At 34.4% G+C, this 72,089-nt stretch overlaps 3 protein-coding genes across 3 annotated transcripts in view; 1 reads left to right on the top strand and 2 right to left on the bottom strand.

Moving 5' to 3' along the window:
• The window catches only part of LOC142323024 (uncharacterized), a 7,010-nt gene extending 1,652 nt beyond the window's left edge, over window positions 1–5,358 (bottom strand). The window contains exon 1 of the mRNA XM_075362124.1: window positions 5,201–5,358. Coding sequence (XP_075218239.1) covers window positions 5,201–5,237 — 37 coding nt within the window. The 5' untranslated portion in view covers window positions 5,238–5,358. The remainder of the gene's footprint in view (window positions 1–5,200) is intronic.
• An 11,906-nt stretch (window positions 5,359–17,264) lies between these two features.
• LOC142317666 (uncharacterized) lies at window positions 17,265–17,672 on the top strand. Its single transcript, XM_075354220.1, has one exon. It carries the CDS (start codon window positions 17,265–17,267, stop codon window positions 17,670–17,672), a length of 408 nt encoding a protein of 135 aa, XP_075210335.1.
• Window positions 17,673–39,526: 21,854 nt separating this feature from the next.
• Window positions 39,527–66,275, bottom strand: LOC142323006 (uncharacterized). Its single transcript, XM_075362106.1, has 2 exons — window positions 66,138–66,275; window positions 39,527–46,430 (listed from the first exon to the last, which is right to left on the bottom strand). Exons 1-2 carry the CDS (start codon window positions 66,145–66,147, stop codon window positions 39,676–39,678), a joined length of 6,765 nt encoding a protein of 2,254 aa, XP_075218221.1. The 5' UTR covers window positions 66,148–66,275; the 3' UTR covers window positions 39,527–39,675.
• Between the last annotated feature and the right edge of the window lie 5,814 nt (window positions 66,276–72,089).

Genomic DNA, 72,089 nt, shown 5'->3' with positions numbered 1-72,089 from the left:
GGTGCAAATTCATGAGGTTGAAGAGCACTTGGGCTCTCGTTGCCCTTAAAAACGAACTACAGGCGCACTATCCCCCAAGTTCTGTATAAATCTGTACATAGATCTGTCGCGCTATCTTTATATCCATAAAGATAGTAAATCTGTTTTTCAAAGGCTCACCGTTGCAAAAATATTGGACGAGACGACCTGAAATTCGATGGGATCAAGTTAAGATCCGTATTTTAACATATTATTAAATAATAATAGTAAATTAATAAAAATTATCACACTTAGTATAATTTTTATTAATTTATTGTTATTATTTATTATTAATAATTTGTATTATATTTAGTGGAGGAAATTAAAACAGGCAAAAAATTATCAGCTTACATTAAAATGCGCAAGCATACTGCCGGATTTATCTAGCCCATTGGGCTGGTCTAGTAGTGACTCATCATCGCAAATCAGCTGTTTTTCGAAATCGAGAGTTCTAATGTTCAATTCCTAGTAAAGGCAGTTCAGTTACTTTTATACGGATTTGAATACGAGGGTAAATCGAATGTAAACGGGATTTTATTTAAACAAAAAAAAAATATTTATTGAAAAATAAAAGGTAAATTTATTTTTTACATAGTTTTCTGCTTTAGAAATACATTCTTCCAAGCGAGAAAGAAGGTTTTTTATCGTAGCTTGAATTCCTTCACCAGCAATAAATTTTATAATTATGCGTTGAGCAGCGGAGGAGTGCACCTATTGCTCCGAAATCGTGAGCGTTACTGACGAATTGGTTGGGAGTTTGGAATGGCCGGTTCTCCCCACTCCTAATGACCCCTTCCAAGCATGCTAGAAGTGCAGGCCCAGTCCTCCCAACCGTAGACGCTCAGGAACAAAAATCTCGTTTATATTTGATTTATTAGATCGTAGATATCGGTGTCCTTTGGTGGTTGGGCTTCAGTTAACTACACATCTCAGGAATGGTCGACTTTTTTCTTTCTTTTTTCTGTAACTACCGTTCATATAATACTTCAGAGGATGATATGTATCACTGTAGTCTTGTACATTCTCTGTTCGACCATTCCTAAGATGTGTGGTTAATTGAAAATCCAACTACCAAAGAACACCGGTATCCACGATCTAGTATTCAAATCCGTGTAGAAATAAATGGCTTTTCTAGGACTTGAAAGCTGGAACTCTCGACTTCCAAATCAGCTGATTTGGAAAGACGCGTTCACCACTAGACCAATCCGGTGGGTTAGGAATGGTCGACCTGAGACTGTACAAGACTACATTTACATTCATACGTATCATCCTCTGAAGTAATACCTTACTGTAGTTCCCGACGCTAAGCAGAAAAACAAAAGGGGTTAATTGTCTGCAATAACTCGATTGTTTGTCAATGGATTTTTACAAATGAGGTGTTAGTTTGTTGAAAATAAAATTATTAATATATTTTGTAATAAGTAAAAATTTTGTCAAACAAATAATTATAAATATTGAAGATTATAAAATTAACGTGGCCGGAATTTTGAAACTTTTGAAGGTGACGTTTTCAATATTTTTTATATTGTAGAAAAAGATACTAGTCTTAGATTTGTCAAATTTAATTAAAGTAGGTTTACCCGGTCCTGAGAAATAATTTTTTTTGTTGAAAACCACAAAATGGCGTCCAGAAGGAAAACAAAATAGGACTTACATCAATATGAGCTTTTTGCTCAGTTTGGTGTCCTGATTCAGTCCCTGAAGTTCAGCGAATACGACCCAGAATACTCCGTATATTGCTATTTTACGACGATTTTTTCTTCCTTATACGAAGTAATGGAAGTATTGTGATCGCGAAAAATTTCGGTTTTTAGATTTCAACTGCAATATCCATTTTGACTAGTTTCGGCGTAAAGTCTGTACGTACGTATGCCTGTCGCATAACTCAAAAACGATTAGCCGTAGGATATTGAAATGTTGTATTTAGGTCTGCATCATCAGGATTAGATTGGATCATAGGATTTAGGTTGGAGGTGTTGGACACTTGCCCTTTTGATTATCGATTTGACCAAAATGTCCAAAAAAGCCCAAAATCCAAAAAGTCTGGATTTTGGATTTTTTCTTAACTGCAGTAATAAACCCTCATTGAGTCCTTTTCAACGATATATCATAAGTGGTACTTACTTTCATCGGTTCCAGTTATAGCCAAATAAAATTTTAATTAATGAAATATTTGGATCTTACAAGGGGAGGCACATCGTTTCGAATCCGACTTCATTTCCTTTTTTTTAACTTATTTTTTTAACATTTAAATATATTAATAATTATTAACCTCTGATCGTAAAAACGTTTACAATAAATTATAATTCAATAATAATAATAATAAAAAGAAAATATGAAAAAGATCAGAAGTTATTAGTAAAATAAAATTTCATGTACTTTTCATTTAAAACAAAAAAAAAATATATATATGTAATTTAATAGGCGTACAAGGAAGTCATGTGGTGTCCACATTAGATTTTTGATTTAAAAAGAGAGTATGGGAGCAAGGAAAGTTGAACTTTCAAATCACCAATAATTTGTTTGTTCCCTCGCTGATAATGTACACTTTACAGAAAAATACAACAAACGGTTGACTGTTGTAGATTTAATTTTTTAATATTAAGAAGAGCCGGGTTAAGGAGTCCGGATCATATGTTTTCTTAGTTTTTAATGAAAACAGAAACATTTATTAATGTAAGAATTATTTCATTTTCTTGTGTTACGGGAGGTTAGACTAGCATTCTTTGTTATTAGCGGGAAGAGGGAAGAGTTGTTGTTATGAAGAGGGAAGAGGACTTGGGTTATTTAACCAAAGGAGCCTTGGGTTTCAAGTCAACCACCCCTCAGACCCAAGAGAAAGAGGACTTGGGCTAAACTGTAATTCTATTAAGTTTCTTATTTATTATCTATATATGTAAAGAATTATTTTAAAAGTTTAACTTTCTTGTTTGTCGATAGTAGAAGTATAATTTACTTTGAAAAATACATTTAGATCTCGATATTTTAATTGTTAATATAGAGAAAGGAAAACCGAACTGATTGGCATTATATAGTCGGTGGGATTATCTTTTTAAAAATATTTTTCTCCTCGTTACTTTACAATTTTTCATAGTTTCTACCTTTAAAAAAATCTTCCGGAATTACTGTATTTACCTGACTACGCCTTCTGAAATACAGAGAATGTATAAAGTCTGTCTATGATTACAAAAATGTATTACTAAAAAACTATTACAGATACAGCTGTGCGGTTTCGTTGAAAAAAAAATAATCATATTTTTTTTAATATTGGCTTGTTGCAGGGAGAGGCAGAGTAGAGAGCACTGTGATCAATTTTTTATGAAATGGCGTCAATCCAGGAGAAAGCGCAATGTGTGTTGCGGTATCACAAGTCGAAATCACCGATTACTGTGCAGCAAAATTTTTAAAGGGAATACGGACGACCAGCACCTGATAGCAAGAGTATTGTTGCGTGGTACGCAAACTTTAAGGAAAATGGAAGTGTAGTCGACCTTCCGTGAAGAGGGCGGCCATCCGTTAGTGAAGAGAAGGTTAAGGTTGTGCGGCAAGCATTTCTACATAGCCCTTCAAAATTTAACCGTCTCGTGAACTAGGGATTGCCCGGTCAACAGTGCGCAAAACTTTACAGAAGAAACTAAGGTTGCAAGCGAATAAAGTTCAGATATTGCAACATCTACAGCGAAGTGACGGCCCTCGTCATGCTGCCTTTGCGACCGGGATTTTGCGAAGGATTGATAACAACTACCCCGCAGGATGTGTGTTTTTCAGATGAAGCTACTTTCCACGTACGTTTTGTTTTATTTAGTATTTTACCGCAAAAATATCCAAACGGTTCTGTTGCTTAAAGATCGATCAGATATTTATAGTTATTGCAGACTTCCATTATTCCTCATCGTAATTAAATGAAAACAATTTTCTTGAAATTTTTCCTTTATGAAAACGATAACTTAGATTTTCTTACGTTATTGTTGATTGAACGAATATATTATAATATTAGGCGAATAAACCAAGTACTCTCTCGAATCTGAAGGACAGTCGGCGAAAATCAATATGCCATCAGCGTACATAATACTAATGGATCATCTACACCTACGAATATATCATAAAAACACCTTTTCCTATAAAACAGCCTTTATATGGCTAAAACCACCAGTTGATTGTAGGTAAATCTCTTTTTAGAGAGATTTTAGTATAGATAATATACCTTTTAAAATCGGGATCGATACCGAACTCTCTGGTCTTCTACATTTATCATCGGGTAAATTGTACGTCATATTATTAGATCGGTCTTTCAGACAAATTAGGTCCGGCTATTCGCAGTTTTTAAAAACTGCAGATCTTTAAATTTAATAAGTAGTAATTTTACAACATTTTTAACGGTAGAAATTACATACAGATATTGAGAGCCCCCACACCCGTGTATAGCGTGTTTATCTCGAGCAAAACTTAACATCTTGCTATATGATAAAATTTGTTATAAGGAAATATTTTAATTAAATATAAACTTGTTTAATGATGTTAGAAGTGAAATCGGGTACCGTTTACCCGTCGTATGAAAACGGGTCTAAAACTTAAGTACGATTAAGATAAGATCTCATGGGCAGAAATACTATAGCGTAATCTGTGCTTAAATAGTTAGATCGGTTTACAAATATTAAGTTTAATTTTAATTATAACTACTTTGAGTAACGGTTTTCTCGGATCGGGGACAAAATTTAGAACGTATTAGAAATTATAAAGACGAATATTTTCTCCTAGTTTCATGAATCTTTAGTTATTCGTTTTGGAAATATATAACAAAAACTTTAATCGATTGTAAACAACTCATATAGTACGATGCCCCCCCCAAAACGTCAAATATTTAAAATGTTGGTATACCATTATATGTACTCCACCCCCGTGTCTAATTTAGTTCAAAATTTAATGGCATTACTGCTACACACACATACATACGCATGTACGCATTACCCATGTATATAAATATTTTAGCAAGTTTCAAGTTTTATTTTCAGTGAAGTCCGTTGATATCGATCAAAATACACTCCAACACACGAATTTAATAAATACTACGTACGCACTCCTTCCAGAATTTTTCATGGGAAAATAAATCGTCACGAAAAAAATATACATCTAATCTTTCAGAAGAGAATTCAGAATAAACAGAAAAAAATTTACAACTTACCAAAAAAATTAAAATTATGAAAAAGAAAAAGAACCATTGTGTATTTCAAAACTGAAATTCAATATTTACTGACACACGGCTAAGCTCACTAATAAATTAGATCTAATGAAAATTCAAATATTTTAATTTTTAACTACTGTTAAAACCTCTTCAGATTAGTTATCATACGATAAAAAAAACATTTTGTACACCAGTTTTCATTATATGATAAAAGTTATTATAACTTATCATATGATAGCAGTTAACGAATTAAAAAAGTCTGATGTGGACATCATATGACTTCCTTGTACGCCTATTAAATTACATATACACATTTTTGCTGCACTCCATTTAAACTTATTTCATTTGAAAGTGATACGATCTTCAAATTCTTTAATAAAAGCGGACAGTTACACGATTGCTGAAATATTAGTTTTTATTAACATAAAATATTTATACAATTATTAATTCATGAAATATTAGGATAGAGTAAACGTCCCTTTATTACTCTTTAAATAAATCTAAGTCTTATATCTATCAAATACTATGTTTTTTAAATTATTATGATGTAACAATCAACAAAATGAAACAGGAGAAGATTACTAAATTTTATGGAGATATTTATTATCAAGTAGACTGAAACAAAGGCATAAATAAATTAAAAATTATGTATTTATACAGAAGAAATGGAGAACCAAGTAAATTTTACCTATTCAAGCACATCATATTACATCATCATTGTATATACGTATATATATTTTTTTATTAAATTCAATGAAAATAAAAACAAAACTGAAAAAGGTTATTTTTAGTTTACATTTTTAACACGCTTTTGCTGGGCTTAAAATGAGTATGGTGTTGCAGGATTTTTGTCTTTGTATATTTATTCTGAATTTATAACTCTTGTTGCTACAGTTTGTGAATTTTCAACATTTTACATTAGTTTATAAATTAATTTTGTTTCACGTCGCTCAAGTAGGTAAGTGGTGTAACTGAGAACGTATCGGATCCGTAATCACGCACACATCGGTTCGATTTCGATTTCATATACATATATTTTTTAAATTTTGTTTAATTTTAAATATATTGATTTATTAATAATTATAAACCTCTGATAGTAAAAGTTTTTGAATTAAAATGAAAAGTACATAAAATTTTATTTCTCTAATAACTTCTTTTTTCATATTTTTTTTTGTGTTGTTATTATTGAATTATTATTTATTGTTAACAATTTTTTACAATCAGAAGTGAATAATTATTAATAAATCAATACATTTAAATTAAAAAAACAAAGGTAAAAAAATATATGTATATGAAGTCAGTTTCGAACCGATATGCCTTCTTGTAACATCTAAATATTTCATTGATAAAAATTTTATTTGGCTATAACTCTGGAACCAATAAAAATATTTACCACTTATGATATATCGTTAAAACGTTCTTAATGAGGTTACTGCAGTCACTACTGCAGTTAAGAAAAAGTCCAAAATCCAAATCTTTTGGATTTTGGGCTTTTCTGGACACTTTTGGTCCAGCCGTTTGCAATCAAAAGGAAAGGAACACAGCCAGATGATACAACAGTCCTAAATACAAAATTTCAACATTCTACGGCTAATCAGTTTTGACTTATGCAAGATACATACGTACGTACGTGCAGACGTCACGCCGAAACTAGTCAAAATGGATTAAGGGATAGTCAAAATGGATATTTCCGTTGAAATCTTAAAACCGAAATTTTTCGCGATTACAATACTAACTTTACATCGTACAAGGAAGTAAAAACAATCGATTACACAATTAAGTGACACGGTTTCTCATTGTCGGAATCGCGTCAACCACCTTCGCTAAAAGAATAACCACTTATTTCAAAAAAAATAATATTCATTTCTACTACAGTAAGTCAGATAAGGAAAATGTTTTTCATCTAACTCAACGCAAAGGAGTTTATTATTCTTCAGTTACCATTTTTTAATATGCATAATACCGATAATAAATTATCGAACCGTTTAAAAAATTGTTACACTTAATTTATGTTATAAAAATTTGATAAACAAACAAAAAACTTAGTTTTTCTGCAACTTCTCCGTAACTAATTTAATTACAGACTTCACTGGAGTCTTAAAACACCCACAGAGAACCAGCATCACTAAAAAAAAAACCGAAACCGAATACGCTCACTAAATCGCGAGAAGAGTTTTCAGAAAACATAGCTTTTTTCATACTCAAAGCCTTACCTCAATTGGATTAAAATCGTAATACAGAATTCGTTTAGTCTTCAAACAATCTCCGCGTAAAGCCATCAAATTAGCCCCCAACGACCAAACAAGCAGAGGAATCTCATTTTTCTATGAAAAATCGGAAATGGCGAGTACCAGTCGAACCATGAGTACTTGATTGACCTTCACCATTTCAAAAACGGCTATTATTATTGAAATAACAATATTTTAAGCGACCGAGAAATGGCAGACAACTGCATCACTTTAAATGTGAGAGGGAGCCAGTGGCGGCTCGTAACTAAAATTAGTGGAAGTACTGCTCCAGAAAATTTTTTCTGGGCCTTTTCAAGGCCATGGTTAAAGTTTTCTGTAAAATAAAAGAACCGAAAAAATGAATCAAATAGAATAGCTGGAAGCAAGATAATAATCTAATTATACATTTTATCGCATTCAAGAATATGGTACAAGGTTTTTAAGCACATTGTGCTTAAAACCCGTTTTTAGTTTAACCGAATAAATAATAAAATGTCAATACAGATAATATTTTTTAATATTATTAGATAATAACTTAATAAAATGTCCGCTTAAAAACACAATACTTCAACGGTGCTTAATTAAAATTTTTATGTACACAGAAACACATACATAACTAGTTTTTACTAATTACATTCTCTTTTGCTCTTCCAGCGTATTTATGGACAGATTTGGCGATCAAAGAGCCCTTGCTTTCCGCCATCTTCTGATAGCTACTGAAAAAACAAACAAACAAACCGTTTTTATATTCCTTCCACCTACTAAACTAAAAAAGGGAACGTTCCGTATACACGCAGAGTAAAAAAAAGCTACCTTCCCCCAGCACGCCAGGGTCAGTACTGCGTGAGTGATAGCGCTCTCTCTCGCTCGCAGCCCCGCGTGCAGCTTCGTATGTGCGCATGCGCACAACAGCCGAACACCATGCCGCTGGAACTGTGGAGCGCACAGTTTCAAACAAAGATTTTTGCATGTTTTTCATAAACTGGGGGTTGGTTACTGACATTAAGCTTAAGGATTATTTATTGTACAAGTATAAGGAAAGAATTAAAGAAAAAAGGACTAATTATATTAAATTTTATTGATAATATCAAGTTAGTAATAGGGAATGCTGCAGTTCTAAAACGCCTATACGCAAGCCGCCAATGGATGGAACGTATATTTGATGGGAAGTTTGAACGGTAATCGATATATAAATACTTGTATATATAGCGCGTTCGGAAAGTTGCTGTGCACTGGAATTATGAAAGTGTAGTGACGAAACTTTCTTAAACATTATTTTGTATTACAATAAATGGAATAGTTCATAATAGGTGTCGAAAATAACCTCCAAGTTAATACGATACTTCACACGTTTCAGTCTGTTTTCATAAACTTTAACCGGCTGACGTACTGAATGTATCGTACTTACGCCGTTATTGCGAGTTTTAGTTTGTTAATCGTGCGTGGTCTGTTGCGATACACTGCTTGTTTCGATGTTCTCCATAGAAAATAATGTGCGGATTCAGATCGGGTGATCGCGCAGGCCAGAAACCCCTCGAAACGATTATTTCATCAAAGACATTTTGTAAAAACGACATCGACCTGTTACCTATGTGGACTGTGGAGCCATCTTGTTGAAAACAATCGTGATTGATTTTCACTTCTCTTAAATGACTAATGAACTTTGTTAATACAGCACAATAACGATCACGACAAAAAAATTACTCCTGGGCTGGTATTTAGGGTCTTGTGATATGTCGTACTTACATGCCGCCCATATTGGTCAGACGTAATAGGGAGTGACTCTGCTCATCGTTATATGTTTCCACCAGAATTGTCCCATCGCGTAATTTTCTGATGTTCTTCGGAGAACCAATACATCCTGTGACGCATTTGTTAATCAGGAAAGGTGACACCCTTTGAAGGGAGCCACCTTCTGATTATGTCTAATAACAATAAAGCGAACATTTTTTCTCCTGACACCATCTTCATCCGCTGTAGCAAAATTATCCTCGTCAGACGAAGCTGACCGAGGCCTTTTCACTAGAATTAAATTGGTGGTTTTTCAGATGGACCACCAACCATCATAGAATTTGTAGTAGGAACTGAAATTTTGGTCCCACGAGAACCGGCGATATAATAGACCACTTCAGCAGAGCGCACGCGTACTGGAGCTAGAGCTAAATACAACTGGATTTGCTCCGGTGCCCAAAGGACATCGTTCGAGACTCACCACGTAGAGCCATTCACCCATCCGCACGATAGTTCCCACTTTAGGTTACGGTTGCGTTTCGTAAGATGTCGCAGCACCACCGAGTGTAAATGAAAGAGAAAATAGTGTTGGATGTTGTTGTGTAGTTGAGTAAATGTATATGTTGTAATTCTTGTAGTGTTCTTGGTGTAGTATACGTGCATAGTGTAAAGTATTCTGCAGCTAAGTGTGTAGTGGGAAGAAAAGCTTCAGAGGCTAGGCCCGTGGAAAATCCATTTCCAGAAGGAAATGGATTTACGGGAAATTGCTGATGAACTTCGTACTCTTGGTGTTGTAGAAGTAAAACGTATGATGAAACGGCAGAACGGAACAGAAGAACCGACACAGTCTCTTATACTGACGTTCAGTCTTCCTGTTTCACCAGAGAAGATTAAAGTGGGTTACCTCTCCGTTTGGGTACGCCCATTCATACCCAACCCGCGGTGGTGTTTCAGATGCCAAAGGTACGGTTACACTACAACATCTTGCTCGAGGATGGAGATCTGTGCTCGATGTGCTACCGAAGGTCACAATGACACTAACTGCGAGGAAAGTGAAAAATGTGCGAACTGCAGTGGTTCACATACAGCCCGCTCCCGAGATTGCCCAACCTTTAAGGAAGAAAAGGCAATTCTCAAGATCTGTACTGAGCAGAAACTGTCTTCCCTGGCTGCACGCAAGAAATATAGAAAGATAGTTAACTCACGGAACCTCGTAAAACCAGATGTGTCTTTCGCCATCGCTACGTCAAAGCAAACTCCTTCAACTGTTCATAATCCACAGTGTGGATCCTGCAATGAACTAAAGAAACTCGTTCAGATGCTTTCTAATTAAGTTACTTCGCTTACTGCCACTATTTCAGAGCTGACAAAGATGAATAAAAAGTCCTACGTCGCAGTAAATGAATCCAACTATGTGGTCCATACGAAAGTTCCTACTCCCAAAGTACTACCAGTACGGGCAGAGACTACCGCAACTGGCAGTAAGCCAACTAACAAGCTCCCCACAAAGGGAACCCACATAACCACCCCCTCTGGGATGTCAATAGCGACATCCCATTCAAATAAGTCTCCTCCACCATCACCCTATATACTGGAGGATATGGTTGAAGAACCTCCCGACCCAAAGGCGTCGGAGTTATCTAAATTAAAGAACACGAAAAAGAAAAATCGGATCACGTACAACTAAATTGTATATGGTTTCCTAAGTATATTTAATTGTTTTTTTTTTAATAATTTTTTTTTCTTCTTATTTTTTTTATTTGTTTTTATTTTTTCCTTATGAACATTATTCAGTGGAATGTTAGAGGTCTTCGATCCCGCATTGAAGATATTGGAGTACTGGCACACTAACACGATCCGACAATCATGTGTTTCCAGGAAACTCATCTTCTACAACATGACCCATTAGCACTCAAAGGATACTTCTGTGAGAGATACGACTGTATAGTAGACGGTATAGGGAGTGGTGGAGTGGCTATTTTCATGAAGGATGAGATATCGGCTACAAGGATTCAACTGACCACTCTCGTTCCTGCTGTTGCAGTAAAGATCTCTAACCCTTTCAAGTTACATATCTGCAATCTATATCTCTCACCTAACACTGAGTTCACTGTTCTAGATATCTTAAATCTCCTCACACAAATACCATCTCCATCGTTAATAGTAGGAAACTTCAATGCCCACCATGTTTCCTGGAGCTCGACCTTCTGCTCCACTCGAGGAAATATAGTACACAGTATGAGACAAGGCTTAGACCTTTGTTTGCTGAATAACGGATCTCATACATTCATGTCTTTATCATCTGGTACTATGTCTAACATCGATCTCTCCATATGCTCCCGAATTTACTCCCTCATCTTGATTGGTCTGTTTGTGATGAGTTTCACGGCAGTGACCACAAACCAATTATTATTGGTTTCGGTGTGGACCGTGAGATTAAGAGAAGGCCACGGAGGTAGATTGTTGAAAGGACAGATTGGGATGGATATCATAAAACCTTCCAATCACAGTACGACGACGGTTTGAGCATCCTTGAGCAATGTTCCTCTTTTACATCCATGATACTTGAAACTGCCAGATATATTCCACAAACATCGGGTAATCCTAAACGTCCTTCCGTTCCATGGTGGAATGATGCTTGCAAATGTGCTATTAAGAATCGACGGCAAGCACTATGCAAATTTAATAATAGACCTACAACTGAGTATCTAAATTTGTATCGCAGGGCTAGAGCGGTATGCCGTCGGGTCTTCTTGAACGCTAAGAGGAATTCATGGACGAAATATGTGAACACCATCTTACGTACTACTGCCAGGTCTACTGTGTGAAAAAAATCCATGCAATTTTCAGATCGCCAAGGCAATCTATTCTCGGTCTCATTGATGAAGGAGAACTCCTTTCATCATCTTCGGCTGTAGCAAATTCTTTAGCAAAATCGTTCCGCTCGGTGTCTCTCACTTCATCATATAGTAACGAATTTCAGAGGTACAAGGCACGGATAGAAATATTGGCGTTAAACATTAGTGATTCGGTTGGTGAATTGAACACTCCATTCTTATTTAAAGAATTGTTGCACGCACTTAAGAACTAACGTGACACTTCCCCTGGAACGGACAACGTTCGCCTTTGTATGCTTTCACACCTTCCTAACTCAGCACTACAACATCTTTTGAATATTTACAATGGTTTATTCTCCGAACAAGTCTTTCCGCCCGGCTGGTCAGAAGCATTTATTATACCACTACTAAAGCCTGGTAAAGACAAAACCAATCCCTCAAGCTACCGTCCTATTTCTTTAACAAGCGTTTTGTGTAAAATAATGGAGAGAATGGTAAACCGCAGGCTTGCATGTACTTGGAGAACCATGGCTTTCTTTCTTCGGAACAGTGTGGTTTCCGACAAGGACGATCTTCCATTGACCATTTAGTGTCGATGGAAACAGCCATACAAAACGCCTTCCTGAACCGCCAATACCTCGTTGCTATCTTCATCGATATAAAAAAGGCGTACGGCACAGCCTGGCGACGTGGTATTCATAACACCCTCAAGAGATGGGGAATCAAGGGCAATATACTTGCTTTTATCCGAGGATTCTTAAATCACCGATCGTTTCGTGTACGTGTAGACGATTCATTTTCAGACAGTATCATCTTGGAAAATCTTCTTTTTTTTGTTTTTTGTGAGCGAAAAACGCTTGGGCGTTATCATCACCCGGTAGTTATTATTAAAAGGGTAATATAACTCCAAAATAATAAGCTATACAAGGTGTAAACATAATATTAATCATATAATAAAAATTTACTAAAACAAGCGAAGAAGGCAAAATAAAACCCAAAACTATCATCACTGACAAAGTTGATAAAATATTAAAGATTAAATAATAGAATAAAGAAAGTATAAAAACTTACCTAACTCTGATGGGTAGTTGTGCAAAAATCCCACCCCGGATAGTAAAATTAAACAGATAGGGCTAAAAAATCAAATCGAAAATAAAGGTTAAAATTATTAAAAACTCTCCTTACAGAAAAACATACATAAGTATATTAAATCCTTTGCAGTAACCCAGTACTATGCAAAAAGAGAAACATTCGTTCCAAAACCCTGCCATCATTGCCCAAGACATCACGAATGCTGCTGGGTATATTAAATTGACGACGCAACGCCGCATAACATACGCAGTCCACGAGAATGTGGTGCACAGTCATGCGGCAGTCGCATCGTGTGTACAGGGGTGAGTCTCCTCCTGACATTAGATATTCGTGTGTGATCTTGGTATGCCCCAACCGTAACCGGCAGAGGACCACTTCCTCACGACGAGAGTTCCTGCAAGAGGAGCCTCACGGCAACACTGAGTCTTTAATCCGTCGAAGTTTACTATCGACGGCAGCCGTCTAGCCACTTTGCCACCTTACTCGCAGTGATTGTTTTATATGATTAATAAAATCAAAGGTAGTAACTCGGGTGGTGAAAGGAGGCTGAATACACGCATCTTTCGCAGCAGAATCTGCTCTCTCATTACCAAGAATCCCAACGTGGCTAGGGATCCAGCAAAAACCTACCCCCTTGTTTCGTTTTTCTAACTCAGCGATTTTATCATAAATGCCAACGACGACAGGATGTCCAGAATAAAGGTTTTCCAACGCCTGAAGAGCACTGTACGAGTCACTGCAAATAAGAATGTTCCTATATTTAGGGCCAACGATACTTAGAGCCCTATCCACAGCGAGTAGTTCCGCGGTGAACACACTCGTAACACCGGGTAGGCCATAAACGGCATTACCAATTTTGTACAGGCTCCTGTCTCATGTTCTCTATTCGTTGACGATTTTGTTGTTTACGTTGCGAGACGCTCAACACCCACTGCGGAGCGACTGATACAGAACACTATATTTCGCCTTGAAGCTTGGTCAAAAACTACTGGTTTCACATTTTCACCCGACAAACGACATGTGTAGTCTTTTCTCGGCTACGGAACCCTTCTATTCCGCGGGTTTTTCTGAACAGAGAGCTTATTGCTGTCTCTCCTTACGTCAAGTTTCTAGGTTTTTTTTTGATAGCCGTCTTACTTGAGTCAAACATATAAAGGAATTGAGGACAAAATTTTCCAAACTTTTAGATATGATGCGGGTTCTTAGTAACACCAACTGGAGAGCCGATCGGTCATGTATGTTACGTTTTTACTATTCCCTTGTTCGTTCCCGTTTAGATTATGGTTGTGTCGCCTACTCTTCAGCTTGTCAAACCGTGCTTAAAATGCTGGACGGTGTACATCATGCTTTTCTTCGGCTTGCCACAGGTGCGTTTAGATCAAGTCCTATCGCAAGCTTACTTGTAGACTGTGGCGAGCCATCACTTTGGGTTAAACGAGACCAGCTTTTGTTATCTTTTGCCCGTCTCAAAGGACAACCAAATCATCCGGCTTTTGACCCAGTTCTTAGGAATCCTAATTTAAGAAAGTATGAGGACCGTCCACGCTGTACTGCGCCTGTGGGTGTCCGTACCCGACGTCTGCTGCAGCATATAAATGTAGACACTCCGTCGTTCTTTCCATCATGTCCGTGCTCATATCCTCCGTGGAGAATAAACCGTGTGAATTTTACATTTGACCTTACAAAATACGATAAACAATCAACACCGCCTACTGTTTTCCGGCAAATGTTTCAGTATATTCTCACCAAGACGAACCCAGACGTGGTGATATACACTGATGGGTCGAAACAAGATGATAACGTTGGTTGTGCTTTTGTTGTCAATGGAAGAACTTATATGTTTGGCCTACCCGGTATTACTAGTGTGTTCACCGCTGAACTACTCGCTATAAATAAGGCTCTAAATACCGTTAACCCTAAATATAGAAACATTGTTATTTGCAGTGACTCGTGTAGTGCTCTCAAGGCGTTAGAAAACTTTTATTTCAAATATCCGGTCGTCATTGAAATTTACGATGCAATCGCTGAATTAGGTAATCGCAACAGAGAAGTAAATTTTTGCTGGGTCCCTAGCCACGTAGGGATTCCAGGTAACGAACAAGCAGATGCTACCAAAGAAGCATGTATTCAATCTCTTTTCACCACCCGAATTACTACCTTTGATTTTAGCAATCGTGTAAAACAATCACTCAGAGCAAGGTGGCAAAGTGACTGGGCGAATACCGTCGATAATAAATTCCGGCGGATTAAAGATTCAGTGTTGCCATAGGGCTCCTCTTGCAGAAAAACTCGTCGTGAGGAAGTGGTACTCTGCCGGTTACGGATAGGACATACGAGGGTCACACACGAGCACCTAATGTCGGGAGGAATCGCACCCCTATGCACACAATGCAACTGCCGCATGACTGTGCACCACATTCTCGTGGGCTGCATATGTTATGCGGCGTTGCGTCGTAAGTTTAATCTATCCAGAAACATCCGCGAGATCTTATATAATATTAACGAAATTTTGGATCGGATATTTCTGTTTTTGCATAGTACTAGGTTAATGCAAAAATTTTAATATTATCATATATATTTTTATGCTAGAAGAGTTGTTAATAAATTTTAACCTTTACTTTCAATTTTGATTTTTTGGTTCTATGTCTTTAATTTTATTATCCAAGTATGGAGCCTTTTGCACAACCCATCGGAATTAGGTAAGTTTTATATAGTTTATTTATTCGATTATTTTAACTTTTATAAAGACTTCGTCTGCGGTATTAGTTTTGAGTTTTATTTTACCTTCTTGACTCTTGTTTTAATAAATTTTTATCGTATGATCAATATTAATTTTACACCTTATGAGTTTTATTATTTACCCTTTTATTAATAAAATTCTGAGCGATGATAATGCCCAGGCGTTTTTCGCCCTCACACACAAAAAAAATACAATAACGATAATATTAATTGTATTTTCAAAAAAGATTGGACCTACAATGGCCCTGCTTTCTACTCACGCCGACTCAGACTCCAATTTTAGAGTAAAGATTTTTCGTGTAATTCATTGGGGTTAACTGGCGACATCCCGGGTTCGAATCCCAGTCAGGCATGGCATTTTCACACGATACAAAAATTGTCATTCATCTCATCCTCTGAAGTAATAATACCTAATGGTGGTCCCGGAGGTTAAAAAAAGAAAAACAGACGTTTTCGACCACAGTAGTGTATTTTGTGATTTAATATACTCTCCCAGATAAAAACGTAAAAATTTTGATGTGGATACTCCTTGTAAAATTAACATTAAATTAATCTTAAATTACATATACACATTTAAAAAAAAATGAAAAGTACATGAAATTTTATCTCATTAATAACTTCTGATATTTTTTCATATTTTTTTTAAATTATTATTATTAAATTATTATTTAATGTAATTTTTTTTTAGAATCACGGGTTAATAATTATTAATAAATCAATATATTTAAATAAAAAAAAAAGGAGATAAAGTCGGATTCAAACCCATATGCCTTCCCCGAAGATCCAAATATTTCATTAATTAAAGTTTTATTTGGCTATAACTCTGGAACCAATGAAAATAAGTCCAACTTATGATTATATCGTTGAAAAGCTCTCAATGAGGACTTATTACTACAATGAAGAAAAAGTCTAAAATCCAAATTTTTTAGGATTTTGGTCTCTTTTGGACACTTTTAGTTCTGTCGATTGCAGTCAGAAGGGAAGGTGCACAACCAGATGTTACGACAGTCCTAAATCCGAAATTTCAACATCCTACTGCTGGTCGTTTTTGAATTATAAGAGATACATATGTACGAACAGACGTCACGCCGAAACTAGAATGGATTCAGGGATGGTCAAATTGATATTTCCGTTGAAATCTGGAAACCGAAATTTTTCGCGATCACAATACTTGCTTTACTTCGTACAAGGAAGTAAAAATGGAGGAGAATGTTGGGGAAAAACAGTTTGGATTCAGAAGAGAAAAAGGCAGAAGAGAAGTTGTAGTACTGATCAGAATGTTTGGAGAAAGATGTTTTGAAAGAGAAAGAGGATTGAACTCGGGTTTTATGTGTATGGAACTGGCATTCGACAGAGTACAGTGGGAAAAATTATCTGAGATTCTGAAAGAAAAGAGAGTTGATTGAAAGAGTAGGAGAATGATCATAAAATTTGTACATGAAGCAAAAATCAACTGTGAAAATAGATGAGAATCTCACAAATTGGTTAGAATCAGGCAGAGGAGTGAGACAATGCTGCTGCTTATCACCAACACTGTTCACCACCCTTTACGACGAGGAAATATTGAAAGGAGTATTGGATGGCCAAAAAAAAGTAAGCATACGTGGAAGAAATATAAATTGTGTCAGATTTGTTGACGATCTGCTGACTGTATCTAAAGACACTCAGACATTACAAGGATTGATAAAAGGATTGGAAGTAGCCATGAAGAAATACGGGATGAAAATAAATGTGACGAAAACCAAATTTATGAAGATGACTGAGAGGGAAAATATGGGTGTTGTAACAACAGAAGGAAAAATTGTAAGTGTAAAAACATACAGGTATCTGTTATTTAGTAACTAGAGTTGAGTAGTGACTAGAATTGCAATGACAAAGGAAGCCTTTTTTTAGAAAGAGAAACGTATTTTGCAGCAACATGGATTTGAACCTGACAAAGAAATTGGTAAAATGCTATGTTTGGAGTATACTTTTGTACGGCAGTGAAACATGGACACTGGAGAAAAAGGAAAAAAAGATCAAGACTTTTGAGATGTTGGTCTGGAGGAGGATGGTGAAGATAAAATGGTGGGCAGAATAAGTAACGTAGAAGTATTAACAAGAATAAATGAAGAAAGAACAATATTGGCCACTTGCTCGATCCAGTTTCCTTTCCTCCCTTTGAGGAGGAAAACTGGATGGGATATATAATTAGGGGAAAATTTATAATAAATACAGTTCTCGAAGGATCCGTTGAAGCAGAAAAAATAAGAGGAAGGAAGAGGCTGAAGTTAATAAATGAGATAAGGGTAGTGAAGGTTATGATTAGACGGAAAGAAAAGCATGGAACAGAAATAGATGGAGACAACAGTGGTGCCAGGGACCTGCCAACAGACACAACACCATATGATGATGATTTTCGTGTATATTTACCTTACCGTTATTTTATGTAGGAGTATTTAAAGTTTGAATAATATGAACTTGAATTACATCTATATTTAATCAATTAATCAATTATACACATTCCTGATGTGATTATGTAATGTATTGTTATGTACCGATGAAAAAAAGTTATTTAATTCATTAAATATTGAAATCCCAAAATTTATATTTAAGATTAGTTTTTTGTATTATCTTCATAAATAATACGAATGTGATGATAATATCATCCAGGACGTTCGGCTAGCCTCTTCTTTAACTCTTATATAGTATTAATTATTACCAGTAGAAAATACCATAGACGTACCAAATTAATAGCAAACTCGAACGATGAATCTTACCACTTTACCTAAAATGTAATAAAACTGAACAAGCCAGTTAATACTGGCTTTACTGGCTTTAGTTACGATAAAGATAATTCATTACCCGAGATAGTATTTAAATGAATGATACTGAATCAGTGAATTTAAAAAAGTATTTATTAAATAAATCGGTAAGTTTACATTAAGCTTTCTATTAATTTGGTGTGCTATATTGATTTTTATAGGCAAGTTGCAATACACTGGATATGTTTAATAAAATTACAATTAATAAAGAAAAAAAAATTAGATAACGACAAGGAAAATACAACATTTAGATAAATATATATTCTTGAAAGACTGCACCCTCACAATTCATAACGGTGTAAAATGAGATAATCATGCCACTTTACTAATACTACTCAAAAACTACATTATATTCTATTTTTTTAAGAAGGGATTGGTTGGCATGGCATTTCTCCCGCCACCACTCCATTCGGTTACTCTAAAGCATAAGACCGATGTCTGTGCTACAAACGGCAACTGAGCCTCGAACAGTTTAGCGATCAGTATTCTAACATAGCTCCTAGAGCTTACCTAACAGCGTGAGCGGACTAAACGCGGTGCCATACCCCACCGGCTTACGTGTCCCAACCGCTCACTTGTCATGTATTTTTTAAAATGGGCAGGCGCATACCGTCAACTACTAAAAATATATATGACATCCATAATAAAATTTATTTCGTCTAGGCAGAAATTTGTTGCCACGCCTAAGTCGCTGAATTCCAGCAAGTACCTATCCACCATTTTATAGTGCTTCCAGCTATAATAATTGGCTTGTGGCCAGCCATACTCAGTGTTAGCTTCCCACGGCAATGGGGTAAGAGTTTTTCGCTTAAGTAAACTACGGATGCCGGTTGAACAAGGCAACCGTATCTAGGAACTCCCACATAGTCCGACAATGCGGCTCTCGCCACATTGACTCGCCGCTTGTGAGTGGTCAATATTCCCCTTAACCTCTAAGTTACAGGATGGCTCGGTCTCTGGGCCCCCCCAATAGTAGGGCAGTCAAACATCAGGTGTTCATTTGACTGGACCTCCCCGCAGATGCACAGCTCATCAGCTGCCAGGCGGAACCGAAGCAGATATTGGTTCAAGTCAGCGTGAGCACCAGAGCACCCGTTGCCCTTAAAAACGAGCTCAAGGCATACCATCACTCTAGATCTTGTATAAACTTATACAAGGATCTTTCCTTAGTCGTGGTGTCCCAGTCCAGCTGCCATGCTTCCATCGCGAGGTTCTGCAGCCTCTTCCGCAGGCGGGAGATGGGCAACTGAAATTTAGATCCGGTGCATTGTGATCACCGTTCCGCTCCAGTACTGGCCAGGCTCGAAACCGTATCCAAAATACCTCGGCCTCCTGGCCTCTTCGCAATCTCCATATGATTGCCTGAACTTTCACCAGTAAATCGATTGGGAGAGCCTTTCCCAATACGGTGGTAGCTTTGTTGGAGGTTGTTTTAAAAACACTAGGATCATCAAGAGAAAGCAGTTTCAAATCGACACAGAAGAAAGCTAATGCTTCCAAATCTAAGAGTTCTGCACGACCTAGCAATGAACCATCAACCAGTCGCAAGAATAGCGAAAATGAGGTTAGAACATAGTAGAAACTCGAAGCTAATTTGGAATAGGTTAAAGTAATAATAGAAAAAAATCCCATTCAAGTAACAGCGAAGCTGGAAATTAAAATATTAGAAAAAACACTTTAAGTACAACATGGAGCTTCCGAAGGCACGGTGTTCTTTGAACGAGAGGGCGAGCATTTCAGGCACCCCACACGCTCTAGCGGGGAATGCTAGTATCTAGTATGCTAGTAATGTTAGTATCGACTCTGATGAACTGCTGACAACACCGTCGGAGCCGGTATCATCTTATGCCAGCAGCAGGAGATCCTGCATGATTTACTGCGGAGGATCAAAAGAATCCATCTTCGAGGCTTCTGACACCAAGGAGTTCGACATCGAGGCCTTCAGGAAGATGGAAAAAGAAAGAAGAAAGAGTGGCTAATCTAGACAAGGAAAGAGTAGCTACCTAAGACGTAAATGTTTTACGTCTATATTTATTTACCAATAAAAATAAATGTTTTTATTTATTTTGATAGTTATTAATAACATTTCATTAAAAATGTTTAGTGTTTTGTGTTTTTAGGTGATAATTTTAGTGTAGTTTTATATAAATTCTACAAGTGTATTTAAATGGATCAATATTATAATATTTCCTTTTAGAATTTTTCTTTCAAAGTATTAATTTTAAATTATTATTTTATTAAAAGTGGTAAGGGCCCTTTACACTCTTGTCATCTAGTGTTTATTTAGAGTTTTTATAAACATCGGCAAGTCTTTTTTAGATGTCTTATTTTGACAAAACATTTCTCCTGACTATGTTGCTATTGTTTTTTAACAGGCTCTGAAAAAATTATTTTCTTTATTCTTCTTTTTTTTTGAAGTGGAAAGGTGCTAACGACTACAATGCTCCTAAAACCTAAAAAAAAAGATTCTTTGGAAGAAAATTTTAAAAGGAAATATTATAATAATAATAATGCATTTAGATACACTAGTATAATTTTTATATGTTTTTAGTTATTATTAATGATTCTGTCATAAATGAAAGGTTGAAATAATGCTTTGAAAAAGGACTTGGTGAATACCACTGTGGATTCCTACGAAGAGAGGTATTTCTGACCAACTGTTTGTCATAAGACAGATTATAGAGAAAAATAATAATGAATATGACATAGATCTTCATATGTTATTTGTGAATTTCAAGTTTCTGATAGCGTCTGAAGATCAGAAGTATATGAAGATATACAGGATATGGGAATCCTTTTGAACCTCATGAAGTGGACAAAGATGGCCATGAAAGACAGAGGATAAACATTGTACTGAAGTTGAACAGTACCGAAAAAAAAGTAGTCGAATATGTGCTTATGCCAATGATGTTGTGATAATCATCAGATCAAGAAAACACACGTTTGTGGTTTATAAAGAGCTGAGGAGCAATTCAGTTGGAGTGAAATTAAATGTAAATATAAGAACAACCAAATGTATGCTAATCTCTGTGGCAGAAAGAAGGAGGAACACACTGAACATATGCATAGAGGGTGATACATTTGAAGCAGTCGCAAGATTCAGGTTCTTAGGAATTGTGGCAGATAATGAGTGGAGTACTGAGACAACAAATCAAGATAGGATTCAAATGGAAAATAAGGTGTGTACACCCCAAATAGAGGATTGCTGAGGAAAAAAATCAGTCATAATAAAAAAATGAAAATATATAAAATGCTAATTAGCCTGGTTGTTACTTATGGAAATAAGACATGGACTTTGACAAATGGGGAGCAAAACAATCTATGAAGATTTGAGAAGAATCATACAGTGTATATATGGTTCAATTAGACATGACTTGTAGAGAAGTAGGTATAACTGTGAAAGAGAATAGCTGCTGAAGCATAAAGAAATTGAAAGATTCGAATAAAAGCAATGGATATGATAGATGGTTCATGTGGAATGAATTGATGAACAGCGCATGCTGAAGAAAATATTAAAAGGTCAGACATATAAAAGTAGAAGAAGGTCACCTGACAATAAGCTGGATGGATGATGATCGTGATGATCTTGGCGATAGATAGGAAATATTGAAGAGGATTGGTGAGGGAGAGCCAGGCTCTAATTGGACTTTAATCCCAAAGAAGAAAATGATTAATAATTTGTTTAAAGAAAAGCTGCTAATTCCTTACTTCAATATTTTTTAAAGATTTATTAGATAATTAAGCATTTTAAGAATAACAGATCACAATACGATTAAAGAAATTGCAGTTAAGCATGGCAATTAACATCAATATGGTTATCTGCCCTGAAGCAGGTTCATTACGCAAAGTAAGTCTTTATTCCCAGCTGAACTTTAAAGATCCTAGCTCCTATTATTTTTTTAAATCACCTTTTATCTTTTCTCTTTTATGGTCTCTCTTTTTATAATTCTACTTATCCTTCTAGCACTGTTTTAAACAATCCTTCTGATTTTACCATAAGTCCAAGAAATTTATCTTTCCTATTCTGAATTGTTATGATAATCTCCTATCTTAACAATTCTCTTAAGTTTTTGTTAATTTTTCAATTCACCTAATCATATTATGTTGTCCTATCTCCTCTATACCAGTACTTCAAATTCCTGTACGCACATGTTTTGTATCCATACAGAAGTGCACTCCAGACATAGCACTTTACAAGATGCTTCTTTGAGTTTAAATCAATCTCAATATATAATAATACAATTGAATCTATTTGTTAAATGCTTCCTTACTCATTGGTATTCCTGTTTTTATTTAGTTTTTCATTTTCCAGTCTTCTGTTAACATACTACCTAATTATATCAGCACTGTTTTATTTCTTCACTTTTTTCATCTTTTATATATTCGTTTATTTATTTACTTTTTTATTCGTTTATTATTTTCATTTATACAGACAATCAAACACCATTCAGAAAGTCACACACACGAACAAGATGACATAAGGCAAAAGCGCACCACATATGCAACACAATTTAACAGCAACCACAAACTACACATGTTGCAACACATCACAAGACACATCTATCCCCTTAATAACAACCACATTCATCAAAACTTACTCAGTGAACAACAGCAACACATCAATTGCACACCATGCACACACACACACACACACACACACAATTGTATCATAGACACATCCCTCAACAACACACACAGTCATAAACAGTCACTAACATACAACGTACTTACAATATACCACTTACCACAGGCCACCATTGGTCGCATAAGAAGAGTGCCCCTGACCTCATCACATCCAGGCGTACGGATGACACATCTCCACGCATACGGGGGACCCCTAGACGTTCAGCCGAGTGCCTATTCTCCCAAACGCCGTTCGGTGACTCCTTCTTCGCTTGACCCTCCAAGACTCCTCCCAGAGGTAGAGCTCCTGCATTACCTTCCTGACCAACATTGCTGTGGCCGTCCAATTACTTGCACACTCAAGCATGATCTGTTGCACTTCCTCAGGTGAAAACATATACCTTCTGCCTATTGCATGCAAAGCTTCACTCCTACGATCCTCGAATCTGGGACAGCTGAAAAAAACATGGTATGCTGTCTCATCCACACTCTCAAAAACTGGACAACATGGGCAGTAGTCAAGTCCAAACCTATGAAGGTACTCTCTAAATCCCCCATGGCCCGCCAGAAACTGGGTGAGATAGTAATCCAGAGATCCATGGGTATGCCCGCACCAACTCTCCAGGTACCTGATCATGCAATACGTCCATCGACCCCTGTCACTGTCATCCCACCGCCTTTGCCATTCCCTTTTCAAATCTTCCATGATGGAACTGGCCAGTCTCCTTTTTTCAGCCGATGTTAGAGCAACTAGCTCTTTCATCCTGTTCCTACGAATAATCCCAATGTCTACCGGTAATATTCCCGCTAAGACGTCCGCAGCTTCGCGGGAAACCTTGCGGTACGCTGCTACGATTCGGAGACAACTGCTTCTTTGTATCGCTTCGAGGCACCCCTGCATTTACCATATTTGGTGACTCTTCCCCAGTCTTCGGCACCATATAGTAGCACAGAGGGCACTACGCTAGACAGCCACCACCTCCTCCTCTGTTGGCTGGGTCCCCCGTTATTTGGTAGCAAACAATCTATTAGTCGCCTCATCTGTTCTGGCTTTTGACATGTCTCCATAACAGGAGTGCCAAAGTGTAACCTCGTTTAAAAGCGTAGGTCTACCTTCGATTTATTATTTATCTTTATAATACTTGAAACTTTGTGAGAAATTTTACTTCTTTTTCCCCTTCTCACCGTTAGGTCAAGCAGGACATATAAAGGTATATATTTATTTACTGTTCTGGGGTGCTTGCTTCTACTTGTGGATATGTCATTCTCGCTAAAATTATTATAATAATAGTCAAGAAGCAAGGAAAAATTCTAATTATATTTTTTAATTGTCAAAAAAATGTTTAAAACTGAAAAAAATAAAAAAGATTATTAGTTGTTGTAACAGCTTTATAATTAAAGATATCTAATTTTCATTATATAAATACTTATAAATAAAATATTATGATCGTTGAATGGAGTGATGAATTTTGTGTGTGAGTGCGCGCGCGAGAGAGAAAGAAAGAATGTGTGTGTTTGTGTGTGTGCGCGCGCGTGTAACTAACAAGTTGAGGGAATGTGACATTTGTTATTAAGTAGAATGAAATGTAGTTAATGATTTAAAAAAAAAATTATGATAAATTTAAATAAATTAATTAAGTGGAATAAATATCAATTTATGCTGTTATGAATTATGAAGCTGCAGTCTTACAAGTACGAGTATACACATATTGTTATTTATACGTTTTAATTTTCCTTCTATCTTTTTCCTCATTAATTATAATTGTATTAAACATATTATCCAGTGTGTGTTGCAATTAATCATTACCAACAAAATCACACACATCCGCGTGCACACATAGAGCTTAGGAAATAAGCTTTCTAATCTAGTAATTCATCGTCATTATTTAAATATTACCTCAAGTAAATTGTGAGTTGTTGCTAGTTAAAACTGATTTGATCACTTTTATTTTTGTAAATTGTTAAGTTTATCAATTGAGTTTGCTATTACGAGTATTTTGGAATATTTATTGGTTTCCATTGGTAATCATTAATTGTATGTATATAATAAAACTAGATAGTATAATCTCTTATAAAGTAATACTTTAATTTTTTTATCCTCATCCGACTAGCAGAACTGAGCGACCTAATTTGAAACTTGTATTTGTCGAAACAGCATGCACAACTCCTAGATTCACGTCTTAAAGAATGGAATTTATTAAACAAGGATACTAAAACTTCAGTATATAGAAATCGAAACGAAAATTTACTGAAATTCTTTAGCAGAGATGATTTAATTTGTTCCTGCCGTGATGTTAGGGGACTAACGTCTGAACTGGACATTGAATATGTTATTCATGATCGACGTTTATTTAGACTCATCAAAAAGAAGCTTAAAGGTAGTGGTGTTGCACAACTCAAATAAGTTTTCTTCTATACCGGTAGCACATGCTGCAGGAATGAAAGAAACATATGGAAGTATGTCAAACATTTTAAAAGCATTAAACATGATGAACACACATGGCGAATCATCGCTGACCTGAAAGCGATAGTACTTAAGTGATGGGAATTTAAAAAATTGTTTCATCTTGAATACTGTCATTTACATAACAGCATTTACTATTAATTTTATTATTTTTAGCTACCTAGTAATATCAAGTACTGCCATCTAGCGGCGTGATTCGTAAAGTCACATTAAAAAATGGATAAAATGTCATATTCGAGTCCCGCGGTTCATCAAATGGAAAAAAAAGTTGTTTAAAAAAATTCGAGGTATTTTTTGAAAGTATTCTTTATTAAAAATCTAACTGAACTGAAATATAATGTTTTACTCTTATTTTTCCCATTTTCATTTCACGTTTAGGTTAGGTTATGTTTAGAATTGTAAACGTAGTTCGTTTACTTCGTTGTCTGCGGACTCTTACCGTCGAAGTTCTAACGAACTCCGCGTTATATATATATATATATATAATTTACATATTTATATATTACACTTATATTATCATAATTGAAAACTTCTCGGTTGTTATTTTATATAGACAACAAATATTTTATTTTATAAATCTTCAGGTAACACAACCATTTTATAACGTTTCAATATTATTATATAAAATAAAAATAAACATAAAATAATAACACGACGTTTCGCTCCAAATTCGAATTTTTATCCAGTGCAACTGAGAAACATAAACTCTTAAATAAATATACTCGTATGTTCAACAATATATGACTGGTTTATTATTCAACTAGACCGGAAATTTTATAACAAATATTAATAATAATAAATCCTATACATATATACCTAAATAAGAATGCCTTTACACAATATTATCTAATCCTATATCGTTTATTTCTCCATTTAATTCAGATAGATTATAAATTATATTAAATTATACTAGCATAAGTATAATGTAATAGGGTTAAGTGGGGGTATATGCTAGTATAATTTACTATACCCACCCGGTTGGTCTAGTGGTGAACGCGTCTTCCGAAATCAACTGATATGGAAGTCGAGAGTTCCAGCGTTCAAGTCCTAGTAAAGTCAGTTATTTTTACAAGGATTTGAATACTAGGTCGTGGATACCGGTGTTCTTTGGTGGTTGGGTTTTAATTCAACACATATCTCAGGAATGGTCGAACTGAGACTGTACATGACTACACTTCATTTATACTTATACATATCATCCTCATTCATCATCTGCAGTTTTATCTGAACGGTAATTACCGGAGGCTAAACAAAAAAGGTAAGGACGTAAATATAATTTAATATATTACATTAGAATTAAATATTTTTCAGTTATGCTTGATGGAGCTTCGAATTTGGCACTGATTTGTTTTGGCCAGTCTTTAACCGCGTAGTGTTTATCTGTACCCCGACTATCCCACATACACAAGAAACACATGTATTTTGTAAAGCCACTCAGGAGATCGAGAAGAAGTACTATCGTTTTCAGGTCAGCGATGATTCGTCATGTGTGTTCATCATGTTTAATGCTTTTAAAATGTTTGACATACTTCCATATGTTTCTTTCATTCCTGCAGCATGTACTACCGGTATAGAAGAAAACTTATTTGAGTTGTGCTACAACACTACCTTTAAGCTTCTTTTTGATGAGTCTAAATAAACGCCGATCATGAATAACATATTCAATGTCCAGTTTAGACGTTAGTTCCCTAACATCACGGCAGGAACAAATTAAATCATCTCTGCTAAAGAATTTCAGTAAATTTTCGTTTCGATTTCTATATACTGAAGTTTTAGTATCCTTGTTTAATAAATTCCATTCTTTAAGACGTGAATCTAGGAGTTGTGCATGCTGTTTCGTCAAATACAAGTCACAAATTAGGTCGCTCAGTTCTGCTAATCGGATGAGGTAAGGTTCAGTATTTGATTTTTCTATTGAAGTTGACGATTCATCGGTTGAGCCTTCTGGGGAATCATAAATTTCTTTTCAAGAAGTTGGAGCGTTAGGAATTGGTAAATCAACACCATGAAATACCGTTCTTATAGCTGAACGAACATTTCGGTATGCGATACCACTTTTATTTTTTGAATTGGAACCAGTAATATTTGTGAAGCAAAAATAGAATTCATCATAACGGTCAGAATTTGGCTCTCGCCAAATTCAAATCATAGGTACGTGAAAAGGCAAATGCTCTTTTTTCCTTTTAACCACCGGGTTAGTTTAACGTAGCGCTTGATAAATGCTACATGTGGAGCCCAAGATTTATTCTGATCTCCTATGGGACAGTCAAAATAATGTTTGTAAGCCGCTTTTAGCAGATTTGATCCTGGTTTTCGTTGAATTTTCTTGGTGAATCTCCACAAACGTAACAAAAAATATCGGGAGAAATTTTACGAGCCCGATTTTTATTCATTGTAAAATTAAGAAAGATTTAATTAATGAAAGTGAACTGAAATATTACAGAAATACTTAATTATAAAAGTAATTATTTAATAATAATAATAATTAATACTTCATAAAATTGTTTCACCCTGGAGTGCAAAAAACATGCAAACACACACATAACTTAACAAATCTTGACGTTCAATAAAATAATAACAAAAGTTGTTCTGTCATAAAAATCTTTCACTAGATTTACGGCATCACTTATGAAACAATCTTTATAATATGTGTATGATAAAACCATTACCACAACTAAAGAACACAACAAATCATACCAAGAGTTGAACTCGTACTGAAGAAACTTTCATCACGTTGAATTACTTGACTCACTGATATGTCTAAACATGTCTAGCTTGACATGAATTGACATTGTTCGAATGTTATGTATAAACTAAGGTCTACATCATGCATCAAAGTATAAATCAGATGTAAATAAGCAAACATACAGACATACTAACTTATTTGTATTATTTGTTCCACGAATGATGGAACAAATAAATTTAAGGGATTGTAACTAAGAACGTTACGAGAATACAAATACATTTTCAGATTCAGCACATAAATACTTTATACAACGCCTACCCTTTTCAGTTCCAAATTTTTTATGTTGACCAGTGTTACAATTATGAGTGGGAAAAAATTATCTGACAACCAATTTTTGTATCGTGAAAACTCGTTGTGACTTTGTGAGGGATCTCTAAGTGAAAACATTAATAATAGTTACAAAAGTTTGTGTTTTATTAACACGCTTCAAAGCAATCGGTTACGATTTGAAATAGTTGCAAACGAAATTAATTTTAGCACTTCGAGTAAATGTGCTATCTATTAAACACCCAGAGATTTAGTTTTATGAAAAACTAAATAACCGTTGTCATTAACGGACATTATTTCCACACGATCGGCAATGTTATATATATCTGAGAAGTGACAACGCAGTTAAAATAACACTCCATTCGACGATTAATTTTTTGAACTGTTCTTGTAGAATTTTCAGTTCTTTTTAAATAATTATTTTTACATAGAGATATAGTTGTGACATATTCTAAGAGGCTAACGATGAACGGTTCAACATTTTGAGCAAATCATTGATATTTTTGCGAAGTTAATAAACAATAAGTAAATCTAGGGACAGATGGCACTTCTCGGTGGCTTTAGCTTTTTTATATCTTGAAAGGAGTATGTAAATTTTATACGCCTTTTTTATCAAGAGTTAGTTTCAACTATATGCTTACCACTGGCGTCTCGCGTACAGCCACTGTGGAACTGCAGCATCCCCTATTTCCACTTGATATTATCGATAACGTTTAATATATGAATCCTTTTTTTCTTTAATAGATTTTTCTTTATAGTTGTACAATATATAATCCTTAAGCTTAATGTCAGTTAGTCATACCCCAGTTTATGAAAAAAATACAAAAATCTTTCTATGGAACTGTGTGTTCCACAGTTCCAGCGGCGTGGTGTTTGGCTGTTGTGCGCATGCACACATAGGAAGCTGCACGCGAAGCTTCGAGGGAGAGAGAGCACTGTCGTTCCCACAGTGGCGACCCTATCGTGCTGGTGGAAGGTATTTTTTTTTACTCCGCGTGTGTATGGAATGTTCCTAGTTCGTTCCCTTTTCTAGTTTAATCAATGGGAGGAATATGAAAGCGATTTAGTTGTTTTTTCAGTAGCGATCAGAAAATGGGGGAAAGCAAGGGCTTTTTGATCGCCAAATGTGTTCAAAAACAAAGAAGGTAATTAATAAAACTAGTTATGTATTTGTTTCTGTGTATATAGAAATGTAAATTAAGCACCGTTGGACTATAGTGTTTTTAAGCGGACATTTTATTAAGTTATTGTCTAATAATACTAAAAAATATTATCTGTATTAACATTCGGTTAAACAGAAGGGCTTTTAAGCACAGTGTGCTTAAAAACCGAGTACCGTATTCTTGAATGTGATTAAGTGTAGAATTATATAATTATTCTGTTTCCAGCTATTATGTATGATTCATTCTTATCTTCGGTTCTTTATTTTACAGAAATCTTTAACCATGGCCTTGAAAAGGCCCAGAAAAAAATTTTCTGGAGCAGCACCCCCACTAATTACAGTTACGAGCCGCCATTGCTGCTTACGGTCGATAAGGTATGACTTTACCTGGTCGTAAGCACCTCCACTTAGCTAATAAGTTAGCTAATAAGTTTTCTCATCAGTAAAAGATGTGGAAATAAATCAAATGTATCTAAAAAAAAATCCGTTTTAGTATGTCGAAAGGCGGAGTAACATTTCACCGGTGCTAAGTACGGGATAAAAAAGATTTCCATCTTAAAGTTAAGAAAAACTTGTAATTTATTCAATGCGACAATGGTTACATGTGAAAAACGTTTCACATGTTTAACATACGACAAGCCCCATCTTTTTACAATTTCAGCAATATTTTGGTCATCCCTTGCCGTAAGGGTTGGTCATTCAAAAATTGTTTCAGACAAAAGTTTTAGGTAATGTTTAACGAATTAACGAACACTTTAAACTGATTGGAGACTGTGCCAATCAAGGGAGGTATGCATTTTTGTCTTCGAAACCACTTTTTTCCGCCCCCTAGGGTATTGGTTGATGATATCAAACAACTTTACTTAGATAAATTTTAGGCCCTTATCAAAAGAATAGTAGGAACTTTAAACAAATTCGATATTTCACTTAATAAAAAAGTTTTAGCGATATTTTTTTTTCGAAAAATCACCACCATTTTCACCCCCATGGTTCGATTTTGCCCATTAACAAAACTCGACCGAGCTTTTGAGTCGATATATTTTATGTATCAATTTGAAAGTGACTGGCGCAAAATTACTGCAGTTATCGTGTGTACATACAGTTAAGTGAAATACATAAATGTATATATGACTTCTGAACTGACTAACTTTTGAACATTTTTGGGGGTCTGGAGGATGTGAAACGCGAAGACATGTCGAGATTTTCCGTAAGTCGAATAATGGTATCCATTACAATCGGTAGCTTTCTTATGAGATCTATCTAAAGTTGAAAACGGAATCTTTTACTGTCTGAAATATTTTCCAAAAACTGGGAAAATTGTCAGTAAATAATTTTTTTTTATAAACCAAGTGGAAAATTTGTTAATATGTCATTGCTCTTTGAGAAATGTTAAAAAAATCGATTTTTTATAATTTTTTAATTGCTTTAGAAATACGGACGATAACGAAATCGGCCGATAATTTTAAAATTAAGTGCCGAACATTTCTGAAGGTCGAACTGCCAGTAACAACGGATGTCTTCAGGCGGCTAGGTAGTACAGCGTGGTTGAAATATTTAATAATTAAATTTATAACAGTGATAACGACAGCATCCAAGACGTCTTTTAAACCCTTTCAGTGCCAGGCATTTTGTCATACGTGTATGCAAGAAGTCTCAGACATTTTTCTCTCCGCACTCTCATCAAATGCCACGTTTATTTTAGTCAACTTGTAACATTTAAGAAAAAAAAATATTTTTGTTGTTTATATACAAAATTACATAATTTTTTTACCATTTTATTCAGAATTAACGCATTACTTCTTACAACCGTTCAGTAAAAACCCTGATTGTCAGTTAGAAAAGGTTGGGTACATAATAATATTTAGTTCAAAATTCTTGAGTTTGCATGGGTAAATCACACGCAAAAAAAAATAGCCAGAGGGGTAAAAGTCACACCATATTGAAGTCCATAAAGGTTTTTGCAAAAAAAAAAGTTTTGTTTAATTATAATGAAAAATAAACTTTTTATGGCACTTTTTCTATTAGTATGTAATGCTGTTTTGCCTCTTTTTTCATTACAAGACCAAATAACATTAACGATAATTTTAATAGTTCAACTACATGTTTCAGACACATTATTCAGAAAAATATAAAAACAGTAAATATTTATAAGATTAACTTATTAACAGAAGAAAATATATACACTTGGATGTAAAAAAATAATGAGTTGACAGGTACAAAGGAGAGCGCTTAATATGAACACCTATTTTGCATTTTTACTTCCTTGTACGAAGTAAAGGAATTATTGTGATTGCGAAAAATTTTAGTTTTCAGATTTTAACGAATAAATATCCATTTTGACCATCCCTGAATCCATTTTGACTAGTTTCGGCGTGACGTCTGTACGTACATACGTATATATTTTGTAAAACTCAAAAACGATTAACCGTAGGATGATAAAATTTTGGATTTAGGACTGTTGTAACATCTAGTTGTCCACCTCCCCTTTTGATTGCAATCGACTAGAACAAAAAAGCCCAAAGTCCCAAAAATTTGGATTTTGGACTTTTTCTTAACTGCAGTAATAAGCCCTAAATGAAAGATTTTCAACGATATATCGTAAGTAGTACTTATTTTAATTTTGATCATAGAAGGGGAAGGCACATCGGTTCGAATTAGATTTAATTTCCTTTTTTTCTTTAACTTTTTTTTTAATTTAAATATTATGATTTATTAATAGTTATTAACCTGTGATTGTAAAAAAAATCAGAAATAATAATTCAATAACAATAAAAAAAAAATTGGAAAAATTCAGAAGTTATTAGTGAAATAAAATTTTATGTACTTTTCATTTAAAAAAAAACGTGTATATGTAATTTAATAGGCGAATAAGGAAGTCATGTGGTGCCCACATCAGATTTTTTACAAATACATAAAAATACTTTGCGTTTACCCCCAGCTTGAGTGTTTATTTTACTACAAACACAACAATGTTTCGTAATTTTTTTGTTTCGTAATTTTTCAAAAAACTGTTCTGAAGTAGCATCACCATCACAGCTATCACCTGGAAGATTCCTAAGATAATCTGGAGAGGTATACAATGTTGGTCTGCTTTCCTGAAGGTGTAAACAATCTTTGGACAGCTCTTCCACTAAAGCCATTATATATTCAAGCCTAGATAACGGTTTATTTGCATTTAATTTATATAATATATATGCATTGAGTATCATCCTACAGGCACATTGCTAAGATTTTTTTTGGGAGGGTTAAGGGGGCTGATGACGATGATAAAATACTAATAATGAAAATAATTTATGTTTTTATTATTTTTTTTACTTATTGCGTTTGAAAAATATAAACATGTCCTTAGATTTACATCATAATGCAATACATCATTTACTTCGCAATTAAGAATCATAATGTTAGTATATGATTTTTTCATAATCCACATTTATAATTCACACTCACACATTTACACTCCAACAAAAGTTATGAATAGCTAGTCGTCGATTTTTCTTTCTCGCCATTGTTACACACAATTGTTTTGACTCTTCATTGTGGAGAAGAGCATTCATTAGTACATGTTGTTATCGGAAGAGTCACTAAAACTTCCAAGAGGTAATGGATATTCGGTAAATATTCTTTATTGCAGCGGTCCAATATTTCAATCAATTCTAGATCGCATTTTAAATTTAACGATTTTATCTCCTCGCACCGAATAAGATACTCAGCTTTGAGGACAGATACAGAAGATTTATTATCATAATACATCGCTAAGATTTTTAGTTCATCCACTTTTCCAGCCTAGCTGAACAAGGCAAAAAAACTTGAAAACATTTTGAAGATTCTTGGAACGCCATCTAACTGCCTACGCATGTGTTTGGAATGCGACCAGCAAGTGTTGCGTTTCTGGCTTGCGGGAAATCCCCAGTAATCAATTATTTTTATTAGTATTGCGTCAGAGTGATCAAGGCGCTCACACGTTGAGTAACGGCGTTACTCTTACGGGATCGAGTAACGGCGGGTTAAGGAATGTAGGAGGGGATTAATGACTATGGAGATGATTATGTACCGACTTATATCAAATGTTGTGAAAATACCTTTAAGATATTATTCATTACGAAATTGTAAAATGCTAAAAATAGATTTTTTGGATCCAGCTTAATAGATTTAACCCCTGAATGATAAAGTCTAATAAGCGCCCATCGCCAGAAATTTAGGCGGGGGCTATAGCTCCCTTAGCCCCCAGCTCGCTACGTGCCATCTTCCAAAGATGTTGAAGGTTACCTTCTTCCAAAATTTTATTGCCTTACGGTTATCTACAACATCTGATCTGATATGTCCACCCATAAAATGTTCTCCCATAAAATCATTATGTTGTGTTATTATTTTTGGTTTATTAGTAATGGACGTATGTTCATTACTAATAAACTACCCTTCCTTTTATTTTTACTTTCATTAACGGCCACAGAATTTTTTGAAAGTAAAATAACCTGTTTTTTCTGTGACTGTTTTTCTCTATAACCAAGCATTAGCATGCTTGGTTAAAAGTATACCAAGACACCCTACTTCAGACGTCTACTTTATTACTTCAGACACCCTTCTGTTTGTGAGATTCATTTGCGAAATAACACGCTGAATGAACCGCCGTAATACAACTGTGAGCTTCTGTTGGATCCCTAGCCATATCAAGATTTCAGTCAGTGAGCGCGCTGATAGTGGGGCAAAGGAGGCTTGCCTCCTTTCGCGTCGCTTCAATACGATCTTGTCTGAAGAGGGTCGTTCATGATGAGTGGCAAAGTGAATGGAATGCTACCGTCAACAATAAATTTTACTTGGTTAAGAACAATGTGTCACTGTGCAGCTTCTCGTGCAGAAATAACCGTCGAGAGGAGGTTATTATCTACCGTTTGCAAATAGGGCAAACTAGATTCACTCATGGATATCTGATGACTCAAACAATTGCACCAGTTTGTGCTCGCTGCCACTACCAACTAAGAGTGCACCATATCCTTGCGGATTGTATCTGTTATGCGGCATTGTATCGCAAGTTTAAATTAAGGATTAACATGCTAACGATTCTAGGGGATAATGAAATGTTGTTATCCTATGTTTTACGATTTCTTAGGACCGTCCGTTTATATATAAATGAATGCTTGTACATATGTATTTCGAATAATTCAACAACGACTACCCGTAGGATGTTGAAATTTTGAATTTAGGACTATTGTAACATCTAATTGTGTACCTTCCCTTTTGATTGCAATCGACTGGATTTAAAGTGATGTTCAATAGACACTATCGTTGGACACTGAGAAGTGGTGGAAGAACTCGTAATAAAGTTTGGTTGTAACCATTTATTAATTCGATTTGTCGTGAGCAACACCGACTTCGCACCGCCAGCGAGCAGTCGCGCTCAGTGCTCTGTTTGTAAGTAACACGGCTCCGCTTCGTCAGCGAGTGTATCATTATTTGTATTTAATATGTCTTATAATTTAGCGTTATTAAATATCGTTTTATCTAATAAGTAAGATATCAAATATCTTCATTCTCATACCGGTCCAAGGGATTGTTCCAGCCCTAGCATTATCTTATAAAGTCCACTATCTTCAAATCAACATAAATTTTCTACCTGATTGATACCATCCTATCATTCATTATATCCAACATTTCTATGTTCCTCCGATTTCATTATTTTTTAGTCCCCTATTCTTCAACTATGAGAAAATTATGGAAACAAATTAGTCTCCATAATTCTTTACAGAATATGGAACGTTCATTCCGTACTAAATAAATACTTAAGATAACAAAAGTAATGAGGGATAAATCGATGAATATCATCACAAAAGAAGGAAAAATTATAAGGTAGAGGTAACATTGACACTCCACTTTTATTGAATCCCATTAATAATAACATTAGTATTTCTGTTGCCCATAAAGAGAAACTTTTAGATGTTTTATTTGGTGACGAGATCTCTGGAGGCAGCCAAATTGATTTCGTTTTCAACAAAATCAAATCGTACTATTTTGCTTTAACTTATTTTAATAAAAAGCTAATCTTGTTATCGTTAGTAATTCCTGACCGAAGTATAATATGATCTGTTTGTTCTGTCTCAAAAAGTCAATACGAGTTTTCAAGATACAAAAATAAGTTGTCAGATGATTTTTTGCCGCCCGTAAAGTATCGATTGAATACATAAATATTCAGAAAATTAAACACGTCGACTTATCCATGAGTTTATGTACGAATACTTACCGCAACCCTCCGTTAAATTTGCCCATATGAGTAATAATGTGCTAAAATAATAATCACTAATGCTTTCTAAATTTTAAATTATATTTAATATCTTTATTCATTTACCTTAATATATATTATTTTACGTATTTATATTTTATGACTTCAATCAACACTATTTTTTTATTTTATAATTAATTATGTATTTTGTAATCCTTCTCCGATCAAGGTTTTATACAGTTTCCTTGGATTTTCCAAGCGAGTGCAGTGGTAGGTCCTTTTTATCCGTGGAGAAGCATAACTACCTAGTTTTGATGTAATCTCTATAATATTATGTATAACCAGAATAAAAGTTATTTATAGACTGAAAAATTGATTTCTTTTAAGAGGTAAACTACAACAGAAAGTATAATTTGTGTATACTTTTGACATTCAAATAGTCATGACTGTGTAATTATTTTCATTTTTGACTAATTATATTATTTTTATCTCATAATGACGGTTTGGAAAAACCGAAAGATCTCGGCAAAACACGCCTTTTTTGCTGGTAACGTGGATATAAAATTTTTAATTATTTTTTATTTTAACAGAAAATTAATCTTAAAAATGGATGAATGATCAATTTTATAATGGGGGTGGGATTATACGGAAACCATTCGTTAAGATGGTCAACATACAGTATTACTCGTACATAGCGATTTGAGGCAATCCGAAAAAAACTACTACAAATGTAAGCAAACACTTCTTGAATTTTGCACCAGCATACACTTCACTATCAATTCGTGATTATTTAGCCTGAAATAACAGCACACTGATGCCGCAGCCTCCGTTTTCTCTAGGCACCCTACGATCTTTTCTACTGATTAAGAAAATAGAAAATATTAAGAGGACGATAGATTGGTTTACTTGGAATTTCTCCTGCCACCACACCATTCGGTCGCCTTAAAGGATAAGACCGATTATCTGTGCCATAAACGGCTACTGAGCTTCAAAACAGTTTAGCGACCAGTGTCCTAAGTAGCTCCTAGAGCTAACCTAAAAGCGCGAGCGGAATAAACGTGGTACCATACACCACTCGCTTGCGTGTCCCACCGCCCACTTGTCATATATCACTAAAATGGGTAGACGCATCCCTCAACTACTAAAACATATATGACTATCAATGATTAAATTTATCTGGTCAAAGAGAGTAATTTGCTGCCACGCCTAGGCCGCTGAATGCCAGCAAGTACCTCTCCACCATTAAAGCGCTTGGAGCCTTAATTTGGCTAGTAGCCAGCCATACCTCTCAGATACCTTCTACAGCAGCGCGGTAGGAGTCTTTTCCCCTAGGCAAACTACTGATGTCGGTTGAACAAAGCAACCGCATCCAGGAACTCCCAAACGGTCCGACAATGCGGCTCTCGCCACATTGACTCGCCGCTTGTGAGTGGCCAATTTTTTCCTTGACTTCTAATTTCCAGGATGGCCTGAGTTCTGGCCCCCCAAGAACTCATCATGTGTTCGATCGACTGGACTTCCCCGCAGACGCATAGCTCAACTACCAGGCGGAACCGAAACAAATATTTGTTTAAATTTGCATGGCTGGAGAAGACTCGGGCTCCCGTTGCTTTTAAAAAGAAGGAGAGGCATACCACCCCACCAAAATCTGTATAAACTTATACAAGGATCTTCCCTTAGTCGTGGCGTGCCATTCTTGCTGCCACGCTTCCATCGCGAGGGTATGAAGCCTCGTTTGCAGGCGGGAGATGGGAAACTGTTCTAAATTTAGAACGGTACATTGAGATCACCGTTCCGCTCCGGTACAGGCCCGGCTCAAAACCGCATCCCAAATACCTCGACTTGTCTGCTTCCCTGCCTGGAGAACGATAGATGAGATAAAGAAAATATCGTTATGTGATTTAAGGCTATACCGTAAAAAGCTTTTCACAAATGTTTAGAGGATCGGAAAAAATACTGGCATTAGTGTTTCGCACCTCTTTGGAGGACTACTTTGAAGCGGACAATGTCAATAAAGAAGAATAAGTAAATACGTTTTGATAAAAATTAAAATTCTCTTTATTTTTTTATCATACGTATTATAACTTTTTGATAGTTCTTTATAAAGCTATTTACAGGACGGCAGTCTCCTAAACGGGAATAAAAGGATGGCTACCGTTGCAAAGAAAGCCTTCAGAAAAAGAGGGAATTACTATGTAGTAAAAGTCTGAACTTAAAGTAAAGGAATAGATTAGCCAAACGTTATGTACGGAGTATGATTTTGTAGGGAAGCGAAGCGTGGAGGTTGAGGAAGAGGGAGCGAAACTGGATTGAGGCTTTTGAGATGTGTATACGGTGAAGGATGAAAAAAATAAGATGCTGGACAAAGTGAGGAATGAGGAAGTAATGCAAAGGATTAAGGAAGAAAGAACGCTTTTGCGGAAGTACAAAAAAAGGAAACCGTGTAGGACAAATGGTTAGAGGGAATAAAATCTTAACAACTACATCGGAAGGAACGTTAGAAGCAGAAAGGAAGCGGTGAAGAAGAAGGATAAAATAAATAGATGTGGTGAAGACAGGAAACTAATACAAGGGGACGAAGGAGAAGGCTTGAAACATGAATAGACCAAGAAAACGGTAAAGTAAGAGATCTGCCGCCATGCAGAACATCAGATGATAATCGTCTTGTGAAAAAAGTAACAAAAACAGCCGTATGAGTATCATCACTAATACATACGTAAATTTTTAATCTTTATGTATTTATAAAATGCGCTGTGAATTTATAAGAAAAAGTCGTAAATCGCCTAAGGTGTTGCAGTGTAACATAAAACATACTTGAGATAAAGATATTATGCTGGCGGAAAATTAAACAGTTTGATTTTTTCAAATAAAATTAGAGCATAAACAATTTAAAAAAAGGGCGGTAAATAATTAAATATAAAAGGCCAACAATTTTAGAAAAGATGAAAATAGCAACAAATCTGCAAATTTGAATAACAGATAGGGCAGTATTCCAGTATTAAATGACTTCCATTTTTCCATTTCGCAAACTCTATAACAAAAATTTGAATTCGATCGATTTTTTATCATTTTCTTTTGAATAGATTATAATATTAGCAGCAATTAAGAGACTTTATTCCAGCAATTCTTTGTAACTGTGTGCGGACGATAATCATCATCGGTATAAAACTAATGACTTAAGCATATTTTATATCCATTTATAGAAATTCAACAAAGAAATAAAAAAAAAAATATATTGTTCAGATTATAATCAAAACATAGTAGCCGATTAGTTTAGGCGAATACAAGACTAGTAGTCAGATTCGCCAAAATTATTGCGTTAGATTAGGCAAATTTTTAAATACAGTATAATTGCTAAATATTTAATAAATTTTTATGCATTTGTAAAAAAAGAAACAGAAAAAAAAAGAAAAAAACAGTTAAAAAGTATTATATTAAATTTATTTAATTATTCTGAAGATATAATTTATTACATTATAAACATTCCAAGTTTCATTCAATGATTGATGATTAGTAGATATTGGGTGGTGTGAATATGTTTCTTCACGGGTAGTTTCGTGTTTACGTGTTAGAGGTTTTTTGTGTGACTTATAGTTGGTTTTGTCGATTTGGTGGGCTTTGTAGTTTTGGTACGTTTAGTCGCTTTGGAACGTTTAGTGCGTTTTTTCGGTTTGGTATGTTTTGTTCTCCGACTACTATGTTTGTGTGTTGTTGGATTTGTCGTTATGGTAGGTTTTGGTTTCTGAGTGGTAGGATTGTATGTTGTTGGTATAGTAGTTTTAGTTGTAAGTTTCGAAGTAGTAGACGTTGAAGGAAATATTGTTGTAGGTACTTCTGTAACTATTGAGGTGCCAGTTTTGGATGTAGTCGAAACTGTTGGCTGTTTAGTTGATGTAATTTGACTCGCTGCGGTACTCGGTCGTGTTGATACTGTAGTAGGTATTTCAGTGGTTATTTTTTTCGTTGTGGTAGATGGCGCTTCAGTTTTGGTTGCAGTCGAAACTATTGGATGTTTTGTTGATGTAATTAAAGTCGTTGTGGTACGCGGTTGTGATGATATTGTAGTAGGTATTTCTGTGGTTATTTTTTGCGTTGTTATAGGTGGCGTTTCAGTTGCAGATGAAGTCGAAACTATTGGTAGTTTAGTTGATGTAATTTGAGTCATAGCGGTACTCCGTGGTGTTGACACTGTAGTACGTCTTTTTGTGGTTATTTTTTGAGTTGTGGTAGACGGCAATTCAGTTTTGGTTGCAGTGGAAACTATTGGATGTTCTGTTGATGTAATTTTAGTCGTTGGTGGACTCGGTCGTGTCTGTACTGTAGTAGGTAATTTGGTGGTTATTTTATGTGTTTTTCTAGAAGGCGTTTTAGTTGAAGATGTAGTCAAAATACTTGCATGTTTTGTAGATGTAATTAAAGTCAATGTGGTACTCGGTTGTGCTGGTACTGTAGTAGGTACTTCTGATGTTATTTTTGGCGTTGTTGTCGATGACGTTTCAGTTACAGATGTAGTCGGAACTGCTGGATGTGTAGTTGATGTAATTTCGGTTCCTGTGGTACTCGTTTGTGTTGATATTGTTGTAGATATTTCTGAGGTGAATTTTTCCGTTGTTGTAGGAGGGGTTTCAGTTGCAGATGTAGTCAAAACTGTTGGTTTTGTAGTTGATGTAATTTCTGACGTAGCTGTACTCGATTGTGTTGAAATTGTAGTAGGTATTTCTGTGGTTAATTTTTGCGTTGATGTTGGTGGCGTATCAGTTGCAGATGTAGTCGAAATAGTTGGTTGTTTAGTTGATGTAATTTCTGTCGTGACTGTACTCGTTTGTGTTGATATTGTACTAGGTGTTTCTGTGGATATTTTTTGCGTTGTTGCAGGTGGCGTTTCAGTCGCAGATGTAGTCGAAACTGATGGTTGTGTAGTTGATGTAATTTCAGTTCCTGTGGTACTCGTTTGTGTTGATATTGTAGTAGGTGTTTCTGTGGATATTTTTTGCGATGTTGCAGGTGGCGTTTCAGTCGGAGATGTAGTCGAAACTGATGGTTGTGTAGTTTTTGTAATTTCAGTGCCTGTGGTACTCGTTTGTGTTAAGATTGTAGAAGGTATTGCTGTGGATATTTTTTGCGTTGTTGTAGGTGGCGTTTCAGTTGTGGATGTAGTCGGAACTGTTGGTTGATTAGTTGATGTAATATCTGTCGTGACAGTACTCGTTCGTTTTGATATTGTAGTAGGTATTTCTGTGGTTAATTTTTGCGTTGTCGTTGGTGGCGTTTCAGTTGCAGATGTAGTCGGAACTGTTGGTTGTGTAGTTGATGTAATTTCTGATGTAGCTATACTCGTTTGTGTTGATATTGTAGCAGGTGTTTCAGTGGATATTTTTTTCGTTGTTGCAGGTGGCGTTTCAGTCGCAGATGTAGTCGAAACTGTTGGTTGTGTAGTTGATGTAATTTCAGTTCTTGTGGTACTCGTTTGTGTTAATAATGTAGTAGGTATTTCTGTAGTTATTTTCGGCGTCGTTGTAGGTGGCGTTTCAGTTGTGGATGTAGTCGGAATTGTTGGTTGTTTACTTGATGTAATTTCTGTCGTAGATGTACTCCGTTCTGTAGATTCTGTTGTTGATATTTCTGTGGATATTTTTTGCGTTGTTGTGGATGGTGTTTCAGTCGCAGATGTAGTCGAAACTGTTGGTTGTTTAGTTGATGTAATTTCTGTCGGGACTGTACTTGTTTGTGTTGATATTGTAGTAAGTATTTCTGTAGTTAATTTTTGCGTTGTTGTAGGTGGCGTTTCAGTTGCAGATGTAGTCGGAACTGTTGGTTGTGTAGTTGATGTAATTTCTGACGTGGCTGTACTCGTTTGTGTTGATATTGTAGTAGGTGTTTCTGTGGATATTTTTTGCGTTGTTGCAGGTGGCGTTTCAGTTGCAGATGAAGTCGAAACTATTGGTAGTTTAGTTGATGTAATTTGAGTCGTAGCGGTACTCCGTGGTGTTGACACTGTAGTACGTCTTTTTGTGGTTATTTTTTGAGTTGTAGTAGACGGCAATTCAGTTTTGGTTGCAGTCGAAACTATTGGATGTTCTGTTGATGTAATTTTAGTCGTTGGTGGACTCGGTCGTGTCTGTACTGTAGTAGGTAATTTGGTGGTTATTTTATGTGTTTTTCTAGAAGGCGTTTTAGTTGAAGATGTAGTCAAAATACTTGCATGTTTTGTAGATGTAATTAAAGTCAATGTGGTACTCGGTTGTGCTGGTACTGTAGTAGGTACTTCTGATGTTATTTTTGGCGTTGTTGTCGATGACGTTTCAGTTACAGATGTAGTCGGAACTGCTGGATGTGTAGTTGATGTAATTTCGGTTCCTGTGGTACTCGTTTGTGTTGATATTGTTGTAGGTATTTCTGAGGTGAATTTTTCCGTTGTTGTAGGAGGGGTTTCAGTTGCAGATGTAGTCAAAACTGTTGGTTTTGTAGTTGATGTAATTTCTGACGTAGCTGTACTCGATTGTGTTGAAATTGTAGTAGGTATTTCTGTGGTTAATTTTTGCGTTGATGTTGGTGGCGTATCAGTTGCAGATGTAGTCGAAATAGTTGGTTGTTTAGTTGATGTAATTTCTGTCGTGACTGTACTCGTTTGTGTTGATATTGTACTAGGTGTTTCTGTGGATATTTTTTGCGTTGTTGCAGGTGGCGTTTCAGTCGCAGATGTAGTCGGAACTGTTGGTTGTGTAGTTGATGTAATTTCTGATGTAGCTATACTCGTTTGTGTTGATATTGTAGCAGGTGTTTCTGTGGATATTTTTTTCGTTGTTGCAGGTGGCGTTTCAGTCGCAGATGTAGTCGAAACTGTTGGTTGTTTACTTGATGTAATTTCTGTCGTAGATGTACTCCGTTCTGTAGATTCTGTTGTTGATATTTCTGTGGATATTTTTTGCGTTGTTGTGGATGGTGTTTCAGTCGCAGATGTAGTCGAAACTGTTGGTTGTTTAGTTGATGTAATTTCTGTCGGGACTGTACTTGTTTGTGTTGATATTGTAGTAAGTATTTCTGTAGTTAATTTTTGCGTTGTTGTAGGTGGCGTTTCAGTTGCAGATGTAGTCGGAACTGTTGGTTGTGTAGTTGATGTAATTTCTGACGTGGCTGTACTCGTTTGTGTTGATATTGTAGTAGGTGTTTCTGTGGATATTTTTTGCGTTGTTGCAGGTGGCGTTTCAGTACCAGATGTAGTCGAAACTGATGGTTGTGTAGTTGATGTAATTTTAGTTCCTGTGGTACTCGTTTGTGTTAAGATTGTAGTAGGTATTTCTGTGGATATTTTTTCCGTTGTTGTAGGTGGCGTTTCAGTTGTGGATGTAGTCGGAATTGTTGGTTGTTTAGTTGATGTAGTTTCTGTCGTGACTGTACTCGTTCGTTTTGATATTGTAGTAGGTGTTTCAGTGGATATTTTTTGCGTTGTTGCAGGTGGCGTTTCAGTACCAGATGTAGTCGAAACTGATGGTTGTGTAGTTGATGTAATTTCAGTTCCTGTGGTACTCGTTTGTGTTAAGATTGTAGTAGGTATTTCTGTGGATATTTTTTCCGTTGTTGTAGGTGGCGTTTCAGTTGTGGATGTAGTCGGAATTGTTGGTTGTTTAGTTGATGTAATTTCTGACGTGGCTGTACTCGTTTGTGTTGATATTGTAGTAGGTGTTTCTGTGGATATTTTTTCCGTTGTTGTAGGTGGCGTTTCAGTTGTGGATGTAGTCGGAATTGTTGGTTGTTTAGTTGATGTAATTTCTGTCGTGACTGTACTCGTTCGTTTTGATATTGTAGTAGGTGTTTCAGTGGATATTTTTTGCGTTGTTGCAGGTGGCGTTTCAGTACCAGATGTAGTCAAAACTGATGGTTGTGTAGTTGATGTAATTTCAGTTCCTGTGGTACTCGTTTGTGTTAAGATTGTAGTAGGTATTTCTGTGGATATTTTTTCCGTTGTTGTAGGTGGCGTTTCAGTTGTGGATGTAGTCGGAATTGTTGGTTGTTTAGTTGATGTAATTTCTGACGTGGCTGTACTCGTTTGTGTTGATATTGTAGTAGGTGTTTCTGTGGATATTTTTTGCGTTGTTGCAGGTGGCGTTTCAGTACCAGATGTAGTCGAAACTGATGGTTGTGTAGTTGATGTAATTTCAGTTCCTGTGGTACTCGTTTGTGTTATGATTGTAGTAGGTATTTCTGTGGATATTTTTTCCGTTGTTGTAGGTGGCGTTTCAGTTGTGGATGTAGTCGGAATTGTTGGTTGTTTAGTTGATGTAATTTCTGTCGTGACTGTACTCGTTCGTTTTGATATTGTAGTAGGTGTTTCAGTGGATATTTTTTGCGTTGTTGCAGGTGGCGTTTCAGTCGCAGATGTAGTCGAAACTGATGGTTGTGTAGTTGATGTAATTTCAGTTCCTGTGGTACTCGTTTGTGTTAAGATTGTAGTAGGTATTTCTGTGGATATTTTTTCCGTTGTTGTAGGTGGCGTTTCTGTTGTGGATGTAGTCGGAATTGTTGGTTGTTTAGTTGATGTAATTTCTGACGTGGCTGTACTCGTTTGTGTTGATATTATAGTAGGTGTTTCTGTGGATATTTTTTGCGTTGTTGCAGGTGGCGTTTCAGTACCAGATGTAGTCGAAACTGATGGTTGTGTAGTTGATGTAATTTCAGTTCCTGTGGTACTCGTTTGTGTTAAGATTGTAGTAGGTATTTCTGTGGATATTTTTTCCGTTGTTGTAGGTGGCGTTTCAGTTGTGGATGTAGTCGGAATTGTTGGTTGTTTAGTTGATGTAGTTTCTGTCGTGACTGTACTCGTTCGTTTTGATATTGTAGTAGGTGTTTCAGTGGATATTTTTTGCGTTGTTGCAGGTGGCGTTTCAGTACCAGATGTAGTCGAAACTGATGGTTGTGTAGTTGATGTAATTTCAGTTCCTGTGGTACTCGTTTGTGTTAAGATTGTAGTAGGTATTTCTGTGGATATTTTTTCCGTTGTTGTAGGTGGCGTTTCAGTTGTGGATGTAGTCGGAATTGTTGGTTGTTTAGTTGATGTAATTTCTGACGTGGCTGTACTCGTTTGTGTTGATATTGTAGTAGGTGTTTCTGTGGATATTTTTTGCGTTGTTGCAGGTGGCGTTTCAGTACCAGATGTAGTCGAAACTGATGGTTGTGTAGTTGATGTGATTTCAGTTCCTGTGGTACTCGTTTGTGTTAAGATTGTAGTAGGTATTTCTGTGGATATTTTTTCCGTTGTTGTAGGTGGCGTTTCAGTTGTGGATGTAGTCGGAATTGTTGGTTGTTTAGTTGATGTAATTTCTGTCGTGACTGTACTCGTTCGTTTTGATATTGTAGTAGGTGTTTCAGTGGATATTTTTTGCGTTGTTGCAGGTGGCGTTTCAGTACCAGATGTAGTCAAAACTGATGGTTGTGTAGTTGATGTAATTTCAGTTCCTGTGGTACTCGTTTGTGTTAAGATTGTAGTAGGTATTTCTGTGGATATTTTTTCCGTTGTTGTAGGTGGCGTTTCAGTTGTGGATGTAGTCGGAACTGTTGGTTGTTTAGTTGATGTAATTTCTGTCGTGACTGTACTCGTTCGTTTTGGTGTTGTAGTAGGTATTTCTGTGGTTATTTTTGGTGTTGTTGTAATTGGCGTTTCAGTTGCAGTTGAAGTCGGAACTGCTGGTTGTGTAGTTGATGTGATTTCAGTTCTAGCGGTACTTGATGAACCTCTTTCTGTGGTTGTTGTTCCGGAAGTAGTGGATGATATTTCTGATTTTGTGCTCAATACTGTAGATTGTTCTGTTGTTGTAGTTGTAGTAGTCGTTGTGCTAGTTGTTGTTGTTGTCGTTGTTCTTGGTTTGGCCTTACAATCTACGAAGAAAAACCAACGACATTCTAACTTTATAGGATCAAAATCTTTAAAGTAAGAACATTTCTTAACCGATAACTTTCCTGCATCACAGTGGTAATACTTTTTACAGTCACCTGGATATACGTCATCATACACTCCGTACGGTGGACATTTGTAATCATCATCTGCTTCATGTGCTGATAAGAATTTCCTAATTTGTATTTGTCTATTGTTATAATTATTATCTATCGTAGGGTTTATGTTTACACACTCAGATTTATTCTCATCAAATATACTATCAGTTTCACACATTTTAGAGACTAAAATATTATTTTCGCAAACAAAGTATCTTTTAACGTTTTTTGGGTCTGGAAATTTGAAATTATGTCGTTGAATTTTTCCATCTGTTTTACAGTGAGGTAGACGATAACTATTTACTACTGTGTTTAATACCAGTATGACAGTAACACCTGCAATCAGAAGCATAAATAAATATTGAAATTAAAATTGAAATGTTGTTTTCTACTTATTTACATTAATATTAGTTCTATTTTAGGCAAATAAGATTAAATAATTACCACAGTTGTTTAATCAATGAATAATATAACCTCACTCTCATGAATATATTTATAATCCAAATATTTTATAATTATAATATAATAATAATTATTTATATTATAAATATAATTTATAAAGTAATAATCCAAAAGTTTTCTAAAAATTAGATTGTTAAATATAAAACTTTTAGGTTTCGAAATATTTGTTATAATTTTTTGGTTATTGAATCTGAAATTAAATTTGTTAATTTTCTTTTATTTATTTTAAATTCAAAGCTGTAATACACATAGTATCTGGTGTTTTTTATTTCCTTGTACAAAGTAAAGGAAGTATTGTGATCGCGAAAAATTTCGATTTTTAGATTTCAACTTCAATATCCATTTTGTCCATCACTGAATCCATTTTGACTAGTTTCGGCGTGACGTCTGTACGTACGTATGTGTCTCGCATAACTCGAAAACGATTAGCCGTAGGATGTTGAAATTTTCTGTTTAGGACTGTTGTAACATCTAGTTGTGCACTTCCCCTTTTGTTTGCAATCGACTTAACCAAAAGTGTCCTAAAAAGCTTAAAATCAAAAAAAAAAAAAATTGAATTTTTGACCTTTTCTTAACTGCAGTAATAAGCCCTCATTGTCAGCTTTTTAACGATATATCATAAGTGGTACTTATTTTCATTGCTTCTACAGTTATGCCAAGTAAAATTTTAATTAATGAAATATTTTAACCTTCAAGAGGAAGCCGAAATCAATTTAAATTGATTCAGGGATGGTCAAAATGAATATTTCCGTTAATTCTGAAAACTGGAATTTTTCGCAATGACAATACTTCCTTTACTTCGTACAAGGAAGTAAAAAGTAATCATAAAAATACTTTTAATATATTAATATTAGTAACCTTTTATACAGAGTGATCATTTTGTCGTGCACATCGTTTTTCTTGAGCACATTGACATCGAGAAACTACGTTTTAGCAATTCTTGAAAGTTTGATTAAGCGTTAACATCCATAGTCAGAACAACAGATATAGGTAACACAAAACCCACACATATGAATCGTCGCTGTACTCACGGAACATAGGAATTTGGTGTGCGCCTTTATTTAACTAAATATTTTCATTACTTTTAACTTTAAAATTTAATAATTATTACATTTATTTATTGGTTATTTATTAGTTATTTATATAATTTATTTTTTACTTTTTAGTGCAATTTTATATTTGTTAATATATTATATTTTTTTGTTTAAAATTCTCAATTTGATTTAATTCTTATTTTTTACTTTTTAGAGGGTTTTTCTAATTTGTTTCCTTTTTTTTATTAATGTTAATATTAATATTAGTTAAATAAAAGCTTTTTTAATAACTAATTTTTTATATGTAATCAAAAACATTTTTGTAATTTTTTTTAAGATTATATATCTTTTTTTCTATTATATTTTTTAAGACTATCTTTTTTTTAAGACTAAAAAAAATTTAAAAAATATATTTTTACACATCGAAATACATACGTGTACCAAATTTCAATCATTTTCATACGATAGTTCATGAGAAATGAAAATTTTCAGCTAAATGCATGAATTTAGCATAGGGGTAGGGTGTGGCTGCGGGGGGGGGGGTCATTTCAAATTCCGACACCGTAGTGCTGTATTGTCATCGAAGTTACATACGTGTACCAAATTTAATTGATTTTCATACGATAGATCAAAAGATATAGCAGTTGCAAGATGTGATTATTCCTAAAACGAGATAAATAAAAGCTTTTAAAAAGAAACCCCTTCTAGCATTTTCCAGGATTTCTCACAAGAAACCATGATGAACTCATGTCAGAATAGTGTAACATACAAAAATGAAATTATTAATAAAAGAAAAAAAATCCCTTTCGGCACGTCGGAAGGTAGATTTCACCGGTGCTAAGTAGGGAATAAAAAAGATTTCCACCTTAAAGTTAAGAAAAACTTAAAATTTACTCGACAAGCATGTGAAAAAATTTCATACGTTTAGCATACAAGCACCATCTTCTTACAATTCCACCAAAATTTTGGTCATTTCTTGCCGTAAGGGTTGGTAATTCAAAAATTGTTTCAGACAAAAGTTTTAGGTAATGTTTAGAAAACTAACGACCACTTTAAACGGATTCGATACTGTGCCTATTAAGGGAGGTATGATTTTTTGTCTTCGAAACTCCATTTTTTCCACCCCGTAGACTAATGGTAGGTGATATAAAAAAAACTTTGCTTAGATACGTTTTAGGTCTTTATTCAAAGAATAGTAGGAATATTAAAAGAATTCTATATTTTTTTTGCTTAATAAGAAAGTCATAGCGATTTTTTTTAAAAAAAGCCCCCACTTCTTAACTGCAGTAATAAGCCCTCATTGACAGCTTTTCAACGATATATCATATGTGGTACTTATTTTCATTGGTTCCAGAGTTACAGCCAAATAAGATTTTAATTAATGAAATATTTGGATCTTACAAGGGGAAGACACATCGGCTCAAATCCGACTTAATCTCTTTTTTACCTGTAAAAAATTTTGTTTAATTTAAATATATTGATTTATTAATAATTATTAACCTCTGATTGTGAAAAAAATTAACGATAAATAATATTCAATAACAATACAAAAAAAGATAAAAAGATATCAGAAGTTTTTAGTGAAATAAAATTTTAAATACTTTTCATTTTAATTCAAACATTTTTACAATCAGAGGTTGATAATTATTAATAAATAAATTTATTTAAAACAAAGAAAAGTTTTAAAAAATATGTATTTGAACTCGGACTCGAACCGATGTGTGCATGGATACGGATCCGACACGTTCTCACTTACTCCACACATCTACTTGAGCAAGATGAAATAAAATTAATATATAAACTAACATAAAATGTTAAGGAAATTTTTATGGTAATTTTTGTTTAGTATAACTGAATATTGTGCGTTAGTATTTTGAGATGAAGACATAAACAGCGTAACTATTCACACACGCAATATGGTTCAAATCGATGTCCCGAAGCCCGTGCCTTTCCCTTGTTAGCTACAGTAAAATGGATCTTTGGCGCCTTATACTGATTATATAGATATAATACTTACATTTATTTAAAGAGAAATAAAGGGAATTTTACTCTATCCTAGTATTTCAGGTAGGATTGTTCAATTAATAATTGTATAAATATTTGACGTTAACAAACACTAATATTTTAGCAATTGTGTAACTGCCCACTTTATTAAAGAATTAATTACGTTAAAAGTAACGATCGATCGTTCAGTCACCTACCTGAAAAACAGCGTCTTCTGGATTTTGAAGAATTTGTTTGCTTTTTTGTAGATAATTTTGTATTGCTTTGGCGAGTACGTAATCCTACGTGCATTTACATATTAGTTGTGAAATTTTAAAATGTTTTAACGTCGATCACACACTACTACAAAATATTACGTAATATTTGGATTTTAAAAATAATTAATTCATAAACGATTAAGTTTAATAACTGTTTTGAACTTGCATTTGACCGAATAAGTTAAAAAAAGCAGAAATTGTACCGATTTTTAAGGCTGGTAATAACCACGAAGCTTACAGACCAATCTCTTTAATATCAAATATTTCTAAAATATTTTTTAAAAAAATGTATAATAAAATATAGAATTTTATAACTGAAAGTAATATTCTATCGAATTATTAATTTGGTTTTAGGAAAATAGAAGTACTAATGATGCTCTAAATTGTATTTAAAATTTAATCTACAAGAATCTGGATACAAGTAAACCTTTTGTAGTATGTTTTCTGGATTTAGCGAAAGCTTTTGACACGGTTGATTATAAGATCCTAATTCAAAATGCTTTATCATGCATTGTTCCACAGTTACATTATGTATGGAATACTAGCATGGGGCGGAGCATATGGAAATTATCTTAATTTCCTTAAAATATTACAAAATAATTTAATGAATATTATTAGTAAGAATGCTTTTACAATAAATGAATACTCGATTACAGTTGAAAAGGTCTATAGGTTTGAATTTTGAAATATCACTACTGTAATTGAAAAAAAAAACAAGTTTTCAAGCTCAAGCAGTATAACAAGAAACAAAAGTATCAATCTACCAATTAGCAAGAAAAGAGTTAGTGATAAAACCGCTGCTGCTGTTATATAACAGCAGTCAAACTTTATAATTGTCTGCCTAATAATTTGAAGCAATTATTAAATACTATTGCAACAAGAAGAAATAAATTAAAATTATGGATAAAATCTTTTCAAGTGAATTGGGATTAACATCAAGTGTTTAATTTTTTGTGAGTGTTTGATTCTTGAAATTTAATCAAATTTAATAATTCTTCAATTTTACTAGATGAACACGGGTCACATTACACTTGCATAAATGAAAACTAAACTTGAAATAAATGAATTTAATAAAGAAAATGCTAAAAAATAAAACTGTTTCACGGAACGAAGATTGACCAATACGTAAACGAAACATTATGGTTATGAAAAAATTACGGGTAGAATAGGCAACCTAACCAAGCAGTACTTGCTTCGGCAGTACATATACTAAAAATAAAACCTCACCAAGTAAAATAATAACAGAATCATAGATGGATACTTTATCGATTGGTTTTATACATCGATAGGATCCGATCGCTATCCAGATTCAGAATTCGATCGCTATCCAGATCGAATTCTATATACGTCGACCAGTTCGACGCTATCACTTTGTGGATCGGATTATAGCGTCAAAATACCGACGTTTATTATTTCTCGGCTCAAGGAGTGTTAAATTATCAAAGAATTGTAAATATGTAATGATCATAAGATTATAAGTGTTACACATAATTTAATCATTAATAATTTGGCTGACGTATACGTTTTGTTTGTTTATGAGTAATTTTATATGTAACTTTTGTATTTTGTGATTGTAATTTTAGGTTAAGATTTCAACCAGATCTGCGCACAGGCAATAATATTTGTCTTGGTAGGATTTACTTTGTATTGTGTATTTTTACTCTACGCGAATGTATCGGTATATGTAAATTTCTTTCTGGAAATAAATAAATAAGTCATCAACAATTTGGTTTCTGTGACCGGTTTTAATAAAATTAGTAATAAAAAACTAAGCGAAAACTTCGGAACGGTGGTAAAAAATGCAAACATGTTTGACGTCTACAACAATAATTACTACGCATAAGACTTTGAGTCCAAAAATTGCGCGCGTCACCCAGAAAAGATGAAGAGTGCATGAGAACCAATGACGTTTAGCCGGCTTTGAAAACTTAATGGAATGTTTTTATTCGCGTACTATTCGATAACAGTTTCTTCAGTTCAAAAAATTAAAAAAAATGTTTAGTCGACAATCGGTTTGCGAGCGATTCCGAATTAAAAGAAACCGCTAAAAAAATATTTAACTTAACTTTTCCATGTAAGAAATGTTTATATTAAAACGGTACTTTCTACTGTAACTATATATTTATTTCAAATGCGAACACATATTTAGGATAAAACAGTAGATAGGGTGATATCAATCGGTAAATCTGATTTTTCTGTACCATTTGTTTAACAATAATTTTCTGAAGGCTCATTATCACATGTAATCTCGACGATATACGTTCTATTAAAAAAAAAAAGTTTATATCTTTTAGTTTTCATTTGTTCATTCTCCACGGCTTATCCAGGGTTTAGTCGGGAGTTAGATCGTGGAACTTTTACGCCGGTTACCTTATTCTGATGCTAAGCTAAAGTGATGAAAATTAATGGAATTACTGCGACGAAGGTCAGTTAAGTCGATCGCATTGCTTGCTGCAAGGCTTTTGTTAGTTATTTTTTTAAATACCTTTGCTCACGGTCGTTTTTTTGTTTGTTATAGTGCAATGTGAAGTTAAATTTTTTTAATTTTTTGTAAAATTGTCAATAAATTCGTTTAATATTTGTCGTCGAAGCATTTGATTTTTATACGTATCGTTTTTTTATTGTAATCATTAGATTCAATTTTTTAGATGGATTTTACACTAAAACAAGAACCAAAATCATAATTTACCGTGAATATTCATTAATGTTTCGACGAAAAATTGCAGCATTACGTGGGATGAGTTTGAAAATTATCGATTTCATTACGTGTAAAAATAACAACCATTTCTATCGGTCACGAAGTAAGGGAAAGTTAGGGAGAAAAAGAAAAAAACTCAAACAGATAGAAGATTTCTTGCCGGCATTATCTCGAACCGATCCTCAAAAATCAAGTTGTGATTTTGAAAGCTAAAAGGGGTGGCTTTAGTATTGAAATCCATTACTCGAATGCTCGAAGAAGATAGAAAAAAACGTCTGTTGAAATTAGCGACTAAGAAATATGTAAATTGAACTAAATCGGTCGAAAGTTATTTTCTCCGATAAAACGCATTTCCTTGGGAAAATGAGACGTCCGCAGTTTGTTCAAAGGAGAACCTCTTCCTCCCGAGCGCATTGTTAAGTCGATGAAATACATGATAAACAAATATTTTGGGGATGTTTTCCTGTTGAAGGAATGATAACTGTATAAAAAAAAAAATTATAGTGATTTTGAAAAACAAAGCTGTGCCTCTAGTGGAAAGCAAAGAAAGAAAAGTAGATTGTTCCAGCAATACCTTGCTTCTAATAATTCCATACAATGCGGTAAACAATTCACGAATGACACTATAATATCCGACAAATTCACTCGATCTCAACCTAATAAAAATTTTAGGGCATATAAAGAGGGAAATAAGCTAGACTGTAAGGCAATTCGTATAATGCAATCCTATTTTTGGTTTCAGGGTGAAAAATATGTAAAACTAATTCAATTCACGCCAAAAAAGAATGAAAGAGGTGATAAAATGTAAAGGTGAACATTACCCGTACTAACAGAAGTAAAGTTAAAAAATATAAGACCGAGACTCGGCCGTCGGGTGTGGCCCGGGGACGACGTAGTTGGGCCCGGTTACCCCCCTTGGGATTAGAGGCTGGCAAGATTAAAATCCTACCTGGGCACTGAACTGCCATGCCGATCGTGCTGCCGGTAGGTGGGGAGGCCCCCTTAGAGTAATAGACGCTCTCCTAGGCCGAGCTTTACTTAATTGTATGTCCGGCTCAGGGGAGTACGGATACATAAAAAAAAATACAAAAATGTGGAAACGTTTCCATTAATTTGTACTACTTGAACCCTTATACGGGACATATCATAAAAGTAAATGTCCCTATCTACTAAATAAATATTACTCGTATGAGAACTAGCGGTATTAACACGAGCTAAATCGATTACACTGATCAACAATGATTTTGTTAAATGAGAGTGAATAATTGATTGTTATAAAATTTTTCACGCCTATGCAAATATGAAATCAGAATTCTTCTATCAGGTTTAGTTTTTTGTAATTACCATTCTTATTTTCAGGTAGTATCATGCATGAACTCCTTAAGCATAGCATTTTGTGATCGTAAATACGTTCACAAATATTTCCTCTGCCATGCGGCCAGTGGCACATAGCCAAGAGCTTTCAATTCTAGTACCAGCAGAAATATGGAAATTAGATGAATATGAAAATGTCGACTCTTGTGCTGATATATCAGGCTTTAAGAAGCACCTTCTATACGTCGGGGAGAGGGCCTGCAATGTCTTCTTCAGTATTCGACGTGTAGTCAATCCTGATTGAGGTGTTAATTTCAAGACCATGAGCATCCTATATAAAGGCGGTGCCTGTTATATATAAGGCGGTGCGAGGCTATTTTGCTATACGCGGCGCCTGTTTGGGAGGATAGGCTAAAATATAAAAGTTATTGGGACATATTATTAAGGGCTCAACGCCTAATATTGTGGACAGTAACGGGTGGTTATCGTACTATTTCACGGAAGGCAGTCTTGGTGACTGCAGGCGTGAAACCGATAGATTTGATTGCGTCTGAGAAGCAGCAGCGGTATGTTGCTAAGAAGTCCGGTGAGTTGACTTCGGATAAAGTTCGAGAAATTGAACAACATGGCAGTGCCTTGTGGCAGACCAGATGGGATGAGACAGATGGTGGGCGTTATACGCATGAACTCTAACCAAATGTTGTTGGTTTGCGGGACGCCACTTAGGTGCACCTTAATAAATATGTGAATTTCTTTCTGGCCATGGTGCTTTTAGGAACAGACTGCAGAAATTCGGCCTAGTAGATTCTGGGATGTGTCCTCAGTGTGGACAATTGGATGACATCTAGCATGTTCTTTATGAGCGCTCGAAGTACGAGTTAATGCGTACGGAGACCATCTGTCGGCTTGATCTTATAGGGTCGGCTTTGGATCTCCGTGTAAACTGGAGGAGCCAAGCCGAATGGGCAATAGTGAAGCGTTTTACAATGTGCTTAGTAAAGGAAAGGATTACTGAGGGGATCTAAAGCTCTGCTTGTATTTTCCTTGTATTCTGTTTTTCTTGATGTTTTGTTTTATAAATTATGTTCTTGTTGTTGTTTTTGTCCTTTGTTTTATTTTGTTTCAGTGTCACTGCGTTGTTATTGTTCCATGTAATATTTTTATTTTTCGTGTTTTGTGTTGAAGTTACTTTGTTCTACTTTGTTACTTTGTGTTCTACGGGTAGATAGTTCAATTTCTTGGTTTAGTTAGGTCCTTTCAGTCTTACTTAGGACTAGGTGAGATGGAAATGTCACTCGTAGCATTCGCATCGGTAGCATCCTTGCCGAGGCGGATTAGAATATGTCAAAAGCCGAGGTTTCGAAGATGATCTCCAGTAAAGCCCATAAGGGCTCGGAACGGAGAGAGTGGAGGAGGGTGTCTTCCTCTACGGGGGTCAGGATGACATATCAGGCGATGAAGAAAGATATCCAAAATTTTTATAAAATAGATATACTGAACCCCATTTAATTAACCAGTCAGAATTAAATGATCTGGTTCGTGATCTAAATTTATGAAGGAATCAAGCAGAAATACTGGCATCAACACTGAAGGGAAACATTTTTTACAACCAAACAGTAAAATAAGTGCTTTCCGTGATAGGCAGTCAGCATATGAACATTTCTTTTCTCAGTACGAAAACTTAGTATAATATAATGATGTGGACTCTTTACTGAAAGCTTTGGGACATATGCACCATCCTGACAAATGACGATTTTTTTATTGACTCGTCAAAGCTCAGTTTGAAAGCTGGTCTACTTCATATTGGAAATAAATACCCATCAATACCGTTAGCATTCACTGTTCATATGAAGGAGTCTTATGAATCTTGTATTAAGCAGGATTCAGTGTAGGAAATATTTATGGCATGTATGTGGAGATCTGAATGTAACAGCGCTTTTACTTGGACTGGACCTTGGATAAAAGTGTAAGTCAATTATTATTCGCAATTTAGTTATATTTTTGTTGATGTTGGTAGTACTATCGTGTTGCGTAGATGACGCATGCGTGGTTTAATTGTTATGTCTGTGCAGGTTTGATGCTGCTTGGTTAGTTCCATTAACGCTGCCCGGCCGTTAACCATGGCTGCTCCGCTTTCTGTTTGCACCAACGAAGAGCAACGTTCAGTGATCCGTTTTTTGTGGTCAGAAGGCGTATCAGGGGCCGAAATTCATCGACGACTTTCGGTACTGTACGGAAACAGTGTGTTGCCGCAACTTAGTGTCTACGAATAGATTGAAAAATTCAAAAACGGTCGCACAAGTGTTACGAACGACGAAGGAGCCGGACGACCGTTTACCGCTACAAATGAGGAAAACATTGAGCGTGCACGTGACATTGTTTTCTTAAACAGACGAGTAACTATTGATGAATTGGCACATCGTCTGCAAATTAGTCACAGTTCTGCCAGTTCTGCCAAATCATCCACAACAGACTTGGGTTTCATAAAGTCTGTGCAAGATGGGTTTAAATAGATTTTAGGTAAGATTTAGATTTTAGGTACAAAATGCATGTAATGTATTATTATATTACGTTCATCATACATCTTTTTGTTTCAGTAGAAATTTCAATTACAAATACTAACCCTGATAGAAAAAATCTATTAACGTATATGAAATCATGTTAAAAATACTATATGAATCAGTTATTCACTCTCATTTAACAAAGAATTAAATTTTGATGACTAGTGTTACCTTTATATTTTGTTATTGTTTTGCAGGTATTTATTATATCGGCTTAAGTTCAGAGTCATTTTACGAAGGTCATCTGATCTAACGCCGATGAGGGGACGTACGAAATCGTTGGCGAACGAACAAAAACTAAATAGGAAAGAAGAATTTGCGACAAGAATTTTCAACCCGGTTGAAAGTATTTGAAATGGTCATAATACATTAATAAGACCAGGCCAAGAAATTTTTAATTTAGCGGAATATCGAGTAAACAGTTAAAAACATTTTTAATAATATTTGTAATACGATTTTAATAATCTATTTTTAATCTTTCGATAAATTAAAAAAAAATCTTATAATCTTCGTGTTCAGTTATATTTCTCAGAATAGATTCTTTGATAATTAAATCCTCTACGAATTTTATTTCTTTACTCATAATTTAACCAAGTGATTTGTATTTTACACCGCTGAGATAATATAAGTAAAACTTTTTTCGGACTGACAGAAATTCTTCTTTGAATATATCTTATGGCTTCTGGAGTTCTAACAGAAGGTCATCTATTTCGTTTTGCGTTCGAAATTGACCCCATTGTACGCCAATTTAGACCTGAAACGTCTTTAAAATCACACCGAAACATGCGGGTACCAGAACAGAAATTTGTAGCGTTACGAAAAGGTCTGTATCGTCCTGCCTTAATAATTTTCTATTAGTCTCAGAGACCTAAATGCGGTGTCATTTTAAAACGTACACGGTCAGATCGCCAATACGACTTTCAGTTTGCGTCACTGATGAGTGGGTTGACGGTGAGGGGGCACAGCGCTGATCGGCCAAAACTGGCGGTCTCGCACACTTCTATTCATTTTAGCTCACGACTTAGACTTGATAACGCGTTGATTCGTGTGTTTGTATTTAGAGGTTGTCAAGATACATCGATTTAAGTAATAATAAGTAAATTTTGAACGATATTTACGGGTAAAAAATTAAAATAAACGTGTAAAAAAGTATAAAAATTCAATATGTCAGAGTCAGCTCGCGCAAATGCCACCCGGAAATATAAATTAAGCATATAGTTGGAAAGGGGATATTATGGGGCGAACACAGGTACTCCTGTCCGGTGCCGAGCGAGCGAGAATGTTTCGGCAGCCTCGTAAAGGTGGTACGGCGCGGTCAGTGAATGACGCCGATGGTGCGAGCCCCTCTACTGCTGCTTATTACACTTTATGTTTCTTACTTCTCATATCACAGATCGATGTTGAACAAAATTGCTGTCGAATATTAGTCGAAATAAATATCGTGTACCATTTGGTGTCTGTTTTATGTTAAAATTAAATTTAGTACGCAGTCAATGTCTCGTTTTTATTTCAATCCCATACAGTAAAAGCGATTCGCTGACATACAGACCGACCGATTTATCTGTAGAGTTGGCCAAATAAAGGAACTAAAATTTTCTATTGGAGACTTTCAGTTTTGTTAAAAAGCAATACGATAGTTGCTCTCCTATTTAGTTGGTCGGTCTGTAGCTCAGAGGAACTTCATCCAAGATCTGTAACGTTTCACGTTAAACCAACGGCTGTGCGCTCCGACACAGCCCCACCCGATTTTTTTAACTGAATCATGTATGTTATTTTTTCTCTTGCGATTCCGATATTTGAAAATGGATATTTGATGTGTTTATTGTAACGATCTGGAACGCACGTAAACTTCCATTACAGTAATCCTTTCCTCGATCAAATAGGGGATATTTTTAGAAAAACACACCCGCGAAGAACGAAACTATACTGAATCGAAGAGCGAAAAGATTACAACCAACGATAAACGAGAGTAATAACATACAGAACCGATTGTGGTGCTAGTAATAACAGCGTTATATATATCGTTCAAATTACTGCAGTTCGACCGGCTAGGTTCGATTTACTCACCGGTATGAGGAAATATATCAGAAATGTTTATGTACACCTTTATAGTAAATTAATATCAAAGTTAAACACTTTTAATGAATTTTTATCGGTCTGTTATCTATAGATCTTCGATGAAAAACTTAAAAGGTAATTTATTTATATATGAACAATATTATATACCATGCCAAGTTTAAAAAACTTTACTTAAAAGTTCAAATTCACACTTAAAAGTGATTTTTCTATTTATTCAATATTTTTATCGATTAATTATTTTAAACGAACGATAAATTTTAACGGTAAGCAGAAATAAGATGCAATTTATTTTTATTAAATTCTATTCGATAAAGCAATTTAAATAATAACCAACAAAGATGAAAAATATAATTGAAATCGAGTACATTTTTACGATTTCATCGTTTAAGTGTTTATTACACAAATAAATAATTACACAATATCGTAAACGATAAATTATAGAAAAACACTCCCGTGTTTTTAAATCAATGTTAAGTTCCTTTTTTTTCGATGACTCTTCTGAAGTATCCGATTAGATACTACGCAAAGCCTATACTTCCTACAGGGTTATTTATAACAAAGTTATTAATAGTAGCATCTTCCTTCCCAAGAAAAAGGATATACTATTATTTAATTATGGGATAAATTATTTGGATATAACTATCGTCTGTGTATGCATATATATATATAGAGTTTTAATTAAAATCGTTATACCTTATTTGTGTATAAATTCAAATATCGATGTGTATATTTGTTTGTAATATATGTTCGTTTAAAATTCAACAACTGTCAGGCTGAACCGAATTATTCGTTTCATGGTATTAATTAAATTTTAAGGAAAGCGTTATGTGATAAATCAGACGTGCATTATTAGCATATAAATATCCAAAATCGATGAGATCAGAAGGATATAATTGTAGGATTAACGGGATACATTCCTGGAAGCTCATATTTCTGTATGCAAAATATTCCAGAGAATTTTTTATTCTGATTACAATATCCCTAATATATATCCGGGCTGTAACGTTTTTATTTCTCCGTGGGATACCATCAGGAGTAAGTTAATTAGATGTCATAACCGTTTACGGTTATAAGCAAAGTTTCCTCAAAGCTGCGCGGTTGCGCAGTGATTTTAAAGGTATTTCAATAAATTGCACAGAAAAATTTATTACACGCGCGTTTAAAATCAGCTGTTGTAAATATGCAAGCCGTACTGGATGATACGTTTAGTTGAAACTGTGGAGCCATGTAGAATACAATGTGACTTTGTTACCGGAAGATTTAGCATTACATGTTGTTTGGAAAACTGTATATATTACGTAGGATATAGAAAATTCGATTAGAACTATATACGCACCCACCGGGTTGGTCTAGTGGTGAACGCATCTTCCCAAATCAGCTGATTTGGAAGTCGAGAGTTCCAGCGTTCAAGTCCTAGTAAATTCAGTTATTTTTACACGGATTTGTATACTAGATCGTGGATACCGGTGTTCTTTGGTGGTTGGGTTTCAATTAACCATACATCTCAGGAATGGTCGAACTGAGACTGTACAAAACTACACTTCATTTATACTCATACATATCATCCTGATTCATCTTAAAAAATTTCTCCAAAAAATTCTGATCGATTCGCAATATCGGGTAGTAATATTTGCTCTGAAAGATGCATTAGACGAACTTACTTCCTTGTGCAAATATCCACAAAAAAGTGAATTAACGATTATTAATACTTATCGGTATATAAAGATTAAAATTAAGAGACTAAAAACTCAATATTTGAGACGCGAAGTCTTCTGGAGTGACACTGCAAGAGAAGTATTATCGGAACGTCAAAATTATATCGAATGGTTATAATTATTATAAGATTGAAAATTATTATTCGATTTATTCAACCCGTATGTTTGCACTTTTTGCACAAATTGATATTTGAATAATTTTTTTTGACCGCGACTGATTTTTGTGCGCGCAGCTCTGAAAAAAATTAAAGGGAACTTTGGTTATAACCGACCTTTTTCCTTTTCTTGTTTAGCCTCCAGTAATACCTTTCAGATAATACTTCAGAGGATGATATGTATGAGTGTAAATGAAGTGTAGTCTTGTACATTCTCAGTTCGACCATTCCTGAGATGTGTGGTTAATTGAAACCCAACCACCAAAGAACACCGGTATCCACGATCTAGTATTCAAATCCATGTAAAAATAACTGAATTTACTAGGACTTGAACGCTGTAACTCTCGACTTCCAAATCAGCTGATTTGGGAAGACGCGTTAACCACTAGACCAACCCGGTGGGTTAGTTATAAGCGACCTGGAACAAAACAAAGTTACTTCTAACGATGACATAGGCGTTATATCTATATATATAAAAATGAATGTTTATTTGTCTGTATGTTTCTTATGCCTTCCTAAACCGTACATCCGATAGCGATGAAACTTTGGGGAATGGTTGGAGGCATTCCAGGGAAGGTTTCTAGTTTGGACCCGCTAGGTGGCACTGGCGTCGAGATATTTCGAAAAATTATATTTATGGTCCGATTTGCTTCGTATTCAGAATACGTGTTACTTACATGGAAAAAATTACCTCTGCAAAAAATGAACCCGCTAGGTGGCGCTGGGGTTGAGATATTTAGAAAAATTATATTTATGGGCCGATTTGGTTGATATTCAGAATATGAATATTAGTTACGTGAAAAGAAATATTTTTGCAAAAACTATACCCGCTAGGTGGGGCCGGTGTCGACATATTTAGGAAACAAACAAACAAATATACAAACAGATATTTTTATACGAGGTGCGACAATAAAGTAATGAGACTGATTTTTCTTTGCAAGGTGTGGCAACCCTGCAGCTTGCGTAGACACACCATCTTTGACCTTGGTATATAAGCTACTTCTAGTCCAAGCGGCACATTGATGCAACTGCTCAGTCGTGAGTTGTGCTGTAATAAGTGAACACGTGTTTGTGTCTCTCGTCACAGAAATGAAACCACAAAATATTGCGCAACGGTATGCCATTTCTTTTTGCGTAAAATCGGGTGAAAACGCGACGACAACTTATGGTAAGCTTCAGAAGGCTTTTGGAGAGGAGGTTATGTCAAGAGCTCAAGTTTTTCGGTGGCATAAAGTTTTTAGTGAAGGCAGAACGAATGTTGAAGATGAAGACTGCAGTGGACGACCATCAACGTCACGGACAGATGTCAACTTGACCAGGATGCGTGAAATCGTATGATCTGGTCGAAGATTATCCGTGAAAATGATTGCAGAAAAACTCAACATCGATCGAGAAACGGTTCGTCTAATATTAACTGAAGATCTTGGTATGAGAATGATTTGTTCAAAAATGGTCCCCGAAAATCTCACACAACAACAGCGAGAATCACGGGAAAATGTGGCAGCCGATCTGTTAGAGCAAACGGAAGTCAATCCAGATTTGTTGAGCCGTGTTATCACTGGTGATGAAGGTTGGTTTTTTCAATACGATTCAGAGACAAAACGCCAAAGTTCGCAATGGTGCTCAAAGGGATCACCCAGACCAAAAAAAGCTCGCATGTCAAAGTCAAAAGTGAAATGCATGCTTGTGTGCTTCTTCGATTCCAAGGGAATTGTTCATAAAGAGTGGGTGCCTCCTGGACAAACAGTTAACTAATATTTCTACAAAGAAATTTTAGAAAGACTTCGTAAACGAGTTCTTCGTGTCCGTGCCAACATTGCTGATAATTGGATTCTGCATCACCATAATGCGCTATCCCGTACTGCTCTGTCAGTACAGCAATTTTTAACCTCAAAACAAATTTCAGTACTACCACAGCCACCTTATTCACCAGATATCGCTCCGTGATTACTGTATATATATATATATATATATATATATATATATATATATATATATATAAATAAAAGGCATATTCGTATGTGTGTCCGCTAAAGACCAAAAAAACTAATGGACCGATTTACACGCGGGCAAAAGGGAAGAAGGGGAAAAGGAGAAAGAGAAAAGGGGAAAACGGGAAAGGGTAAAAAGGAAACTGGGAGAGGGGGAGGGAGAAGGGCGAAAGGGTGAGTTGGAAAGGGAAAAGGGGAAGGAGAATAAGTGAAAGGTAAAATTTGTGAAATTCAGTTTTTTCATTTTTTTATCAAATTTTCAATTGTGTTCATTTAAACTCTCTCGCTCCCTCTCTCTCTCTATGCATATATATATATATATATATATATATATATATATATATATAGCAATAGTGAAGCATTGCCGGGTCTGCTAGTTATTTTCTAAAAAAGGAATGAAAAAACCGTGTAGAAACCGTCAGTAAAAAAATTTAAAAACAAAAAAGCGTTTGTAAAGCAAACAGAAATAAATAAATATTTAAAATAAATAACCCTATTTGCCGATTATCAAACGATTATCATCGATAGGTACTTAGAACATTTTATATATATATATATATATATATATATATATATATATATATATATAAACCAAATCTGATGTAGGCACCACATGACTTCCTTGTACACCTATTAAATTACATATACACATTTTTGCTTATTTCATTTAAAAGTGAAGTAGAATCCTCCAGTTCTTTCATAAAATGGACAGTTACACAATTGCATTGTGATGGACACTACATTACATCACATTTTTTGTGGTATCCGTATCAGCATTATATATTAGTTTACATATTAATTTGTTATCACAGCGCTCAAGTAGTTGTGTAAGTAAGAATGTGTCGGATCGCTAACCGTGCACACATCGGTTCGAATCCGACTTCATATACATATGTTTTTTTTTGTAAATTAAAATTTTTAACTTTTTAATATTTTTTTTTTTTTTTTTTTTTTTTTTTAATTAAAATGTATTTGAATTATTAATAATTATTAACCTCTGTAAAAATGTTTGGATTAAAATGAAAAGTACATAAAATCTTATTTCACTAATAACTTCTGATTTTTTCAAATTTTTTAAATGTGAGTGATATCAATAAAATTAGGTAAAACGCTCCCCATTTAACTTTTTTATTACTTACCACATTCAGAATTACATCCGATAACAAACTTTAAATATCTAATCTTGGAATTAATGGTTCAAACACTAGTCAACAAAAAAAACCTTTTTCTTGTATCTGGAATAGGAAACTGTGATTTTTACTAATTTTGGGGTGCTGAATTTAGAACTGTTATTAGAATTCGTGTAACATGTCACATGTTTTAGATACATACGATTTATTTACCGATAAATGCATAATCGCTGTGAGATCAGTATTTTTTATGCGTATACATTTAAAATCTCTTACGCGATCACAATACTTCCTTTACTTCGTACAAGGAAGTAAAAAGAGTTTTACTTCCTTTACTCCACTTTGTGGAGCAAAGGCAACTGGACCAAAGAAGGCTGGAAAAATGTTACGTTTTCCGACGAGTCACGTTTTTACATCCAGGGAGATAGGGTTCCATATATTAGAAAAGCTCAGATGAAAATACATACTGGATCTTATTCAACGTCCCCAAAATAAAGATTTTTCGGGAATTTTTCAGATTTTAAGGCCCTATTCATTTCTTCCAGTAAATTGTATGTTGAAAACCAATGGCGATGGCTATATAAAAAATTCTAAAGGAAAGTTTCCGACAACTTCAAAACAAATTACCACAAGGTAATGAAGTGATCGGATAAGATTCGGTGCCATGCCGTACTACCAAAAAAGTTGAATAATTTTTCGAAGAACGGAACATTAACGTGCTTCCTTGTCCAGACAAATTCCCAGACTGAAACCTGATTTAAAATGTCAATCAACTTTAAATAACTTTTCAACAGTTACACATGGACAAACGCTCAAGCATCGAAACGATATATTTTTTCTACGAAAAGCTCACTTTAGAAATTACCTCTGAAAAAATTATATTTAACAGCCACTATTTTGGGTTAGGGTTGTAGCTTGAACCTTTATGATTTTTAAACGCCCTTTAAAATGATATGTCACAACGTTACCCATTCCAGTTAAAGTTTTTGAGTTTCTCCCCCCCCACCCATAGGAGTCTCTTAAAAATGGTTGAGGTGTGCGGGTCTCGTTCGGAAAAAGAAGTCGTTTTTAGGTACAAGCATATGCTAAATTTTATTTTTTTATGTTTAACCGTTAGTTTTTATTTATGGTAGTCAGTAGCGGTATTAATTTAAAAATATAAAGTTTTATGATGAAATCAAACAAAATTTTGTAATAAAATTTTTATTAAAAATTTAATTAGGTGGAAAAATCTTAAAAAAATAATTGTTTAAGTTTTTAAGATTATAACGTAGTTTAAAATTCTCTCTTTCCAATGCCACCAAAATAATGTCTCTATGTCGACTTGAAATATTTTTATTAATTTTTTAAGCGAGTGATGTCATTCTGTCGAATTTCAGTTTTTGTTTGTAGAATTATTTTTATGCGCATTGTCAGTTATTATTACATATATACCAGTAAAAATGCAATCAACTTTTGTAGTGAATTTTTTACAGACTTTAATATCAGCTTTTAATTTGTTTTGATTAAAAGTTTATGTTTTTCATGAGAGTTTAGTAGGGTTCAGTTTTGTATTTACAAGTTATATTTTGTGAATATCATGTACGGCTTGACTAATTATATATAACTGACGGGTAAGAGTTCAAAATTACTTAAGAAAAGGAAATTTCTTGGAACCAACATAAAAAATATTAGATTCAAATGCTGCAACAGAACAGAATTTGAACGGCGATGAAAGTGATAATGACTGAGCCGAATAATTCTGGAATCCCATCGTCTTACACTCTTCAGTAAGATCTTTTAGTATTGAAGGTAATAACTGTTAGTGTCGTAAAATTTACGTTCTTATAAATAGAAGCAACAAACATACGGTGCAGGTTGTTATAAGAGAGTGAACTACCCTACCTTAAAACAAAAACTTTATTTTGAATAGTTAGTCCTAACTTTAAATGCTGTAAGAAACCAACATTTTTCAAACTTCATGTACCTTTTTCGTAAAAACTATAAATGATAGAGATTTTAAATTTTTACCAGATATTCACAGACCTATTTTATCATTATCTAAGCAGATTTTTTTATATAATTATGTACTGAAATATTTAAAAAAAAATATTTTGTGCCGAAAACCGAAAAAATGTTCAATTTTAGAAAATTTTCAAACAGTAATTATGAAAACAGTAATAAAAACAGTGAGATTTTATTAAAAGTAATAATTCTGCTTAAGTACACAGAAAAGAACAACAACAAAAACAATAATAAAAAAAAACCGCGGCTCTATCTGTTATAGGAGCTGAGTAAAAAAAAAAGGTACATGAACGAGGTTAAAATTAGCATTATTTATATGAGGTGAAGTTTCCCCATAAAAGAACCTTTTAATTTTATTATAATAAAAATTTCTTTAGTTTTTAATCCAAAGATTTATATTTCTAAATTAATGTGATCCTTATAGATATAGTTTAGATAGGTACTGACAAAACAGATGCGCTATAAATGAAATACAAGAATATTGACTTTGCATCGAAAAAAATGTTGAATTTTCAAGAAAAAATATCAAGGTGTTTATTTATTATTTATAAACTGATATGCATAGATTAAAAAACAAAATTTTCCGATAATAGGCCTACTGGTAATTTTATTAATAAAAATCTATGAAATAATATTTACCTTTAAACATTATGCTGTAGATGATAAAATAATGGATACAAGTACATCAAAATCTGTCAGCAAATGTTTAACAAAATCAAGACGTCTTGGTTAATAAAGTCTATTAATAATCGTTTAATTTAAAAGGCACTTCAAATTTAAATTCTGATAAAAATAAAGGGTATAAAAAATTCTTCAAGATGACAAGAAGAAGTAGATAACTTAAAATTAAGTGAAAATCATTGCAAATAACTTAATTTTCCTTGTATCTGATGATAAACACAATTTTAAACCGCGTTGAAGTACACTTCTTAAAGAAATTAATTAATTTTTCGACCTATAGATAAATCTTTTAATGTTTTCCGTACATTACATAGATGACGTCATAAACTAGGTATATGCACAACTCCTCAGATAAAATAAAAATGAATTCTTTCAATATTTGAATGGTTGGATCAAGGAAAACCCTGGTAACAGCTTCATCATAGCGGCATCATTTATTAAACAAAAATTCCATAATAAAAGTAAAATGCATGAAATACGAATAATATTAACTTAAACGGGTGAAGATAGTAAATATAAAAATATCTAATGTGGGCGCCACTTGACTTCCTTGTATACCATATAATTACTTTTTTTGTTGCACTTTTTATTTAAACTTATTTCATTTGAAAGTGAGATACGATCCTCCAATTCTTTAATAATGTGGACATTTATACAATTGCTAAAATATTACTCGTAGTTTTTATTAACAACAAATATTTATAAAATTATTAACTTAACAATACAATTTAAATATGAAAATAACACTCTTACCTGAAATATTAGGATAGAGTCAAATTCCGTTTATTACTTTTTAAATAAAGTCTTATTTCTATCTAATCAGTATATGACACCTAAGATACATATTACTGTACCTAACAAGAAAAGGTACGCGCTTCGGGACACCATATTACGTGTGTGAATACACACGCATACAGTGTATTGTGTATTGTATTGTATGTGTATTGTGAATACGAATACAGTGGTACACTGTTTACGTGTCTTCATCGCAAAATACTAACACGTAATATTCAATTATACTGAAGAAAAATGGCCCTAAAAACTTCTTTAACATTTTGTATTAGTTTATATATTAATTCTGCTTCACATCGCTCAAGTAGTGATGTAGTGTATATGAAATCGTGTCGGAACCGTAATCATGTACACATCGGTTCGAATCCGACTTCATATACATATATATTTCCTTTACTCTTTATTTTTTTTAAATTTAAATATTTTTATTTTAATTATTAACCTTTGATTATAAAAATGTTTGAATTAAAATAATAAGCATCAAATTTTATTTCATTAATAACTTCTGATTTTTTTCATTTTTTTTTTTTTTTTTACTGTTATTATTGAATTATTGTTTACTGTTAAACATTTTTTTTAAATCAGAGATTAATAATTATTAATAAATCAATATATTTAAATTACAAAAAAAAAAAAAAAGTTAAAACAAAAGGCAAATGAAGTCAGATAGCACCGATGTACCTTCCTCTTGTAAGATCCAAATATTTCATTAATTAAAATTTTATTTGGCTATAACTGTGAAACCAATTAAAATAAGCACCATTTATGATATATTTTTGAAAAGCTCTCAACGAGGACTTATTACTGCAGTTAGGAAAAAGTTCAAAATCTAAATATTTCAAAATTGAAACCCTACCTATAAACATTCTTGGCCCAGTCGATTGGAATCAAAAGAGGAGGTGCACAACTAGATGTTACAACAGTCCTAAATCCAAAATTTCAACATCCTACGGCTATTGTTTTTGAGTTATGCGAGATACATATGTACGTACAGACATCACGCCGTAACTAGTCAGAATGGATTCAGGAATGGTCAAATGGATATTTCCGTTGAAATCTGAAAATTTTCGCGATTACAATACTTTCTTTACTTCGTACTCTACTACTCATACTACTTAAAAACAGCAGTATGAGTAGAACCATAATAAGTCTGTTTCTATTAAGCAGAAGAATTGTTAAATTATACGAAAACGGTCCCGTTGTCTGGTTTGGTAAAGGTTGATATTTATTTAAGTTCCTGCACATTACTAACAGCAGTCGTAACCGCATATCCTTTGAATGTAGAGATTTTCAACGATATATCATAAGTGGTATTGATTTTCACTGATTCCAGAGTTATAATCAAATTAAATTTTAATTAATGAAATATTTGGTCTTGCAAGGGGAAGGAACATCGGTGCGAATCCGATTTCATCTTCTTTTAAACTTTTTTTTAATTTAAATATATTGATTTATTAATAATTATTAACCTCTGATTGTAAAAGATTTTTACAATAAATAATAATTCAATAATAACAATAAAAAAACATATAAAAAAATACCAGAAGTTATTAATGAAATAAAATTTTATATATATCTCATTTTAAAAAACCTGTATATGTAATTTAATAGGCGTAAAAGGAAGTCAACTGGTGTCCACATAAGATTTTTTTTAACGGATAATATATATTTATATATATATATATATATATATATATACTTTACATTAAGAATAATGACAAAAAAATTCAAGTTGTTATCTTCAGTGGTTCCTAAGATAATGGATCATAAATACAGAAAAATATGATTTTTGGAAAACCGGATTTTGAAAATTACATAAATAATTTTTTTAAGTTACCTGTTTTAAAATTTCCCGGCTTCATAATCCGTGCATCAGTGTTAGCTTCCTGATCTTCTAGCTTCAGCTTTTAATTTCTGCTTGTTTGTCTTGCCTTTGTTTTAGATTTTTTGAACTGTTTTTCCGGCTCGGTTACCCGTTCCGCATCAATCTTTTTTAAAATTTTACGGCATTAAGACCGGTATCGATTCCAAGATGCTACAGAACTTCACGCTCGCTAACGTTTCCATTATTAAACGTTGACACTGTATCGTGTACTCTAAACTCAAATGTTTACTTCCCACAAAAATATTTTTTTTGCAACCGGTTCCAAATTATGTGATTGAGAGACTCGTTAGAGTTCTGTGTCTGTCCATGGAGATATTTTTTCAACAAATTTTCATCAGATAAACTTTGAAATATTGGCTTTATAGCTCGAAGAACAGACATCGGGAGAGAAGCTGATGTTCTTATTCTTTTGTGAATAAGAACAGGTTTTACTGGTAAATTTGTCAATTTTAGAAGCAAATTTGTGCGGCGTTGTTTGTAAAACAGCAACGACGTAATTTAAAAAAAAAAATCATAAAAAAGTTATTTGTTAACGTACAGTTATGAATTTTATATCAAATGACTCAGAAAATATTGAAAAATAAACTGAGAAGAAATTCCAAAAAAACATTTTTTTGATCCCCTAGCGGTTACGACTGCCCTTTTAATATAAACGCAGGGATAAATTAACGTTTTATTTTTTTTAAATATCGGTCTATACGATTCATATCAACGGACAGCTCAGTTTAGTATCTTAGTTCGGTTTTGTGTCTTTGAAAACTCTTTCTTCATTTTTGAGGGAACCCCCGAGTGATGTTATACTTTAGTTACTTCATTTAGCCCACCGGGCTGGTCTATTGGTTAACTCATCATCGCAAATCAACTGATTTCGAAGTCGAGGGTTCTAAGGTTTAAATCCTAGTAAAGGCAGTTACTTTTATACGGATTTAAATACTAGATCCCGGATATCAGTGTTCTTTGGTGATTGGGTTTCAATTAACCACACATCTCAGGAGTGGTCGACCTGAGATTATACAAGACTACACTTCATTTGTATTCATATATTTCATCCTCATTCATCCTCTGAAGTAATACCTTACGGTGGTTCCAGAGGCTAAACAGAAAAAAAGAAACAGGTAGGAATAATTAAATTATAATCAATTTCATATGAAAAAGACAGTATTCGATTCTTTATTTACACATAATAGAATAATCGATTAATATTATGCAGGCAATCTTTAAAAGAAATTTTGACGCTCATAACTAAAACCTAACAAGTAAATTTATGAAAGTTATTTAGTAAAATTTATAAACAATAATTAAATGTAACCCGTTCTACGAAGTATCAGATTCATAGTGAAAAATCATAAAATATTACCTCTATAATTACTTACGTGCGCATAGAAAATATAGCATCCTTAAATAACTTTTCAACAGTTAGACGTAGAAAATTTAAATTTAAAAGATGGTGTTACCTTAATAGATTTACTTTTCGGTATGAGACCGTCTTATCCCAAATATCGATGGGGGTCCTCAAAGAGTAACAACTCAAAAATTTTAAAAGTTAAAGGTAGAGGAATGTTAAATTATTTAAAAAAATATTTTTTTATAAGTATGTATTTTTAAGTTTAAATGAAACTTCTTGATTTAAAGTATTTTATATAACAGGAAAAAGTTATTGTAACGGGTGCGTATAGTTGGGCGCTTCTCTAGTTGTTCCTTGGCAATCGTTTGCCGGCCTTAATATCTTTCAATTTCCTACGCGTTGTAAATTATTTGTTTATTATGAACAGTTCTTTCCAGTTTGTTGATCAAATTTCATAATTTAATTATGCTTGCTTGCTTTCGCCTTGTAATAGCTTTGTCTATCCATTTATTTATTTTTTTTATAATTATAACATTCTATTCTTTGACGCACGGTAACTAAGCATATTGCTGTACGATAATCGTAGTAGCTTCAAGAGTGCCTTTAACTATTTCCTGTCCTTGTTAGAATGCCTGCTACAAATTTTGTATGTAACGTTTATAAAAAAATTTTCCCGGATGTCAAAGGAGAATTTTTACTAAAACGTAAACATAAGAAAATAGATGTACTGGACCGTATAAAGAATTTTCCATCGTTCCTGCATAAGGGTTTTCGAAATGGGATACGACATGTATGTGGCACGGACACTTACCTTTGTACGGCCTGTTTGAAAATAACTGGCCCTGTCAGCACTCCGGTATCTATTGCTGCGGTCAGTCGTTGTAAAACAGCCGAAATAGAAAAATTAACTTTTTCTGTTGAAGGAAATGAAAGGGATATCCATACAATGACCAAGTCTTACTTTAACAGCATATTTCATCAACTCGTTGGTATTCTTAAGAGATTAGAGCAGAAGATGATCATTCTGCAGGTGGAATTACTTACTCCGCTTTTAAAATTGACCGTTACGCGAGGAGAATGACCTTTGTAGAAAAATTGGATCTCAAAATAGTATATCAAGGCAGTTCTCTCGGGTCGCTAAGAATCAGACTCTATCTCATGCATTGATATTTTTAAGTCTATGTTGAAACCGGCAAACACGGGTTGAAAAATAATAAGAATAGAGATAAGAATGAGCCAGAAAGACTTGATACGACGATTATGCTTCTCCTGATAGGATTTTGAGCAAGGCCGATCGTACTAATGCCGGGATGGTATACGATAGCAGTGATCAGTCAGATCCGCGTAATGATATAAATGCGAGTGATTGAGGGATGGTCGGTTCTTGACGGAACTTTGTAAAATCGAAAATACCACCTCAAACCCTCGGGCCATCTACTAGAAACAGAAAAACAATGATTGGAAGCAAAGACATCATCTCGCATTTGGCTATCAAACCCAAAAAGAGAGCGTTGTAATATTTTGCCCTGCTGTCGGAGCTGTAGAAATTGAGAGATTGGTGAATGATACCATTCAATTTATTGATACTAAATTCAACAAACTTGCTACTAAACACGAGGAATATCTGAGGTCAAGTGCATTGATGGTTTCATCATTCTTGGATCCACGATCACTCCCCAAATGGTGAGTACAGCTCAGAGGTAAGATGGCGAATAACATTGGGCCGGAAGACAGTGTTAAACATGAACCGAATCTGGAAAAATAAAGATATTAGCCTTGGGATTAAGTGCCGGCTAGTTCATGCCATCATTTTCCTTATAACGACCTATGCATGTGAAAGTTAGACCCTGAAGAGGAAAGATAGAAGATAGGTTTGATGCTTTCGAAC

This window comes from Lycorma delicatula, chromosome 1, assembly GCF_047948215.1.
Source record: "Lycorma delicatula isolate Av1 chromosome 1, ASM4794821v1, whole genome shotgun sequence".
Taxonomy (NCBI): domain Eukaryota; kingdom Metazoa; phylum Arthropoda; class Insecta; order Hemiptera; family Fulgoridae; genus Lycorma; species Lycorma delicatula.
The sequence above is the reverse complement of the archived record's forward strand: the minus strand, read 5'-3'. Positions and strand labels throughout refer to the sequence as shown.

Excerpts from the sequence above, each read along its gene's own strand:
- LOC142317666 (XM_075354220.1), top strand. The coding sequence starts at position 17,265 with ATGAAGCAAAAATCAACTGTGAAAATAGATGAGAATCTCACAAATTGG.